A 67,368-nucleotide genomic window follows, 5' to 3' on the forward strand; every position below is an offset into this window, starting at 1 on the left:
TGAGCCAGAGTGGGAGTCAGTCCTGTCCTGTCCCGAGGGTGTCCCTGTCCCTGCCACCAGCAGCTGTCACCAGAGCCGGGTCCTGTGCAAGGGCACAGCTCTGCTGCTGCTCCCTGATCCCGGTGGGATCTGGATTCAGCCTGGCCATGGGATCAGGGGAACTGTCCTCCTGTCCCCTCTGTCCCCTCTGTCCCCTCTGCTTTCAGGGTACAGATTATCTCCCATAACATAAACAACCCTCTGGAGCAACTGAAAACTCTTTAAACATTGCGAGCTCTTTCCCAGCTGTGAAAGGGTTTGTGTGAACCGGCCTTTGCTCTCCTCGCTCCTGAGAAATTCCCACTGCTCCTGATCCATGCAAGGTCTGAGCCTGCAAAGTGCCCTTTGCTGGAGCCTTTGCTCTCCAGATGGGGCCTCCTCATCTGAGGGGAGGAACTCAGGAAAGTTTTCCATCTCTTCGTGGCATTGATTTCTCCACGAACATTCGACTGGCAGCACGGAGCAGCAGAATATTTGATTAGGCAGAATTACAGACCACAACATTAATAATTTTGTGAGCTGAACTGAAAAGATTTGCTCCTATTCTCACTGGGAATGGTGCAATTTTCTCCTTTCTAAGAGAAACTTTGCTCTAATGGCAGGGTGCATTGTCATCCCACAGGAGCAGGTACCGACTGTTGCCTCTGATTTTGGGGGGCTTGAATCCATGCAATTTTCACCTGGGCTGGAATCTGGTAGGTGGACTGTTCATCATGGCTCTGGATTTTCAAAAGAAGTTAGCAATTTTGGACACCTTATATTTGTGTTTGAGACACTCTGAAAGGGACCAATTACAAGAGGCAGGTGCTTAGAAGTCCCTGAAAATCAGGATTAATTGGAATATGTCATGCTGGGCACCTGAAAACTAAAATGCTTTGGAAAATCACAGGGGAGGGAGTTGTGCTTCTGAACATGACTTGGGAAGAATGTACAGCCTTAAGTTAACACAGGATAAAGAGAAGATCTTTGCATAAAATTATGGAAACTTCCTTTAATCCTCAGTGCAGGCAAGTGCTTGACTTTAGTTTGATCCCTGAGGGAGCTCAGTGCTGAAGTTTGTGCAAGTGCATTTGTATTCTCATGAAGTGGGGCCTGATGTGTAAGTTACTGTAGGTTTATGAAAAATTCTGAGTCCCCAAATTAAAATAAATCGAAAGGCAAAGTTCTCTCCTCAAGGACACGCAGGGTTTGCTGGCTTGCTGCCAGGTCCATGTGCTCACCTGCAGAGGCACAGGCTGTGCCATGAAAGATCTTTTCTTTGCCTTTCCTAAACCCCTGAGCCAGAGTCCCAGAGGCGGAATCTTTAAGTGCTGAACACACACAGAATAGAATTTCCATGTCCCAAGGAGCTTTCAGGTCCCTTCCAACCAAAGCACTCTGTGATTCTATGACTTGGGTGAGCAGAAAACCCAAATCCTTTGCTCAGAGTTCCGTGAGATCTCCCTGTGGCCCTGAAGCGTGGGCTGCAGGCAGGGGCTGTGTCCCCACTGTGTGGGACACTGTGCAGGGCTGGGCTGGGGCAGGAGCAGCGTTTGAGAGAGGCTGAAGGTGAACCCAGCTCAGGTGTCTGGGGCAGAACAAATCCCTGCCAAAGGCACAACAACCTGGCCCTGTTTATCCAGGCTCCAACGCTGTCGCACATCTTGCGTCTGAAATCCTCTCTCTTTTTCCTGCCGAGATTCCCAAGCACCTCCCAGTCTCCCAGCTACTACCAGATGCCACGATTGCAGTGGAGTGGCAGCGACACACAGACAAATATTTGTGCAAGGCACACAGAGCCAGGAGCCTGGAACATTGTCTGTGTGGTGGGAGGGGGAGAGGGCAAGGAAGATCCTGCCTTTAACAGGCTTTATTTCTATTGAATTTTAAATAATAAAAATCTGGATGCCTGTATGGTGTTTATTTCTAGCAAAACTTCAAATATTTCTTTCCAGCAGGTGACTCTTGCTAGACTGATTTCCAGTTTTCTCATTTTGAAGAATACTTAAAGGGTCAGGAATTAAATTGAATTAAATCCAGACCTTACCCCGAGTCCTCTGCTCTTCAGAGACCTCTGGGTTGGATCCATCTATGAGATCTACAGAAAATTGCCACTAAAAAAAAAAAGTGACAAAATATGCCCTGAACAAATGGAAATGAAACTTTGATTAAGCAAGACTACACAATAAAAAATTTAGTTAGCTTTGAGGCTATGATATCATCTGTCCTACTATTTTTTATATTAAATATAAAATCTGATTAGGCAATTTCCCAGAATGCAGAGATAAACCCATAAAAGCAGCAATAGGTATTTGGTGCAATATAATTTTCTGCCTTCTTCTGCATGGGGCAGGATGTGAAGAATCCGGGATTTTCCCCCTTATTTTCCAGCTGAACTTCACGGGGAAAAGCCTGACATTGGTGCTGGCAGAGACAAGGCACTGCCCAGAGTGAACCTCAGCAGTTGTTGCACTCAGGACAGATCAGAGTTACTGTGTGCACAGAACTGATGGGAGATGTTAAAAGATTCACAGAGAGATAACAAAGATATCTCTGCACTCCAGTTCCATAGGGAAACATTTCCACCCTTACTTGGTTCAATGTCTAGAAAATATGTCCAAAGGCTGTGTGGATATTCAAGGCCTGAAAGGAAATAACTTTCTTTTCAAGTGTTTTTCTTCTTTTTCTCCCAAAGTATTTAATTCTGAAACCACAAATAGGAGTTTCCTTAAAATGGAGAACAGTTTGTTTCCTTTTCCTCTCAGAGACCAACATCACTCAGGAAAAATACAAGTGTAAGGACAGGAGACGTGGCCAGGCTGAGCCTGGATTAAATCACCTTGAGCCTCTGTTCAGCAAAGTGTTTAAACACACATTTAGCAGAGCTGGGGGAGAATTTCCAATGAACAGGGATTCATTCAGGGAATACCCCAGCTTCCAAAAATGCAGATAAAAAAATTGAAACAAATCACTTCAACTGGCAATAGTTCTATGAAATGCTTAATTTCCAAAGTGCTCAAACACTTGAACATTTTATCTTTTTTATTTTCTGTATTAGATCCTTGGTTTATTAATCTAAAGAGAAAAAATGTTTTATTTCAGCTTAAGCCAGAGATAAATACTTTGTTGTTTTTTGTCAAATTTAAAACAAAAACCAACCACTTTGTTTAATTTGATCACACTCAATTTTTAGTTTCTTTTTTTTTTCCCCTCTGGAGGGGAGCATTTGGGGGAAAATTCCGCTCTGATTTAGCTATTGAGCACTTCAATATAACACAATCTGTCCATGGACCCAAAGTGTGCCACTACTGCAAGGGAAATTTTGAGTAGTCAGATAGAATCAGCCATGGAGGAAAAATAATTTCAAATAACTGCTCATGAAGCATCATCTCCCGACAGAATCTTGGTGAAATGTCCTGTTTCTCCTACAAGCTAGGGAATTTTAAGAGCAACTTTACACATGAACTACCAGTCAGACACATTTTCAAAACAGGAGTGTTGGGTCTTCCAGCAAAAAGCTTTGATGTTGAGTAGATGGGAGGTGCAGGTTACCTTTGGATTCATGTAATCATTCTGTGCTTCCCAAATGTTTTTATTCCCTGTCCTTCCCGAGGCTGTGAGCGTGTCTTACCTGAGGCTGGAAGGGATGTTCAGAAAACGCATCCATCCCAAAGTGCCTCCCCAGCTCATCCAGCCAGACCCCGAGCAGCTCCCGAGTGCCGTGCTCGGGGCACTGGGAGCGCTCCCGGTCCCTGTGTGTCCGTGTCGGGCCGGGCTGGATGGGGACGCCTCCCGGCCATCCCTGTCCGGTACCGGGTACCTGCGGGCATCTGACCGGGCTGTGCCAGCGCCCTTTGCCGCTCTCCTGCCTCCCCTGTCCCGCCGGGACCCCTCCGGGCTGGACTCACCCTGGCCCCGGCGAACGGTCCAGCGCCGCCTCGGTGGTTCTGGGCGGGCAGTGATGTCCCGGGAGAGTCCTGCCCGCACCCGCCGGTTCCCGGTGCCGGTTCCCGGTGCCGGGCTCGGGTCCCGGTCCAGCCCCGCCGGGGAGGCGCCGCCGGGCGCTGTCCGTGGTGCTGATCCGCGGCCCCGCCGCCGGGATCCGGTGGGATCTCCCCGGGATCGCCCCGGCTGTCCCCGGGGCCGGGGGAGAGCGGCGCCTTCCCCCGAGCGCTGCCCGCGCCCGGCAGAGGCGGCACCGGCTCCACAGGTGGCCGGGGAGCCCCTCGCAGCCTCCCCGAGCCGCCTCCGCCCCGCGGGGCTCACCTGTCCCTGGGTCACCTGGGCGGCGGAGGGGCCGGGGAAGCTGCCCTGCCTCTGCCTCGGGGCTTTTATGGCCCGCCGGGGGGGCGGCGGGCGGAGCGCCCGGGCGGGGACTCCGCGCCTCGGCCAACGGCAGCGGCCGCTCCGGGCAGCTGCGGCAGCATTACATCATGGGACCGCCCGCCTTCAGTGTAAGAGTCTCACCGGCAGCGGGGACACTCGGCAACAGGTCCGTCCGGAGAGCAGCGAGCCCTGGAAACGGGGCAGAGCCGCGCTCCGAGCTCTCCCTGGCAGCGGCAACAGCGGGGACAGCCCGCCGGGAGAGCCCACCTGGCTCCAGCCTGAGCATGGAAGCTTTGCTTTGTACGGGTCACTCGCTCCGGACTCCCCAGGACCAAACGGCACCAGCCCGTCCTCTCCATCCTGCCGCAGTGTCCCTCGGCCTGGGGGCTCGCAGCCTCTGGTTTCCCACTCCGATGGACAAGCCAAGCTTCAGCCCTCATCATCCTGTTCTCAGGGCTGCCTCAACCCAAACCCTCCATTTCTTCCCAGACACACCGAACTGAAGGATGGCCCAGATCTGAGTACCTGGAATCCGTTTGGACCTCTCCTGTTTCCAGAGCAAAGAGTTCCGACATCCATTCCCTCAAGTGTGCCAAGGAGCACAGCATTCAGCACTGAGAACAAATTTATTGCCTACCCCTCGCCTCCAGAAACACTCATGTTCCTGGGTTTGACTGGGGGTGTCAGCAGGGATGGCTTTGAGTTGCACCTCTAAGACAGAAAATTCCCAGGTTGCAGGCACCAGTTTTTCAAGGCTGCCCTAAGTTACCCCTGACGGTCAGTCTGTTGAATAAAGCTTTGTCTTCTGGTGTATCCTGTGCATGGGATGTGTCCCCACATGATACCAAAGGAAAAACAATAATTGGTGGCAACATTAATTAGATAGAAATCATAATGGTCCAAAGATGAAGGCTTGGTCTGGGTAATACTTGAGATCCACAGGTCTGATTTGGGAAATTTCTGCTAGGAACGGATCCCTGCAGGTAAATGTGGGGCTCTTAAGACCTGTAAGAGCAGATGACATGAAGGAACCCATTTTCCAGTGGCACTGGATGCTATTCAAATTTCAGAGCAATTACAATAAAGCCAGGTGCTCTGTTTCCAGCTCTTTTTGTTTGTTTGTTTGTTTGTTTGTTTGTTTGTTTTCTCCTACTACCATGGATCAAGGGCCAAATCCTTTGCCTGGTTTGCACCAGCCCAGGCCCTGCCCAGCCAAGATGACAGCGTTGTTTTGCCTGAGGTGAAAGCTGGTTTGGGGCAGAATGTACCTGTGTGTGACACAAATCAGTGAATTTGGGAGGCTCAAACCCTGCAGCAGGGCATGAGCCCAGCAGGACCTGGTGACCTTGCCATGAATTAGCCACAGCACAAAGAATGTAGATTGGAGTTGGGGTAAGAGTTACAGCCTCGCTGGTGCCTGACTGTGGAGACAAATCTGGAAGCCATTGCTCTCACTTTGTCCAGGCAAAGCAGAAATTTGGGGGAAATATGAAAAGAATGAGAGCTGAAGCTGTAAACAACATCTTACGGAAAATGCTGAGGGGTTGGATACCCCTCAGCTGAGGAGTTCTTGGATTCCCAATTCCCTTAGAAGATCCTGCTAGAAAGGAAAGCCAGAGTAAGGAACACCCCCAGTTCTCCCAGCCCAGCTCCAGAGCAGAGGGGCTCCAGTTCTCTGTATTTACAAAGAACAGCCATTTTGCAGCAGTTCACAAGGCATGAGATGTGCCTGTTATCCTGAGAGCTGCAGCCTCTTCTTTTAGGGCTGTTGGGCAGGACTTTGGACTCAAGTCCTTTCCCTGCATTCTAACTGGTGATGCTGGCCAGCAAATTCAGTTGAGGCTTCAGAAATATGATTTTCAAAGGGATCCAAGTGATGAACACAAGCTGTACCTGTCCAGCCCAAAGTGTCTCAAGCCTGATCTACTTATTCAAAAGATTCATTTGAAATGTTTGGTTTATTCTGAGTAGAGCTGGGAACTCCCTGTGCCCATTGCACGTTCATTCTCCCTGTCTCTTCCACCACGGGTGATTTGTCTGCCTCACTCATTTGCATTCAATATTTGTTTCAGTGGAAGAGGGGATCGGACAGATTTTTTCATGGAGAAACTCTAGGATGAACTTGGAATCCACGATAAGAAAGGTCACTGTTTGATTTAATTATTTTGAGTTGTTTTCCACCCCGTACTCGGAGCAGCTCTCGCAGCTCAGTAATTAGCAGTGGAGCGGAGGGGGAGCGTGCTGGACTTTGGCCCCATCTGACCTGATTCATACAACATTTCTGATTAATGCACCTGGTCACATGGCAGCTGTCAGCGACTTGTTGCTGGGCATCCAGAGGTTTCCAAGGGAACCGCTCCCTCTCCTGCCGATGCTCCTCAACAAGTGCAGGAGAGCCGCGGTTTGGTCCCGAGGGCCTGACGCAAACCGGACAGGAGTCGGGAGCAAAGGTGTGCGGAGAAACACCCGAAATAGAAAGCTCTCAGGTGGAATTCGGTGATGCTGCCGGCGGAGCGGCTCGGGCAGAGCCGTGCGGTGCGTGCTCGGCTCCCCGAGCCGTGAGCTGCCTTTGGCTCAGCCCTCCCGGCCGCCGCTGCACGCCCATCCCACACACGAGCAAAACCGCATCGGACTGCACAGCTCCAGAGCAGGGACGCTCCCTGGGAGCTCTGCACAGAGGAGCTCGAGGACACGTTTGGGATCCCTTTCCTGAGATGTGTTTAAAAAGTCTCTTATAAACAGAGGCCTCGACGGAAGCTTTCCACCACTGCAGGCGCAGATCCAGCCTACCTGGATCCTTTGCAGGCTGGCACAGAGCTCCCACGCAGACCAATCTCCTCTCCCTCCTCCAAAGGCCTTTCCCTGCACATGCAGCCGGAGTTCTGCCCACACGCAGGCTTGGCAGCATCCACGCACAGCAGCTCCTCGCACCTCCCTCCACGGTCCCTCCTGTGCCCGGTGCTACCTGCAGGCATCTCTGAGCCTGCTTTTAATCCCTGCCCGCAATGCCTGCCTGTAATCCCTGCCGGCAATCCCTGCCTGCAATCCCTGCCTGCAGTCCCTGCCCGCAATCCCTGCCTGCGATCACTGCCCGCAATCCCTGCCCACAATGCCTGCCTGCAATCCCTGCCTGCAGTCCCTGCCTGCAATCCCTGCCTGCAATCCCTGCCTGCAATCCCTGCCTGTAATCCCTGCCTGCAATCCCTGCCTGCAGTCCCTGCCTGCGATCCCTGCCCGCAATCCTTGCCTGCAATCCCTGCCTGCAATCCCTGCCTGTAATCCCTGCCTGCAATCCCTGCCTGCAATCCCTGCCTCTTCACACACTGACCAGAGAGCCACACACCAATTTAAGTAGGAAAAGACCTCTAATATCACCGAGTCCAACTGTTAACTCAGTACTGCCAAATCTACCAACCAACCTTTCAGTGCAAAGGGAAACTGAGGCACGGGCAGTGTCTGCAAAGCTCTCTGCAGTGCAGAGAGTAGGCAGAACCACAGCTTTGAGCACAGCAGGAGGGGGCTGCAGGACAGAGGATCACAGGAGGGTTTGGGTTGGAAGGGACCTTTAAGATCACCCAGCTCCTGCCACGGGCAGGGACACCTCCCCCTGAACTGTTTCCATGATGGGAAGGGAAAGGTTCAGAGTCTGGCTCCTGTACCTGTTAACTTAGTTATACACTGGAACGTTTCATGCAGGAGGAGTATCCGACTGAGGAGAAATGTTATTTGGACTAAGACCAAAGGATTTGCAAGAGCAGTGTCCTGGGTTTGGTTTGGGTAATGTTAATTTTCATTCTAGTAGCTGGAGGCAAAATCAAAACTGCCTGTGAGCCAGTAAGTTAAGGCTGCAGCAGGAAAGTACAACTCCAGGAAGGGCAGAGAAGGCTACAAATGAACAGCAGCTCGTTAGAGTCAAGGTCTGGACAGACTCAGACACTGGTGTGGGGCTGAGCTCTCCCTCCACGCTCAGATTACGCCTGTGAAAGGACAAGGGGATGTTTGTGTGGAATAACCCACTTTTAATGAGGTGTCTGCCAAAGGCACAATCAAGGAGCGGCAGAGTCGCTGGCGCCTCGGGGGAGTGGGGATGGCTCTCCTGCCTTTATTGACCCCCGTGTGCCTGTGCTTGAACTGGTGACATTGAGACCATCACAAACATAATGAGGAGGAAGAGGTCGCTCCGAGGCGTGTGCCTGTCCTTGCCGGGGTTTGTGCTCACAGCTCCCGCAAGAGACTCTCGGCTGCTGCACCACTTAAAAGGAGAATATTGTAAAAAATAAAGCCCATGCAAACAGAGTAAACAAGGAGCTTGAGAACTGGATCTGTCAGGGACTAGGGCAGCTTGTAAAGAGAGGTTAAGGGAAAAAAATTAAATAAGTGAAAACAAGCTGAGGAGCAAACAAGAGCACTGGAGGCAATATTTCCATAAGCATTAAAAGTAGAACCTATGCTCCATTTTCAGAAGTGCTTTTAACACATAGAAGTCATAATCACATGCCCTTCCAATAAAATCTGGGATTCTACCTCCCTCAGGTATTTTAGATGCTGTTTCTAACAATACGAGGAGTCAGTGCCCCAGTGAAATTACCAGGCCAGTTTAAAACAAACAATAAGAATTGCTTTTTCACACAGCACATAATTAAATTTTGGAGCTCGTTTGCCACAGGATATCTTGTAGCCTGAAAATATAAATAGGTTCAAAAGGTTTTAGACAAGATTATGGAGGTTTGGTCTATCAGTGATGATTAAACTTAATAGTTTGGATGCAACATCCAAGCAGACCCCACAGATTGCTGGAAGCTACAAAACTGTGAGTGGGAGAAGCCTTATTCTTTATCCACCTTTGTGACCTGTCCTGAGTATCTTCCTCTGGTTATATCCAGGGTCAGCACACTGGGATAAGGACGTGTCTCCTGTGGAGCAGTCAGACCATGTTTATAGTCCTCCCTGCACCCCACTCCAACTCAAACACACAAGCCTTGTTTTGGATGAAAATGATGAAAAATAAACCCCTTGTGAGGCGCTGCAGCGTGTGCTCTGCTAGAGAGCAGTCTTATTCATTAAGGGAATGGTCTTGTATGCATTTGGGCCTGTTATCAGTAACACTCCAAAGGGAAATGGACTACTTAAACCTATTATATCACTGCTTTATTCACCGTGTGCTGCCATTTACCTCCTACATGACGCTGGGCTCTAATAGCACCAGTTCTGAGAAACCCTGCACATTAGCCACAAGCAGCTCATTAATCCACTGTTTTCATTCTTGCAAAAAAATGGGCTCCAACCACATGAGAGCTCAGATGCTGAGTGCTCAGCCAGAACCAAAACAGCTCTGTTGTGCCAGCAGTTCTGAGGTAGCCCCAAACAGAACAGCACTTCCAGCTGATGGGGCACAAAGGGGGATCCTTGGGCTTGGAGGAACAGGGGCTGTGCAAACAGGGAATGGGACAAAGCTGTCAGCCAGCAGCTGCCGCAGGGAAACTTGGAAAATTCAATTCCTGGAGGCTCCAAGTCAGGTCTGTGTGGTCTTCTCTTGGATCAGGTCCTGGCTGTCGATGCAGCTCCATCCCCGGATATCATTTGTCCCAGACAGAAGGAAAAAAATGAAAGGCATGTCTTGAACCCCAGCACAGGGAGTCCATGAGCAGGCTGGGGACTGGCAGAATTCATTCCGAGCAGGTACAATGAGCTCTTCCTCGAGAGCCCTTGAGGAAAATGAAAGGCCCCATGTGCCAGCCCGAGGCACAGCCCAGGGAGTCCTTTGGCCACTCCGCAAACACGCAGCAGTTGCGGCACAAAGCAGCTGCCACATCTGTTCCATCAGGGACAAGAGCCCTGTAAGGGCCTGGCCTTTCTCTCCCAAGCCTGCTCCTGTTCTGTGCTGAGGAGCTAAGCTGCTCCATCTCCTGGCTGCTGCATTCCCTGACCCAGCTCCTCTCCATCCCAGGGCAGAGCTCCTGCAGAACTGCGTGGGTGTCTCCAAACAGGATTATTGCTGCTGAAATCTCCAAGGCTAACAAATGAAACCTTAAACTGGAAGATGGACAGGAGCTCACATGAAAACAACTGCTCATCCATGTGGGAGTAACAGAACATCTGTGTTCACAAATGAGGCACAAACCAGGAACAAGGGACAATACTTTTTCATGAATGAGACTTCAGGAATATGAACTCTGTTCTTCTGGTTGCTTTTTCCTGTCTTATTTATCCTGCCAGCTCTGTCCCTGCCATGGACCTCTCCCAAAGTCATCAGGGTGCACAGAACGTAGAATATCCTGAGTTGGAAGGGCCCCACATGGATCATCAAGTCCAGTTCCTGAATGTGTTGCTTTATTTGAGCAATTTGAGTGAAAAATGTAAGCAGAGAAATCAGGCTTAGAGGTGAGCAGTTGAGAGTTTATTTCTGCTCTTGGATGAGGACATGAGTGAAATGGGAGGCAAGGGGTAGAGGGCTGCTGGTGGTGGCAGAATTCCTGCCTGGCTGGGCTCTTAGTCCTGCTCAGGAGAACTGACAGCCCCACCATGCACACTGCCCAGGAAGACTGAGGTAAAAACCCCTCTTGCCAAAAGGAAATGTGATTCCAGGGTCCTGTGTCCTCCCTGCTCCAATGTGTCTGTGCAGAACAGCTCTCAATGAGCAGGGAGCTGAGAGGCACTTACAGAGGCATTCAGTCTCACACAAAACATTCTCCTGGGGCACGAGGCGGATGGAGCAAGGCCGGGCTGACTCCTCTCATCGAGCTCAGCTCCACTGAAATCAATACATGATTAGGCAGTGACTCCTGTGCTTAATATTCCACCTCTGAACAGCACCACGTTTGTGCTGAACAAGGAAGAGTCAGGCTAGACATGGGGAAAAATTCTTTGCAGTAATATATCCTGCAACAATCACTTTACCCAGCTGCAAGAGCTCCAGAGCTCTGACCAGTGTGGGTGACAGGCCCCAGCTCTGGGCTGTCTCTGCCCCCTTTCCTCTCCAGCTGAAGCTGCCATGCCAAGTGCCACGACAAACAGGCTGCAAACCCCTTTCCCCACCTTCTGCATCTCCCTGCCCCACCTGAGGCCCCGTTTTCTCTCGTGATGCTTCTAATGAAACTAAGTGGCTGCAAGCAGAAAGTTTCCACTTCCTGCCTCGGGGCTGATTAGAGTGGAGCTGCCACCGGCAGCATCCCGGCTGGAGCCTCTGTGGATGGGAACCCTCGGGGGAGGGATAAAGTGGTGCTCCGTGCCCTCTGCTCAGCGAGCACCATTAGAGCACTGACTGCCTAACCTGGCAACCTGAGAGAGCAGGACCTCGCTGCTCTGGCTGCTGGGGCCGAGGTCTCTGGAAAACATGGGCTGGTGCATGGATAGGTGATATCCTCCAGTCCTTGACACAGAGTTGCAGCAGCAGAACCCAGAGAAGAAGTAAAGTTCTTTTCTCATGCGTGCTGCAGCAATCTTGGCTGGTGCTGCTCAAGGAGAGCTGGTGTCACCTGCCATTTTTGTGTGTCCTTAATGCTGTCAGGAGACACTTCCCTGCATCCCTGGTGGATGGAGACTCTTTGTGTCCTGAGGGGGGAAAAAGGACAGCTGCCAGGTGCTGCTCCATCTTTCCAACACTGATCAGTGACAGAGATCAGGGCTGGCCCATGCCACGTGCCCTCTCTTGCTCTTGGGTTACCCTCCTGCACCTCGGAGTTCCTGGCTGTTCCTGGAAATCTGGGCTGAAACAGCAGGCCTGGGTTGCCCCACGATCACCTTAGGGATGGGAGGGGAAAGTAAACAAGATTCTGCTCAGCACTGCAGAGACCAACTGCTCCAGTGTTCCCTGGCAGATGGGGCCCAAGAGGGAGACCATCTGTTTGCGAGTGAAGCCCTCAACTTCTCTGTGTGAGATCCCAGGCTGAAGAGATCCAACGGAGTTCAGTGGGCACAGAGGAGCAGCTGTGGCCTGGAGGGCTCCTTCACTCCTTGGTGGACAACTTCTAGAACTGAGCCAGGGCTTGCACCTTGAGTCTGTGGGCTGTTGGTTTCCTGAGCATTCCTGTTCTTTACATTCTTTTTTTTTTTTTTCTCTCTCTCTCTCTCCACATCTCCACCCTCTTTTCCTCTTGGCAGTCCTTCCTGTGTTCGTGCAGTGCTGTGGAACAGTCTGTGTTCCCTGTTGCAGAGCTGGGCAGGGGCTGTCACAGCTCTGCCCACCCCACTCTCTGTGTCCCACAGACCCCACCTGGCTGTGCCAAGGCCACCTGCCCAACCCCTGGCTGTTGACACTTCACCTGGCTCCTGCAGTACATGCTGGTGATGCCAGCAGGGCTCAAAAAGAGGCACACTGGGGAGGTTGGAGAAATGCTGTTAGACTTCAGAGCAAGGGCTGGCATCTCAGACAGGAGGGGATGGCATCCGGGGAAAGGTGGAGAAGGAAAGAGCAATTTGCTGATAGTCAGCATGTCTGGGAAGCTGGGAACATTCTGCACTAAACCGATAATAACACCTTGAACAGCAGGGTGGTCGTTTCCATCTGGCCTCGTGCTGGGCTCAGGCTCTCTCATTCCTTCCCCCCTGCAGCCAGGGAATCCGAGGCGCTGGGATGGCACAGGTCACCCAGCCAGGCTGCAGCTGGAAAGAGGAGAGCTACCACAGCCTCTTGGCTCTCCTTTTGCCCCAACTCCATCCTCCTTCGGATGGGGAGTGGGAAGGCACTGGAGCTCTTTGCTTAATTAGAAGTAACAGCTGAAGCACTTGAGAAACAAAAGCTCCTTTCTTTCTCTGCCCCACTTTTACTTGGGAGCCAGGGGTGGGGCACAATTTGCTTGGAACCAGAAAGCGCCCTGGATCTTGTCACCATGGCTGCACAGGCACAGCCTCCTGTTATCTCCAGAGGAACAAAACCCTCCTCCCACCCTCCCCTGTCTCAGCTGGAGCTGATAAAAGGAGAAGAAATAAACAAAACAAATAATAGTAATAATAAGAATAGAAAAATACCCCAGCCCAAACCAGCAAATAAATATTCAGGGAATGAACCAATCTTCTGCAGAACATATTATTTTCTGCAGTGGATTTTGGGTTGTTGGAGAACTGAAGGACTCCAATGAGCATTTCAGGTTATAGGGGCCATCTCGGGAATTCTGGGATTTACACAGTCACAACTCAGGAGCATCCCAGATGATGCCGTTTGCTGGAGAATAACAATCTCTACCTATATACACATAATTGTACATTCTGATTTATTTACATGTACAGATGTGTGCACTAATAACATGATCAGATATAACTTTCATGTCTTCTTGTTTGGAACCCACAATGATCACACCACAAGAGCTGGACTCCTGCCTCTTCTGCCTCTAGGTCACCCCACGTGCAGGGACAGGGTGCTGTCCCAGTGCTCCTGGAACTTGGCAGCCTTGTGGCTGTGCCCATTCCCTGGGGAGCCTGGGCAGTGCCCCAGCACCCTCTGGGTGCTTTATATCTTTATATCTTTATATCTTTGTATCTTTATATCTTTATATCTTTATATCTTTATATCTTTATATCTTTATATCTTTATATCTTTATATCTTTATATCTTATCTTTTCCTAATATTTCACCTAACCCTCCCCTGACAGACAACACATTTTTGTGCTACCACAGTTAAACTGCTTTTGGTACCTGGGCCCCTCCAGTCTCCACTGCAGTGTGGGCTTTAGAAAGTAAATCATAATGCAAACCAAAGTGGGCTGATGCTGTTTTCGTTGTGTTCTCACAACTGAACGGCTAAAAATACACCAAATAGTATAGCTGTAAAGCAGTGAAAACTAGCAACCATGTATTTGTATTTTCAGAGAAATTAGGGCTGTAACAGTTGCTCCAGACAGGCTTCCTACAGGAATTGGGTGGATAATTTCACTGGGTGCTTCATGCATCAGAGCTCTGACCATCTGCTGAAGGCAACATACCTTTTAACAACATGTCTTGCTTTGGCTCCGTGCCTTCGGGGCCACCTCCCTACAACAGGCACTATTTCAGTGCTTAATTACACTTACTGTTAAAAAAGGACAACTTATTTTTAGTGCCTGTCTTTCCAATATCAGCTGGTGGCCACTGAATATTCCTCTGCCTGTGTGTGCCCATGGGAAGCAGTGTGTTTAAATCAGCCTGGGAATTATGTAGGCCATTGTAGCTGATGGCCCAGAGTAGCTCTAAGCTGTCTTGTATTTTAAAAAAATAAATAAATAAATTTTAAAAAATTATTCATGTGTGAACAAACAAATGAAGGGGAATAGGAACAACTGATACTTCAGCTTAACCTAGTTTCCTCCTTTTGGCACTGGCTGGCACACTCAGTGCTTTGGCTCACCTACTTTTTTACTGTTAGTAGTAGAAATGATAACACTTGCAATTTTAGCATGCAAATTATAACTTTGTAATACAATGAACATTTTTTAAAGTATTTTGTTGTTGTTGTTTACAGCTTTTTCTTGCAACTGCAAAAGAATATTAAGCTGTCCCTCCAAAAAGACTGAATTAAGTGGCTGATTATGTCTTTCATCTTTTCCACACCCACAATTTCCCCCACTGGTTTTTGGCCCAGCTGTAGCAGTAGTGATACCTATAAAAGCCCAGTCTGGGGCACAAAAGACCATTCATTTATTCCTGGGAGACTTGAAATGGACTCTTATTTTTAAACTTACCTGCCCTTCCTTTGCATATGGATTTACCTGGATAAATTAATTTAGACATGACAACAGCTTGCTGAAAAGATCAGGTTCTTGATAGCTCTGAGCACATTGCTCTCATGTCCTCCAATGGCCAGATAAACAGGAACATCTGCATTGCCACTGTAAAAACAGCAATAAGGATATTAATGAAACTGGGGGGAGAACTGGGACGAGGCTGCAGTGCTCACATCCTCTGAGAAAACTCTCCCCAGGACCTCTCTCTAATGGCTTTGAGAACCTGAGTTAACAGATCATTTTGAGGGAGTTGCTGATATTTCCCCAAATTCACCCATCCCTAAAGAAGCCAGTGCAGGATTTCACAGCACACCAGCTGTTCAGGCCAGGCATGGACTTTTGGGGAATTTAAGAGGGAAAGGAAACTGGGCAATGCTGGGGATTGCAACACAGGTCATGGAATCATGGAATACCCCGAGCTGGAAGGGTCCCCCAAGGACCATCAGTCCAACTCCAGGCCCTGCACAGGACATCCCAACAATAGAGAAGGTTTCTCCTGAGCGTCCTTTCCTCCAGGCTGAGCCCTCTCAGCTCCCTCAGCTGCTCCTCAGCTCTGTTCCCTTCCCTGGACACACTCCTGCCCCTCAATATCCTTCTTGACCTGAGGAGTCCAAAACTTGTCACCCCTTTGTCTCACAACCAGTTATGGTTAAAGACCAATTTCCCGGGGGCACATGGCTGTGGTGTGGCAGAGCTTGTTTCTGCCCAGGCAGTGTGTGACCCCTCTGTCCCCTGCTGCCCAAGCCACCCCTTTTATGCCTCAGCATCACGTGCTGCTCGAGTGTCTGCCCCTCCACTATCCCCACGCACACACCCCGCGATGTCCCAGCACCCACCAACTCCCAGCATCTGTGCCACTTGCTTGGCCTCTTTTCCTTTATGCTGCTCCCCTCCACCGTCGTGTGACAGCTATTGTGTGGTCCCTGCCACACAAAAGCCAGCCTGACCTAATTTAAATCAGTGCTATTGAAGCCGTTCTTGTTTTATCTCCCAGCACAAGGGCTGTGCTCCCCATTTCAGAGGCAGAAGAAATGAATGGCTAATTGGGGGGGTATTGTGCACCGCGGCGTTGTCTCCCGGCCCTGATTGTCAGCTCTCCTGCTCCACGGTGCTTCCAGCTCCCCTCTTGGAACTGCCACGCAGGCTTTGGGAGTGGAGGGAGGAAAAGGGGAGAATGGGACTGTGCAACCAGCGCAGCGTGTCAGGGAAACAAAGCCGAGCACGGCCGCTGGTGAGAGCTGGGGGAGGGCTCCTCGCTCAGAAAGGGCAGATGCTGGTGATAATAGAGGAGAATATCCAGCCTTCACCTCCAAATGAGCCCCCGGGTTCTTTTTTCCCTGGCACAGTCCTTTCCCGTGCTCTGCGGACCGTCCGCGGGGAGGGGGTGAGGCACACTCAGCTCCCAAACCCAGCGGTGCCACATGGGTGGAAGTGCTGGGAGCGGAAGAAGTGGGATGGGTCAGGGGCTGGAAGAGAGAATGCTGCGGGATCTTTGTCCTGTGGGCAAAGTTTGGGCCGTCTCTGACAATGGATCTCTGTCAGAAAAGCCAGAACATCCTCGGGAGCCATTCCAGCAAGCAGGAACCAGCGGGAAGAGGAGGCTTTGTCTGGGCCCCCATAGCCAGCGCTGCCCACTCAAGGAGCATCCAGAGCCCACGACTCGGTGTGTCCCAGGGCTCCCAGAGCCCAGCGCTACCAGAACCAGGCACCACTGCGGGATCCAGGGGGGTTTGGGAGTTCACACCGACAGCACGACATCTTTCATGGAATTCCTCCCTCTGCCTCGCACAGGTACCTTCCAAGAGCTTCCTCCCTGGAGCTGTCTGTTCTGCGGCTCATCTCTCCACCCATCACCAGGCTGAAAGAGGGCTGCAGAAGAAAACAAAACCCAAGGCGTTTGAATCTTTCCATGGATGGTCTTGGGTCACTCACAGATCCACTTCTCCCTGCTCGAGGGAGAGGGGACCTTGCCCCCAGCTATTGATCAGCTCTGCCCCAGCACACTCAGCTGATGCTCAGTGCAAAGGCCGTGACCAGTCCTCTCTGCAGCTCTGCCAGCTACAGACAAAAAGGATTTCATTCCAGGATGTTTAACAACAACACGAAGCAAACAAGTCCCAAGACACTGGGTTTGTCACGGACTTGGATGTAACATTATAATCCTTATCATAGATCAGGATAAAGCACTGGCAAGCCCTGAAGTTAAAGGACATGTGACAACCTCTTCTCTACCCCTTTTGGCCCCAAATAAAAAGACCGGCTACAAAACTGTAAAATGAAATTGTAAAATTAAAAGTAGATTTTATTAAGAGCAAGTGTTACTAAAAGTGAGGTTCTTTTTGCTTTTATCTGGATTTATGATTAATTTCTCCCTTCTAAGCTTTTCTCTGCAGCCAGCAGAGCATAAAATACACTTCAACAAAGAAAAGAAAACAGGAAAACATAATTCTCATGTTACCACCTGATTCCAAGGGCTGAGGTTTTACCAAAAAGAGAAAGATTGCCATTAAGTAAGTTGTTAACATTTCAGTAGGGTAAGAGGAACAAACTTAGAACTATCTGGGAATGCCGGCTCTTGACTGAGGGTGTTGAGGCCCTGGAATGGAATTCCCAGAGCAGCTGTGGCTGTCCCTGGATCCCTGGAAGTGTCCAAGGCCAGGCTGAACGGGATTTGGAGAATCCTGTGACAGTGGAAGGTGTCCCTCCCCATGGCAGGGGGTGGAATGAGATGAGATTTAGTCCTTCCAATTCAAACCAGTCAGGCCTGGGGGCCGTTCCTCTTCCAGCCCCTGTCCCCTGGGCCAGGCGGATCCTGTCCCTCCCGGGCGGCTCTCCAGAGAGCTCCACTCCCTGTCGCCACTATTCTACCGACATCTGCTGGCAGCTGCCTTAGGGAAAAGAGATTTTTCCAGCAGCGTCCTGCGCCCCCTCAGCGGGAACCTCCCCGTAGAGCTGTGTCGTCTCTGAGGGGACCCCCAAAACGCCGCCCAGGACACGCACCTCAGCTGTCTCCTGAGACCAGCGGGTCTCTGGGAACTCAAATTAGTCATTGATGATAATCACTGGAAGTCCCGCGCGGCCCTTCCAGGGGTTTGCGGGAGGTTTATTTTGAGGTTGCCGTGAGGGAGGGCTGCGTCCCCACAGCCGCCGTGGCGGGAACATGGGCAATCACCCGGCGACTGCTCCCACAGCGGGTTTCCGTAGTGTAGCGGTTATCACGTTCGCCTCACACGCGAAAGGTCCCCGGTTCGATCCCGGGCGGAAACACCTAGTTTTTCCATATTTTGAGGTGCTTTTTTGTGCAGTTTTCTTTCTTTGTAGTTTTGGGGGGTTTTTTGTGTGTGGTTTTTTGTTTTGTTTTGTTTTGTTTTGCTTTGTTTTTAATTAAGATTTATTTGTTTGTTTGTTTGTTTGTTTGTTTGTTTGTTTCCCCGCCGTCTCCTGACAACTCGGGGCCTCCATCGCCGGTTGGGAAGGGAAGTCCCATCACTGAGCAGCGCCCGACTCCCGCCAGGGCTCAAGCGGGTAAAGCGCAGCCGGGCGGGCGCTCCGCGTGCCGGTGCATCTCAATTCGGTTCGGATCGGCGAGAAACGGGAGGAAAAAAAAGAAAATAATACGAGGAAGGAAAAAAAGCGAACTTGCGTTGGCCGGGAATCGAACCCGGGTCAACTGCTTGGAAGGCAGCTATGCTAACCACTATACCACCAACGCCCGCTGATACAGCCATTCCCGGCTTCCCTCAGCAACATCACCCAGCCCGATACAACCATTCTCCCGGAACAAGAGATAAAGCACAAGGAAAGACGATCATAGCTCCACAGCCGCCCCAGTGAATGCTGAACTAGGGGCCCATCTCTGAGGGCGAGGAAGAATCTTCTCTCCTTACTTTTTTTATCCTGTATCAGCCTCAATTCTCTCTGTGCCCACCCTCTCCATGAAGACATTGGAAGGGACTGCCCAGGGAGGCGGCAAACTCACCGTCCCTGGAGGTGTTTAAGGACAGATTTAGCTCCGCGATCTGGATGACAAGGTGACTATCGGTCACAGGTTGGACTCGGTGACCTCAGAGGTCTTTTCCAACACCTAATCTATTCTGTGTGATTTTTCTGATAGCTCCGTACTCCCGCAGGCATCTCATCCGCCCGCCAGAGGCAGTGGTTCTTCCCGTGAGGCCCGGGCGCGCTCCCGCCGCGCGCGCGCTCCCGCCACTTCCGCCGCCGGGTGAGAGGTCGCGCCGTGGCCGCCGCCGCCCCCGCGCCCCCGTTTCCGGGGCTGCCCCGCGCCCGGGACATGGAGCGGCACTGACGGAGCCGCCGCCGCCCCCTCCCTCCCCCGCCCTCCCTCCCGCGCAGGAGCCGCCCCCACCCCCGCCCGGCACGGGGAGGTCGCCGCGCCCCGCGGTGAGTGAGGAGGGGAGGGGGGATGGCGGGGACGGGGGGTCCCGCCCTGGGACGGGCAGGGCTGGGCTGGGTGGGGCCCACGCCTGTGAGGGGCGGCTGGGCCGGGCGGGGGGACGTTTGCCCGCTCCGTGGGCCGCATCCCCGCTGCCCTGGGCTGGGGGTGCCCGAGGGGCCGGGGGTGCGGTGTTTGCCCCCTCCCGTGGGCTCCCTCCTCTCCAGGGATGGGAGCCGCCTCTCCTTGCCCCGGGGGGCGTTTGCTCGCCCGGGTTCGTCCCCGGGCCTGGCCCTCAGGGACTCGTTTGCAGTTCACTCCCGCATATGCTGCCCGTGGATGGGGTGATGTGGGAGCCCCTGCCCTTGGAGGGGGGTCCCGTGTCCCCCCCAGCAGCCCTGGCCAGCCCAGGCGGGTGAGGGGCCGCTCGCTCCTCCTGCACGGGAAGGAGCCGTCTGCAGCAGCGAGGGAGATGAGGGGCACAGGATGCTCCATCCCCGGGGATTCCCCCTCTCCTGTATCCCAGATCCCGGCCTTTCCTCTGCACCAAGGGCAGAGTTCCCGGCGAGAGCTGCACAGGGACACGGGCTGCTGGCAGCCTTTGCCAGAGCTCATCCCTCTCTGGAGAAATCCCCACAGGTTTATCCCACTCTCAGCTGCTTGAATTTTTGGAGATCTTAACGCTCCCGGCCACGACAGGGACACGTTGTAAGGGCTCCTGTAGGTGACTCTGTTCCTGTGTTCCATTGGCTCTTCCCGAATGATTCACGCTGGTTCCTGATCTCTTTTGTCTATTTTTCTCAGTTTCTTTTTTTTTTCTCCTGGTTCAAGATTTTACTGTTCCTTCCCCGTGCAAAATGAGCGATCTGTGCTGGGTGCAATGAGGGTTAAGATGTTCCTCAGAATCATTAAAATCACAGAGCAGTCGAGCCTGGCAGGACCTCAGGAAGTCTCTGGTCCAGCCCCCTGCTCTAGGCAGGGTCAGCTGGGAGATCAGACCAGGTTACTCAGCATTCCTGAGCATCGCTCCTGCTGTCCTTCATGCCTGCATCAAAAACTGCCCTGAAATTGCTGAATGCGGCTGCTTCCTCCCTCTCTGCTCTCCTCTGCAGCGGAGGAGTTTCTTTGTGATGCTTTGTCTCTCCTGGTCCCCTGTGAATGCGTTTTTGGTGGAGAAATGGCTGTTTGGGGAGAGCAGGAGCCTTGACAAAAGGCGCTGGTGGGTCTTGAGTGTGTCTGTGATTCAGAGCTAAAGATCTTTGTACTTGGGGAGAGGGGATGGCAGTGAAGCACCTTCCTGTGCTCCTGGAGAACAGATTGGTGTGGGAGCCAGGGTTCCTCGTGGCAGCAGGCTGAAGCACAGGGAAGCATTATTCAGGCTTGGAAGATAAATGTGTTTTTTATGTCCCAGGTGGGACTGTGACCCTCTGGCTGGCTCCTTATGGTGTATCCTTTGTTTGACTCTTCCCTCTTAAGTGTATGGACCAGATGTCTGTTTTATCAGTTTTTAGTACCTGATACTTGCAAGAATTCCAAGATTTTGGAAAGGGGATGACGGAAAGGTTCAGTACTCAAGATTCTTGGATTTTATGAAGAATTTTCTGGGGAAGAGCAAGGCACACCCCAGAGTTCACTGATCCTCATTCAGATGAAGTCTCTCAGATTTATCAGGGCTGTTCAAATCCAGGCTGTGCTGACAGAACAGATTTGGACCAAGGAACGAAACCCAAGGATTTATTTATTCCTCCCCGCTCAGCTGGAAATGTGACCTGTGAAAGGTGATTTTATCCAGCAGTTGTATGAAATCTCCTTTCTCCCCTCTTCCTCCCCAGTTTCCTGTCCTGCCCAGCTCTCTGAGTAGTTAATGCAGAAGATAAAGAGGGTTCGTCTGGAAAACGAGACTGCAGGAAGTTGGAGAAGGTACGTCCAGGTCCCTGCGGGGACTCTGTGTGCTGTGGGACAGAGCAGCAATCACCTCTGCACCGAGAGGGCTCTGAGAAATCCCATCTGTACAGTCCTGCCCAGGGAGCTCTGTGTCAGGATCTGTGAGTCAGGAAGTGACTCAGGACAATAACTTCTTTCACTCACTTCCAATATCGAGCTTTACAGTTTTTTCCGGGTTCTGATTTCCCACCTGTGCTTGTTGTCCCCTCCAGACTAACACCTTCCCCCAGAGGAGGGCTTGGCTCACCCACCTCACCTGACAGGGCACAAATGGCATTAAAAGACCCCCAAGGGGCAGCTCCATGTTTTTGGGAGTGGAGAGAGCAGTGTTCCTGCAACAGCTCTGAGTCATCTCAGTCCCTGCCTCAGCGTGGGGCGGAAGGGACAGGGCTTCTCCAGCAAGGTGGAAATCTTGGATGCTGTTATTGCTGCCTTGAGATGGTTAATAACTGGTGTCTTGATCCAGCTCACGTCTGAGTAATGTAATCCCAAAATCTACCCTGAGATAAGTTACTCCTTGTGTTTGTTTACTTACACATGCAGTGTTGCCAAATATTGACTACGTCTTTTTCCAGAGGTGGCTGTAGTGACAAAGGCAGAAATCTGAGTTTCCTTTTACTCTCTATCATGCCAGGACCTAAGTTTTAGGGTTTTTTTTCCCTTCTAGTGCGAGGTGTCCCTGCCCATGGCAGGGGTTTAGAATTAGATGATCTTTAAGGTCACTTCCAGTTCAAACTATTCTGTGATTTTGTGAGAGTCCACCAGGTTCCAGCAATGCCAGTGGTAATTCCCAACACTCTCACCTCAGTTTGTGGCTGCTTTGCTTATCCCACTTCCCTACTCCATTCTCGTGTCCAAATCACCAGGATGAGAACAGTGCCAAGCTTAGAGCTGTGCTGTTCACATGATAAAATCATGGCAGTATAGTTTGGAAGGGCCTCCAGGCTCCAGTTCAGCTGGGGACAGGTACCAGTATCACATTTGTGGACTGGTTTTAAAGGTTAAGCTTTCATTTGTGATGAGCCAGCCTGGCTGAGTGAAATGGATTCATCAGCTGGGTGAGAGTAACCCAAGGGCCAGGCTTTGTGAGCTAAAGCCAGAGTATTTGACTGGCTGAGTTGATCTGCAGTGGGATGGGGTTGGGAGAATTCCACTCAGTTTATGGATTTTCATGGTCTTCCTGTCTTGTGTTTCTGACAGGCAGCACTTCTGCCTTCAGCTGTGATTTTGGCTGCTGCAGTGGAGAGTCTGGATACAGGCAGAGGCCACAAAACACACAGTCTGTGTGACATCCCATCATGTTCTCTTTTGTGGTTTCACTTGGGCTTCCTGCCTGCCTTTGATTGGAAAATACTCCTCTTTATCCATTTTCAAGCTGTGGATTTACTGCTGGGCAGTAGGTACCAGGAGTACCTAGGGAATTATTTTGGGACTTTGTTCTTGTGTTACTTTTGGCACATTTTGTACAATTTAGGGACTTAGGAGTCTGAGGAGATGTTACATTTTCAGCCCTTGCACAAGGCTGATTCTGTCTCCTTGGAGCAAAATTCTCCAGTAAGCTGAAGTTTTTCTGAAATTCTCTGTAACATTCTTTCAGGTACCTCCAAAACCCCTCACGTGTCCTCTTGGGGGGCCATCCTGCCTCTCAAGTGGGGTGTCAGAAACAGGTTTCCCTAGTCCTCAGCTCATTCCTGCTTTGCAGTGGATGACATCACTGACCTTGGGCAAGTCTGTGGGTTCACCTCACCTCAAATTAAAATTTGTGTTAATGTGGAGGTGGTTCTTGTCCTCTTATTCCACACCTGCTCACTTGGAAATCTCTGAGGAATGTGTGCCACGTTTCTTAGGATACAACCAGGGTCTGCTCCTGCTGCCTTCTCTCTCTTAGCAAAGCAGTTGCACTTTCTCTTCCTGTTTTCCCATCTCTCTTGCTTCGTTCCTGGCCTCAGTATCTCCTCAGGTAAGTCAGTTGTTGTGCTTGAGTTTGAACCTCTCTCCCCAATGGCCAGGTTTTCCTTTGGGATAGAGGGGAATTCCACTTCTGTGGTCTCACAGGGCAGGAGTTTATGTGCATTTATGATAGATCATAGCTTTGATGACATATTCATCTGGATTCCTGGAGTGGTTTTCCTTTGAGTCAACCTGCTTGCTGTCTGCACCAGAATCTGCTGCTTGTGCTTCCTTTAACAGCTCATTCCTAGAGCCAGCCCAGGGAGAGGGAGTTTTCTGAGGTCATTTACAGGATTCCATATGGGATGGGAGATGGACTTTTCCTTTCAATATGTTTAAAATTTAATCCTCGAGTGCAGAGAATCCCAGGATCTGTAGTTTAAGGTGCACCTGCTTGATTTTAAGGCTTAATTCTCTCCCTCTACTCCTCCCTCAGTTTTTTGCCCAGTTCTGAAGGGGAAGCGAGGATGACTGCAGTGGACACGCTCTCGGACAGCTCTGAGGTGGTCGAGATGGAGGATGTGCCTTCCCAATTCCAGGTGCAAAAGCATTCTTGGGATGGGCTGCGTGACATTATTCACAGCAGCAGGAAGTACTCGGGCATGATAGTGAACAAAGCTCCCCATGATTTCCAGTTTGTCCGGAAAACAGAGGAGTCCAGCCCGCACTCGCACCGCCTCTATTACCTGGGTAAGCCTCGTGCCGGCATCCGGGGGAGCACGGGGCTCTTCCAAACTCAACAGGCAGGGGAAGGGATGGGAGGGATCTCCCTCTGTGGGCTGGGGAACTGAGATTGGGTAACGTGGCTCAAGGCTTGCCGGATCTTCCACAAACCTGGGACTGAGCAGGGACTCCCCAGTGCCAGGGATCAGCTGTGACAAGGGGAAGTGTTGGCCAGCCAGCACTTCTGTGTCCTTTGTCACGCAGGGGATGGGGCAGGAGAAGGGATGTTCCTCATGCTCAGGACTGCCTCGTGCCTCTGTAGCTTGGGACAAATGGGATTTACTTGCTTCGTTAACCAGACTGACTTTCCAAGAAATTTGCTGTCAGTAATGACTAATTATATGTTGCAACATATTAATGGCAGGGTGGTGGTGTCTCCTGCTTTATTAAGTGTCATGAAGATAGAATGATTTCAAGAGCAGGGAAGAAAATTGAGGTGGGAATGAGCTGTTCCTGGCATTTACAGGGAAATATCCCTTTCCTTCAGTGGGACTCAAAGCAGAATTCCGTGTTGTACAGGTCCCTTTTTACAGATGGAGCCATGGTGTAATTAGTGACAGTTTTTGGATTTTAGTAACTGGATAATTTTGTGGCTGGTAACATGGGAAGCTTTATAGACTATAAAGAATTTGTTGTGCTTTGGGGCATGAGCTGATCGTTACTGGGCCAGTACAAAAATTGCCGGATATGCAACTCTGTGCAGTGACTGCTGCCCTGAACTGACCCTGCTGTTCCTCCTCTTCTTTCCAGATTTGAGTGTAGGTCACTGTAAGATGCTGGATTTGAGGGACTCATTTGTTTTGTCACTAAGCAGCTCCTGTGTGCCAGTGACTTGATTTGTGTAGTTCTCATAAATTCTTGGGACACAAGTGCTGTTCTGAAGGGCAGGATCCAGAGCTGGCATATTTTTCTTGTCAAGTCTGAGCAGTGAGGCTTGATTTAAAGCTGAATGTATTTCCAGTTCACTTTGATACTGGTTTTGATCTGGATGATTAAAGAGCTAAGTGGCTAATTTTAAGTTTTTTAATGTTCTGTTGTATGAAATGGCAACCAAACCAGCTACTGGGTGGTTGGTGTTCTGCCAGGGTGTGACTGTTCCAGGAGCCAGAACCAGGAACGAGGATACACGAGTGCCTTTTCAGTGCTTCCTTCCTTAAGGAATCATACAGGGCTTAGAGCAGATTAATCCCTCAGTTAAGATCAGCATCAGCCAGGTAATCCCAGGGTACCTCTGCTCAGATGTCCCTAATAAAGGGTAAATTCTGATTTAAATGCTGATTCTTTTGCCATAATTATGGACACTCCCAGGGATGGGGCAGCCACAGCTTCTCTGGGCAGCCTGTAAGTTCAAAGTGTTTAACTCAGTGGGCTGTTACTGCCCCAGCATCAAGTAACATTTTAAAGTGTTTAAATGAAACTGAGGAGTGGATGGAGACTCCTGATGAACTTTACTGTAGGGTTGAATATTTCACTTGGAAGCAAAGTAAACTGTCTTTTGGGGAGGAAGGCAATATTTTCCTTGTAAATGCCAGTTGATTGTAGTCAGCCTGAGATCATTGGAGAAAGTTCTAGCATAAGGGGAAGTCCAGGTCACAGTTGCCTGAGTGTCAGATTTTTGTATCCAGAGTCATTTGTTCCCCTCTGCAGTTTTTTCTGTATGGCCATCTTCAATCATTCCGGGGCCATCCCCACAGAGTTTTTTATGTTGTATGGTGGCAGATGCTGCTTATGTTAAACACCACATGCTCAGCACTTTGGTGTTCCTGGATCTCTGAGGATTAGATCCTCACATATTGCTCTGCTTCCCGAGCACTTATTAATATTTCAGCTTTAATTTGAAGTAACTACTGCTGGGTCAGCCAGCTCAGAAATCTCTCTGTTCTGCCCAGAACATGTGCAGAGTAGGCAGTATCAGGGCACATATCCCTGTGTGAATTTCTGATCCAGGGAGTCTCTGCAGCATAAGCAGAGGGCAAGTTCACGGTCTTTGTTTTTGTGGAAACTGTCAAAATCACGTGTCAGGATATTTGATGGTTGTTTTGGAAGTTGGATAAAGGCCAGGAGCTCATTTGATAACCACAGTCAAAGGCTTATGTAAAATGACAAGGTCTTTTGACTCTGTAGGATACTGTTTCACATTTGAATGGGCTCTCTGGAGCTTCCAAGCTTTTCCTTCCCCCCTTGCAAGCTGCTGCCTTGGCCTGAACCAAGTCCCTGTAGCAAATTTCTGTATGAGAAATGTGGAGAGTAATGTTGAGTCACCCGTTCAGGGAGTGGTGCTCTTAGAGTGGATCTGGGGCATGGATACAGGCACAGAGGGGAAAATTGGACCTAATACATTCTGGAGAGTTGGAGTATTAAATCTTGCCTAGGAAAATTCCAAGCAAATGAATATCTAAATGGTTTAGATGTTATTCTGGGATTGATCTGGGAAGGAAAGTGGGTGAAGGTCTCTGGGCAGCCCCAGCCCCTCTGTTTCCAAACTTCTGTTTGAATTTGTTTGTGGGCCTCTTTGTCCTGGCTAACTCATCTTAAGCAGGATGATGCTTTTGTCCTCCTAATAGGAATGCCATATGGTAGCAGAGAGAATTCCCTTCTTTACTCAGAGATTCCCAAAAAGGTACGGAAGGAGGCTTTGCTGCTCTTGTCCTGGAAACAGATGCTGGATCACTTTCAGGTAAGCCAGGGTGGGAAGAGCCTGGGGAAACTGGGTGATGCTGTGGGGCTGCTGTGGTGGGGACATTTGTGTGGTGTCTGGCATCCTTCCTGCTTTCAAAATGTTGGAAAAGTTGAGTTTAAATTGCTGCTTCTGCCTTACACTGTTGTGAGTGCACCAGAAAGGGAGGGAATTTTCCCCTCCCTGGTTTCAGTATCTTCATGTCCTTTGTCACTGACAGCATCGAAGGGTGTTGGTCTTTTCTCCCCTCCTTAAAAAGTTCCTGGTGGAACAGAATTTATCTGTCTTGACCCCATTTGGGCTGCGAGTTCTCTCCAGGGTAATTCAAGATCCCGGAAGAACTTTTGTTTGCAGTGTCTGACATGGAAACTGTTTGTGAAGGCTGCAGATAACGTCATTAAGTTAATTGGTTACATCTGATTTGCATAAGCAGAGCAAGCATAGCTGTTCTCAGTTCATGCTGAAGTGCCAACTGCAGAACTGAGAGATTCACAGCTCGGCCCTCCTGCAGAGGGGAGTTTGGGGGGTGTGGTGGGTTTAGGCCTCCTGGACCCACAGCTGTAGCCTGCAGTGCAGGAATTGGGGACCTGTACCCTGACACTGCTGCCTGTTTGAGCTGGGCTGTTGTGACAGGCTCAGAGCACTCCTGTGAATGTTCCTCTCCTTGCAAATCCTTTCAGATATTCCTTTCCTTCAATTCTAGGCAACCCCTCACCACGGGATGTATTCCAGAGAGGAGGAGCTCCTGAGGGAGCGCAAGAGACTGGGTGTCTTTGGGATAACATCTTATGATTTCCACAGTGAGAGTGGCCTGTTCCTCTTCCAGGCCAGCAACAGCCTCTTCCACTGTCGAGATGGGGGCAAGAATGGGTTCATGGTGAGTCTGCCAGGGATTTCCTGCAGGTAACATCCTGAGGGATGTCACCTCAAAGGGGCTGGATGGTTTGGATTGGAGATGGCTGCATGTGGAATCCCAGGCTGGACTGGGGTGGAAGGGACCTTGAAGCCCATCCCAGTGGCACACCCTGCCATGAGCAGGGACACCTTCCACTGTCCCAGGTGCTCCCAGTCCCAGTGTCCAGCCTGGCCTTGGGCACTGCCAGGGACCCAGGGGCAGCCCCAGCTGCTCTGGGCACCTGTGCCAGGGCCTCACCTTCCTCACAGGGAGGTTCTCCTGGAGCCCCTTCATGCACTGCAAGATACTTCTCTTCTCCAGTGAGCACTCCCAGCTCTGGGAGCTGATGTGGCACCCAGCTCTGTGTGTGTCTCTTGCCATAGGTGTCTCCAATGAAACCTCTGGAGATCAAGACTCAGTGCACGGGGCCACGGATGGATCCCAAAATCTGCCCTGCTGACCCAGCCTTCTTCTCCTTCATTAACAACAACGACCTGTGGGTGGCAAACATCGAGACGGGCGAGGAGAGGCGGATGACGTACTGCCATAAAGGTAACGAGGCTTCCTGCAGCCCCAGAAGGGAATTCCTGCTCAGGTATCTGGCCTGCAATACCCACATTCCTGCTTTATTTCTTACAAGTGCATTTGTCTTTTGGGTCAGCATTTTCCAAGGAGCTGTAAATGCAAAATGCAAATGCTGTCTCGTCTTTGTTCCTCTCCAGGCTTATCCAATGTTCTGGATGACCCCAAGTCTGCTGGAGTAGCCACTTTTGTCATTCAGGAGGAGTTTGATCGGTTCACGGGCTATTGGTGGTGTCCCACAGCTTCCACAGAAGGTCAGTCACTGTTCTACTCATCAAATCCTGGTGCTGTGACTGCTGCCTCCTGCTAGGAATGAGTTTCTGAGCATGATTTTCCTTTGGCCTGGGTTTGGGCTGTTCCTGGGGAGATCACCTGAAGGAACAAAGCACTGAGAGGATTATAATTGTGCAGTGTTTGCAGGTGGTCACTAAGAGCTGGGGCTGTACAGGTGTTCCCTCTGCACCAGTGCTCCAGGCAAGGCAGAAGCAGCAGGAAATGCTGTTGCAAACATTCCTGCTCTCTGTCCCAGGTTCAGAGGATTTGAAAACACTGCGGATCTTGTATGAGGAAGTGGATGAGTCAGAGGTGGAGATAATTCATGTTCCTTCACCTGCCTTGGAGGAGAGAAAAACAGATTCCTATCGGTACCCCAGGACAGGTGAGTGAATCACGTGGGGCTGCTGAGGCAGCTCTGGACTCCTGCTGGACTCAGCAGTGGAATTGGGGCTATAAACTTTGCATCATTAATCTGGGCACTTACTGGGATGTTAGAAACTGGTTGTAAATGCTGAGACCTAATTGACTCTCCAATCCCAAAATCTGCTGCAAGAAAGGCTGAACTTTAAATCCCAGCCCTAAATGAAAGGATTGCTGAGGAAGTGGAATATATCTGATGGCTTATGGTGGAATACATTCTGAATCCCATCTTTCCTTTTCCTCCTGGGAACATGCACAGCCAGCTAGGGAAGGCAAAGCAAACTGTTCCCATTCCCAGAATGACTCTGGTATTTGTTCACATGCATATTTGGATATTTGTAAATTCACACAGAACCGTTTCAGTAGGACCAAGGGCAGTTCTCCTTTAGGAGCTGTGTTTTGTGTAACCACAGAATGTTCAACTTGATCATCTTGATGTTTTTTCACTTCTCTGCAGGCAGCAAAAACCCCAAGATTACATTGAAACTGGCAGAATTTAAAACAGACAGCAAGGGTAAGGTAAGTGATAACTCAGAAAGGGACATTGCACAGGAGGGTTTTTGAAGCTCCCTAGAATTAAAACAAGGTCACAAAGAAATCCTAAATAGTGTTAGTCTGAGTTTTTTATTCTCTTGTAGTACCTGGTTCTCTTATGTGTTTGTTCAAGAAACAGAAAGACTTGAAAATGCTGAGAATTATTCTGGGGGAGATTCATCTGGGAATGTGGAGGGAAGGGGGCAGTGGGGCTTGCCTGCTACACCGTGGCAGACACAGGAGGGCTGGAGCCAGGTCTAATCCGGGGCTTCAGTCCCTGCCTGTGTCCTTTCCTGTGGCTGAGTGCCAAAATCATTTTGCTTTGAAGCCTGTTTTCCCCTTCTCTTCCTGCTCTTTGTAGCAAGGCTTGCTTCTCCTGGCCTGACCCTTGCTGATGCCAGTAGCTAAACTTCCTTGTTCTGCCATCTCCCTGAGCTTCCCTGGGAGGAGGTGATGAGCTCTGGTGCTCTGATTTGATGTTGGGCCTTGGTTTTGCTGCAGATTGTGTGTGCTCAGGACAAAGAGCTGGTGCAGCCCTTTTCTGCCTTGTTTCCCACTGTGGAGTACATTGCCCGTGCTGGATGGACCCGGGATGGCAAATAGTAAGTTCATTTTCCTCCCAAAAGAACTTTCCCAAGGGCTCCTCTGGTTGCAGACCCTCAACATGCTTCTTCTGTGTCCATGACCTGGTTTTAAAGCCCTGAGTGCCAGAAATGGCACATGAATATTTGGCTTCCTAACATCCTAAAAGTAGGGATGAGGCAGAGCAGAGTGACAGGCTATGGGGTTTGTCACAACCAGAGTTAAATGACGTGGATACATTAAGTGGGCAATCCTGGGGAATTCTTTGGAGTTGAAGGTGTTTAACACAGGTAACACAGAGTTTCCTGCTGAGAATGGGGCTGTTCTGTGGGCAAGTTTATCTTTGTTTGTTGGCACAGCTTGTCATGACAGCCTGAATCACAGGACGGGGCAGGGTCTGTGGTGCCACATCCTTCATGCAGCATGTCCAGAGGGAAGGATTGCTTCAGATGGGATGCACAGTCTTGTCTGAAGAGTTACGGAATTCATCCCAATCTGATTGAAATTTTAAAGTTCTTAATTTTTCCCCCTCCTAAGCTTGCTTGGCTGTTAACTGGTGTGTGTGCAGATGAAGTTAAGGTGACTTGGCTGTCTTTGAAGGTGGCATTCTGTAACTCGTCATTAATTTTCTGCTCTGGAAAGGAAATTTAGAGAGCTTTCCAGCAGGTAATCCCAGAGGTGATTGTGATGTTCTGCACCAGAGCTTATCTAAATGTGCTGAATATCTCAGTTCCTGCAGTCCTGCGGCGCTGGGGGAGAACTGCCTCTTTTCAAATCTGTCTTTCATGGTGGAACTCCCCTGGACGCACTCGCAGGCCTTGGGGTGGCCGTGCTTTGCCATCTGTCGTGCTGAGAGCCTGCAGTGCTGCACCACTCCAGGGACTCTCCTTGCAGGGGAGCAGCTCCTTCCCCTGGCACTCCAGCTGGGGCTGCCCCTCCCTGCCAGAGCGCGAGGAGGAGGCTGCAGACGGAGCTCTTGGAGGGTGATCACTGGAGCTGGAGGAGAGCTGGAGCACAGACAGTGCTTCCTGATGGAGGGGTGTCCAAGGAGGAGTTCCATTCTGGAATACAGGGCTCTGTCAGCAGTGCTCCCTTGGAACAGGCGCTGGCAAATCTGTCAGACATCTCGTCTGAGCGATACCCCTGTGAAATACCAGAGCTGTCTGGCAGTACGTGTGTGTTGGCACAGCTTCCAGGGGATTAGAAAGCAGCAGTGATGAGAAAAGCTTTGCATTCAGATGCCCAAATCCTTTCTGGCAGTGGGGGGGAAGAAAGGGATGCGTGTTCCATGTTGGAAAGGGACCTCTGTTCTGTGGTACTGACATTCACCTCCGACTTCTTTCCCCAGCGCCTGGGCTATGTTCCTAGACAGACCTCAGCAGCGGCTCCAGCTAGTCCTTCTGCCTCCAGCACTCTTTATTCCAGTCCCAGAAAATGAGGAGCAGCGTGCTGAATTTGCCAAAACTGTGCCAGAAAATGTCCAGCCATTTGTGATCTATGAAGAAACCACTGATGTGTGGATAAATGTAAGAGGCTCGGGGCTGGGAGCAGAACACAGGCTGCCCCTTCCTCCCCTCAGTTAACCATCTCCTGTTGATTGGGTGTCCAGTTAAGTCCTTGCTTCAGCAGCTTTGCTACTCAGCAGTCCCAGACTTGGTGTTGAATCAGGGCTTTGATAAAGCAAATCAGTCACTCACAGGTTTCTCATTTTGTGTGGCAGGTTCATGACATCTTCTATCCTTTCATCCAGCCGGAGGGGGAGGAGGAAGAGCTGTGCTTTATCCGAGCCAACGAGTGCAAAACAGGGTTCTGTCACCTGTACAGGGTGACAGCGATCCTGAAGCCAGGCAGCCACGACTGGGTGCAGCCCTGTGTCCGCAGTGAGGGTAAGGGCTGCAGCCCTGGGAGCTCCCCCTCCTGCTGGCCTTTCCTTTGGGGAGGACAGGGATTTATTCTCGTGGTCTCTCTTGTAGATGATTTCAAATGTCCCATCAAGGAGGAGATTGCCCTGACTGGTGGGGAATGGGAGGTGCTGGCGAGGCATGGATCCAAGGTAGGGGTTATTTTTATTCCCTTGCAGTGTCTCAGCTCTGCATTGTCTGCCCCCACTCCTGGCCTGAGCCCTCCCTTACACCTGGGACCTGCTAGAACTGCTTAAGCTTCATTTTGTTGCTGTTTTTTTTGCTGCCTCTGCTTTCCCCAGAAGTGCTGTAGGCCAGTGCACATGGATCTGATTGCCTTCTTAATCAGACTTCGGATTGCTCCTTAGGTAAATCCCAGGAGTGGGTCAGGCCATAAAAAAGGACACAAGTTTGAGGTTTAAGAGCAACAAAGAACCATTTTGTGGAGAAGCTGGGGATTGCTGCCTTTGCTGAGGCATTTTAACTCCAATGAGTTCTTGCAATGTGGAAATGTGTCCTGGCACTCAGACTGAACTCTTGGTCTCCAGCTGATCCCTCAGCAGAGCCTTTAGGAAGAAGGCAGCTGGGGAATATAGAGCAATTTAGAATATGGAGAAGCTGTATCTGTTGTCGCTTGCAGAACAGCCAGAAATGAATTTTTATTAATCTTGTAGAAACCTAGTTTCATTTTTGCTTCAGGAATTAACTCCTAGTCTGATCTTTAACACTCCCAGGTGATTTCTGTCAAAATAAAGACCTTGTCTGTTCATTTCCAATTAATCTGGATTTTCACTTCTCGCTTTTTAAAAGACCAACAGCTCCAAGCTTTTGGTTTCTGCTGCTTTTCCTCAATCTGCAATTAACCTGCTGTCCCTCCCCATGTGGATTCTCACTGTACATGCTGTTGATTTTGGCCACAGCTCTTCCCTGCATGTGTTACGGCTAAAATTGTGTTAGCAGCAATTATTTTGATGCATTTGTTGCTCCACAGGGCTCTGCCTGGTTTTCCTGGCCAATTGAGTTGGATATGTTTTTCCCTTTGCTGTTCACAGGGGTCTTCAAACTGTAGGTTAGCCAGAAATAGAATTTGGAAACTGTAAGGTGGAAAAACAGTTCAGTTACTGTTGTTGGATCAATGCAGGATTTAAAAGCTGTCGCCTCTGTTCCTGCCTCACTGGGTGGTTTTTAGAAACAGCTTTATCTGGACAGTAAAAAACCTATTTTAATGTGTCTCAAAGTTTGGTGCTGAGAGCTGTTAGACTGGTCCTCCCACAAATGGGAATTCATTACCATGAAAGCAGGTACCTGTACCTTTATAATGCAGCCATGCAGACTCCTCCAGGTGAGGAGTGGGCTCTTCTCCCAGGGAACAAGGGACAGGAGCAGAGGAAACAGCCTTGCATTGCTCCAGGGGGTTCAGGCTGGAGATGGGGGAAATGGCTTCACTGGAAAGGTGATCAGGCACTGGGACAGGGCAGCAGGGAGTCACCACCACTGGAAATGTTCAGAAGGTGTGGATATGGCACATGGGGACGTGGGTTAGGGGTGAACAGGGTGCTGCTGGCTTAATGGTTGATCTTGGAGGGGTTTTCCCATTTTCTAAAGGATTCCATGGTTCTGTAAGATGCCATATAAGCACAGAATGTTCCTTGTCAAGAGGATGGTTTCCTTTTAACCTGCAGGGAACAAAGCCCAGCTTTTTGTGCTCACTAATAAGCAAATGCTTTGAGCCTTTAACAAAAAGGCTGAGGGGCTGCTCTCTGTCACTGCATTGTGTTGTCTGCAGTTCTCCATGTGCTGTGTGTGTTCTCTGACCCCTCAAGCCCCTGCCCTGAGCAGCCCTGTCGTGGTCTGTGTGTGTTCTGGGCTGGCAGAGGAGCAGAGCTTGTCCCTGCCTGTCGCTGAGCCCTCTCTCCTGGCACAGATCTGGGTCAATGAGGCCACCAAGCTGGTGTATTTCCAAGGCACGAAGGACACCCCGCTGGAGCACCACCTCTACGTGGTCAGCTACGAGTCTCCCGGGGAGATCATGCGCCTCACCACTCCAGGCTTCTCCCACAGCTGCTCCATGAGCCAGGTTTGTTGTTTCTTGGGTTCCCATCTCCTGACTGACAGGGATCCTAACTGGGAATGGCAATGACTCGTGGCCAGTAACGAGTCCTGAGCACTGCTCCAGATGTGGGCAGTGCAGGACCTCGTTCCCTGACTCTCCTGTGTTCCCTGCCAGAACTTTGACATGTTCATCAGCCACTACAGCAGTGTGAGCACTCCTCCCTGTGTGCACATCTACAAGCTCAGCGGCTCCGACGATGACCCGCTCCACAAGCAGCCCAAGTTTTGGGCCAGCATGATGGAGGCAGCCAGTAAGTCCTGGAGAAGGTGCCAGTGGGGCCCTTCAGGCAGAGCTCTCCCAGCAGTGGCCAGGAGTGGTGGGGAGGGAAGATGAATTGTGTTACCTTGTGGGGGAAATACTTCTCACTCGCCCAGGAAATGCTGTCTGGGCTTTTGAGGTGTTTCACACATTGAGCAAAGGTCATGACACACCCACAAGGATGTGGTTTTACTGTGGAATTACCAAGTGGTTTAGGTGAGAATGGACATTAAAGTTCATGTTTTCATGCCCTGCTATGGACAGGTACATCTTCCACTAGTCCAGGTTGCTCCAAGCCCTGTCCAACCTGCCCTTGAACACTTCAAGGTGTTTTTTTGCTAAGTCTTGGTGTGGTTTGGTGTTGAAGGAGCCCTGCCCAGGCTCAGGTTTGGACAGAGCTGGTTCAGGGGGGTGGCAGCAGAGCCTGCTCAGTTCCTCAGCACTGTGTGTGACCCTCCTGCTGCAGGCTGTCCCCCAGACTACGTCCCCCCGGAGATCTTCCACTTCCACACCCAGTCAGACGTGGAGCTCTATGGAATGGTCTACAAACCCCACGATGTCCAGCCTGGCAAGAAGCATCCCACGGTGCTCTTTGTGTACGGAGGCCCTCAGGTAATAACTGGGGAACTTCTGGGCTCAGGGCTGGGGCCGCTGCCCAGGGCAGAGTTCTGTCAGTTGTGCATCAAGACTTGCACTTAGCAATGTCACGGAATCATGGAATGGTTTGGGTTGGAGTGACCTTAAAGCCCATCCAGTCCCACCCCTGCCGTGGGCAGGGACACCTTCCATTATCCCAGGTTGTTCAGAGGTCCAGGCTGGCCTTGAATACCTCCAGGAGTGGGGCAGCCACAGCTTCTCTGGGCACCCTGTGCTAGGGCTTCACCACTATTACAGCAAAAACCTTCCTCCTAATATCTAAACTTACTCCTCTTGTCCCTGTGTTTGACCTCTGCTTCAAACCTCAGATGACTTTTCCAGCGTGTGCTTTGATTTCCATGCTCTGATAGCTCGAGGAGTGGCTGCTGTCCAGCTCAGGATCCTCCACTGACACAGGAAGGCACTGGAAGGCAGCTGCTCAGCTCTGAAGCTCTTCCTCCCTCCTTGTGCAGGTGCAGCTGGTGAACAACTCCTTCAAAGGCATCAAGTACCTGCGGCTGAACACGCTGGCATCCCTGGGCTATGCTGTGGTGGTGATTGATGGAAGGGGATCGTGCCAGCGAGGCCTCAAATTTGAAGGGGCCCTGAAAAATCAAATGGTAACGTCCTCCTTATGCTGGGGAATATCTGATTGTCCTTCCTAAAAGTGGTGGCTGCTTATTTCCTGTGTGAGTGTTCCTGCCTCAAGTTTCTAAATTTTTCCAGTCTGCTAACATGAGCCTCCTCGTTGCCTTTCAGGGTCAGGTGGAGATAGAGGACCAGGTGGAAGGTTTACATTATGTAGCAGAAAAATACGGGTTCATCGACTTGAGCCGGGTCGCCATCCACGGCTGGTCCTACGGGGGCTTTCTGTCCCTCATGGGGCTCATCTGTAAACCCAACGTCTTCAAGGTGAGCCTGCACCTGGGGCTGGCACCTTTGGGACACTTGGGTCTCACAGCTTCTGTCCATACAGGGAAATGCTGATGTGCTGTTCCCCATCCCGAGTGCCCAGTACAGTTTCTGGATCATTCACAAGTCCTCCTTGCAGAGGGGAGGCCTTTTAGTGCTGATGTGCAGGAATTTGCCCCACTGTAACCACAAGAGGAACAGCAGGAGGGGGAATCTGGGTTCTGTGTGGGATTGCTGAAGGAGAATCCTGATCTGAGTGACAGAAGAGCCCAGAGCCTGCTCTTTCCTGCCTCTCCAGGAGAGCAGGGAACACTTGGGCTGCTGAGCAGGCGGTAATGGAGGCCGTGTGGTGCCACCTCTCTGTTTGACAGATTGCCATAGCAGGTGCCCCTGTCACCGTGTGGATGGCCTACGACACCGGCTACACCGAGCGCTACATGGACGTCCCCGAGAACAACCAGCAGGGCTACGAGGCTGGCTCGGTGGCACTGCACGTGGAAAAGCTTCCCAACGAGTGAGTACCTGCCCCAGACCTGCTCCTGGGCCTGCTCAGTGCCACCTCTGCTCAGTCCCAGAGGAATGGAGGGGTTCTGATCCGCTTTAACTCGGCAGCAGCTGAGCCAGAGCACCCCCAGCCCCCTGCCAGGGTGGGTTTGAGGCCCGTGGCCATGGCCTGGCACTGCTCTTGCTTGGGTTTGGCTTGTCCAGCTGGCAGCTCTTCGCTCAAACCCACTGCAGAGCTTTTATCTGGTGCCTCATCGTGTTTTCCATCTGGTTTCTCATCCTGTTTCTCTCCTTATCTCTCACCCCATGTCCAGGCCAAACCGTTTGCTGATCCTCCATGGCTTTTTGGATGAAAATGTGCACTTTTTTCACACCAACTTCCTGGTATCGCAGCTAATCCGGGCTGGAAAACCTTACCAGCTGCAGGTAGGAGGGACAGGAGTGGGGAGGGAAGGTTCCATAAATGTGGAGAAAGTTCCCTGCTGTGTGTTGTGGGGATGGGAGGAGATGGAGACAGCTCCCCCACATCCTGCTGTGGTGCTGGTGGCAGTGAACACCTCGTGGACTGGAGAGGAGGCCGGGAGGTGGCACTGTGGCTGTTCCATGGCTGGCAGATGTGGCATGTGCAGCAGGGCCGCTGCTGCCCTGGGGCCTGGAACTTTCCTCCTCCACGAGCTGTTCTGTCCCACCTGGGAGGCTGCAGTGAGGGAGGGGATGCTCCAGACCCTCCCTGGCACGGCTTTGTCCTGCTGGAGGCTGGCTGGAGGGAGCAGGGCTGAGGGGAGGGAGTTGTGTCCCTGCTGAGTGACCAATGCCCCGTGTCTGCCCCGGCACAGATCTACCCCAACGAGAGACACAGTATTCGGTGCCCTGAGTCAGGAGAGCACTACGAAATCACGCTGCTGCACTTTCTACAAGAATACCTCTGAGAGCACGAGCCTCTGCAAACTGGACACTGACAGCTCACCTGCCCCGTGCCCTCCTGCTCCCCGGCAGCGTCCAACCCAGAGCACAAGGGGCTGAGTGCCCACGTCGGGCTGGGGGTACCCCCAGGCCAGGGGGAAAAGCTGGAGGGCACCTTCCCTTTGGACAGTGCCACCTTCTCTCACTTTCCATGCTGGAGGTCTGCCCCTGCTCGGCTGCTCGTCCTCCTCCTCTCCTCCAGCCTGGCTGTTCAATGCTTTTTTTGCTGCTACTCCCTCTCTCCTGGGAATCAATGGACAGTGGTCTGTGTCCTGAGGCTGAGGTTTGTGTCCATCTCTCTCTCCCCAATCCCTTTCTCCTTCCACTGCACCTGTGCAGTTCCCAAACTCTCACCTGCAAGAACTCAGTGCCTGTGTTGGAAACGGAAGAGCCGAATCAGAAGCTGCCTTAAGCCAGGAGTGTGAGGGAAGAGAGAATTACCTACTGCTCACCTGGGGATCTGGTCTGTGTCCTGGCCCTTGCTGCCACACTGGAGCCCTGGGAGGTGAAGAGAGGTCTACAGAAGCATGCAACACTAGTCTTTTTTATATATATATCTATTTTCCAGTTTAAATTTGCAGAGCAGATGGAGGAAGTGGCCGGGGCCGGTAACAGCGTCCTCTGATCCTTCCTCTCATGGCCGCTCTCACACAGAGTTGTGCCAACAGGTAGCACTGGCAGCTGGCTACAGCCAGAGCCTCTCTCCAGAGCTCACAGCAGCATTTGGGTTTTTGCAACACAAGATGGATGATATTTATGCAAATCCTCCCTCCCTCCGTTCTCTGTGCCGCCTCCCGACCCCCCCTTGTCCATCCCCGAGCTTTCCCATGTGCACTGAAATTGGCTGTGCTTCAGTTCTCTGCGGGTCAGTGACTGGTCCCCTTGCCCGTCTACTCAGCAATGCTCTCTCCTGGTTTTTATTTACCTGGGCAACAGGAACTGCAGTTCTGGGGAGGGGGATTGAGCAATCACACCTCAGGGGAGCACATCCCCCCCTCAAGCCAAGGGTTCTGCCAGGGGCAAAACGAAAACTCAAACAAAACCCACCCAAATGAACCACGTTGACTTGCCCTGGAGTATTTTAAGTGCGTATTATGAAAAGAAAATATTTTTATGGATTCTTATTCTTTTATAATTATGAGTGTAAGATGTAGCGACTCATTAAAATATTGGAAAGAGACGTGGTGGCTGCTTTGGGGGGCGGGAGGAAGCAGCAGCTGCTGCCACAGCCAGAGCAGCTCTGCTGAAAGCCAAGTGCTCTGTTCTTTCTGTGCCGAGCGGTGCAGAGAATATTAAATCCCTGCTGCTCCTCGGGGGAAGCGTGATCCAAGCAAGTGAGGGCTGGGAACCCTGGACTGTGTTCTTGGCTCTGTGTGACCTTGAGCGAGGCAGCAGCAGCCTGGGGTGGGCACCTCCCTCCCTCCCTGCGGTGGGACTGGGGGCTGCACCTGCTCTGGTCCCGCTCTGGGACTCACGGAGCTGCTTTTGCAGAGCTGGGCCTGCCTCTGCTCGCCCTCCCAGCTCAAAGCTTCCCAAACCCGGCCTTGCTTTGCCCTCCTCCATGGGAGCCGCTGTTAATTAACCTGCTCTTAATGCCCTGAGGGTGCTGCTGGAGGCTTGATCTGAACACAAAACTTCTTCAGTTTAAACTTCTTTTAAACTGCTTTTTCCTGTCCCCAAAAAAGCCGAGTGTTTCTTAAAATGTCTTAAAACACTCTTGTCTACAAGAGTTTGCAGATCTGTCAGCTCCTCTGATCCCTCAGCTTGCTGCAGGATTGTTTGGCACCCTAAAAAGGGGCTGGTCGTCTTCTTTTGGGGATTGAGACTCCTGAGAGGAATTAGCTGGGGAATCTCCTGGGAGGAGGAGCTGTTCCTTATGGAACAGGCTGTGTTGGAGATTGAAATACAAACGATGTGGGAGGCCCCCAGCCGCTGTCCCGCGGGGAAGGCGATGGGAACAGGGAGCAGGGTGGCTCTGGGTGGAGGATTTGCAGCTGGAGGATGAAGCTGAGTTAATTTCCTGAGTGGTAATGACAGAGGAAGCAGCAGGTGTTGGGGAAACCAGGCAAAAACGGCTCTTCCTCAAGAATTTGGGACTTGAGAGTGGCTTGGGAGGCATTTCTCTCCCAAAAACCCACCCTGTAGGGCTTTATTTTTAGGTGGATTGTGTGGAGGGAGAACAGATGTTCTTGAGGACTTATTTTTAAAACAAAATCACTCTTCAAGCTACAAAATTAGCTCAGAAAAGTCACTCCTTGCCCTGAAAGATGCTTGAACGGAAAACTTCCTGGCATCTCCATTCCCAAAGTGGGTGGGATAAAGGTGCGAGGACAGCTCTGGCTGTGGGAAAGCCACGTCAGGGGGAACTCGGGGTGCTTGGGGGTGTCAGGATCTCTGTGCTGGGCCGTGCAGAGGAACCGGAGCAGCTCAGGAATCCCAGGGTCCCCAAAGGAGGAGTGGGGTGTCCAAGGAAGGCGCTGGGTGTGTCTGTGCTGGCCAAAACAAGGCTGTAAATCCATCTTGGAGAATCCTCTTGGAGGGATCACAGCCAGGACAGCCCTCCCTCCCTTCACCCTGCCAGCCCACAGCTGTCTCCTTCTGGAAACGTCTGTTCCTGTGCAGCAAGCAGCAATTAAAAGTGCCTTGGTTAATTGGCTGACGCAGCCAGGGCCTCGTGGTACAATCGTGGCCTCACGGGATGCGTTGGGTGGGATGAGAATTGAAGCCCTTCTTGTTCCCGGACACCTTCCAGGCTGCTCCAAGCCCCATCCGACCTCGATGCTCCCTCTCACCGTGCTCAGCATCCTCCAGGCCTTCCCTCACAGCTCGGCCATCCTGCTGTCCTCTGTCCCCATGGACGCTTGTCCCAAAGGCACCTTATCCTCGTGGTCCCTCTGCCCCCTGGCCACAGGGCCTCCTGTCCCCAGTGTCCCTTGTCCTATTGTCCCTTGTCCTCGATGTCCCCACGTCCTGCTGTCCCTCCGGGGTCCCCGGGGCTTGGCGCGCCCGGGCTCCTGCCCTCACCCAACATGGCCGCCGCGCCGCCGCCGGGCTGGCCCCTGCCGGCCGCCATAGCCCGCGCTTCCTCTCCAAGATGGCGGCGCCCAGCGGGAGGAGCGGCCGGTGCGCGTGGGCCGCGCTGGTGCCCGCGGCCCTGCTGTGCCTGGCGGCCCGGACGGCCGCGGAACCGGGCACGGCCCCGGGCGCGGACCCGAGCACGGCCGAGTTCGACGTGCGGCCCGGCGGGGAGGTTCATTCCTTCTCCCGGAGCCTGGTGAGCGGCCGGGAGGGAGGGAGCGGGAGCGGAGAGGGTACGTGCGCGTCGCTGATTGGCTGCGCGCCGCGTCACTCATAACTCCTGCGGTGGGGATTGGCTGGGCGCGAGGGAGGGCGGGACTAGCGGGTGGGGGGGGTCCCCGGGGCGAGAGGGGTCCCCAAAGAGGCGGGGGGAGAACGGGGGAACGGGGGGGAACGGGGGTCTGCAGGGGAAGGGGGGGGAACGGGGGTCTGCAGGGGAAGGGGGTCCCGAAGGGGGCTACAAAGGCAGGAGGATCCCGGGGGAACGGGGGTACTCAAGGAGGGAGGGAGCCTCCACAGAGAGGGGGGGTCCTGGAGGGGAAGGAGTCCCCGGGGGTCCCCAAGGAAAGCAGGTCCCCATGGTGGGACAGTCTCTATAGCGAGGAGACCCCCAGGGATGGGGACCTGCCGTGGATAAGCCCCCCAGGAGAAGGGCGGTTTCCAAAGGGATGAGCCAGGGCAGGGAGAGGGGAAGGGGTCTCAGAGAAAGGAGGATCCTCATGGGAGGGGGCTCAGCAAAGGAAGGGCCCCAGTGCAGAACGGAGTGGGGGTCCCTGGGCACCCCAAAAACGAGTCCTCACCCCAGCACTGCAGGCAGGAGGAAATGGCCTCAGGTGGTGCCAGGGGAGGTTCAGGCTGGATATTGGGAAAATTCTTCATGGAAAGGGAGGTGGGGCACTGGCACAGCTGCACTGGGGGGTCCCTGGAGGGATTTAAAGCCGTGTGGATGTGGCACTTGGGGACAGGGCTCAGTGCTGGCCTGGCCAGCGCTGGGGCACTGTTGGACCTGGTGGTCGTGGAGGGCTTTTCCAACCTCAGCAATTCCTGGAGTGTGTGGAGGAAAAGCTGGTGCTGAAGCTCGGCTGCTCCTGTTCCTCTCTCTGGCAGGGGGATTACGGCTGCACCTTCACCTACTCGGCCCAGGGCGGCACAAACGAGGTGAGCAGGGCACGGCCCCTTGGAATCAGCTCCTTTTTCCCATCCTGAGAGGGGAAGAGACTCTGAGCTGTTCTGTGTGGGAGCACAGCCCTGGCTGCGGCGAGGAGGGGGCAGAGGGGGCCAGCAGCGAGTGCTGGGGGTGCTGCTGGGTTATTTTGGAGCTGCTGCTGCTGCAGCTGGAGGGGAGGGATTGCCCTGCAGGGTTCTCCCCACGCTGACTCCGGATCTCTCCTGTGCAGCAGTGGCAGATGAACGTCGGGGTGAGCGAGGACAGCGGGCTCTTCTCCTGCTCCGTCTGGAGGTGTGTCCTGAGCAGGGGGCAGCCACAGGGACCCTTCTGTGCATCTCTGCAGGGAGGGTTTTCCTCTCCCGGGGGTGCTCTGGCTCTGGGGGCTTTTTGTGCAGCTGTTGCTTTATGAATTCTGTGATCTCTGCACAAAAGCTGCAGGAGATCCAGAGGTGGCTGTGGGGGGAGGGAGGGAGCCAGGAATCCTTCACTCCTCTGCACCTCCACCCTCTGTGCCGCTGACAAAGGCTCTGCTTTCTTCTTTCAGGCCCCAAGGGAAGTCTTATCTCTTCTTTACCCAGTTTAAAGCTGAAGTGAAAGGAGCCAAGATAGAGTATGCCATGGCTTATGTAAGTCCCAGCTGATCCCGGGGAAGCAGGAGTGTGGGAGGCTGCTATAAAACATGAATTAGACGTGGAAAACATTTATTAGACATCTGTGCCATAAAATGTGCTCCATCATGTCCCTAATTAGAGACTGGTGGCAGGCAGGAGAGGGGCTGCAGGTGGGCAGGCTGCTCCATTGTGCTCCTGCCCTCTCAGTCACAGGGATTTGCTGGGAGGGGGCTCCAAAGGCACCAGGGCACAAAGGGAGGCTTGGATTGCCTCAACTAATTGCATGTGACAAAGCAAATCAAACCTCTGCTGCTGGTTTTGTCTGGCTCATTCTTCCATTTCCCAGTTTCCAGGGGTGAGGCTTTCACTCACCCCGAGGACACGAGGCCGGGGTTTAATAGGAAACGGTGAAACAGCCAGAGATTTTCCTTCCCATTTCCTCTGTGCACTTAATTCTTCCACGGCACAGAAATCACAGACCCACTCGTTGTCAGTGTGTTGTTTTGGCTTGGTTTGAATGCTGTGGCTTGTTGGACTGCCTCTTACAGCTCCTTCCTTCCTGTTTCAGTCTCAGGCTGCTGTGGGTGCCCAGAGCGACATCCCCTTAAAACAGGAAGAATTTGAGATCACTGAAACAACAGGTCTGAGCCTGAGGGAGCAGTGGGAGAGGGGCTGGGCTGGGGGACAGGCCAGGGACCAGTTTAAACTCAAATATCCCCCAGTGCCGTGGAGCTGGGGGTGCAGTGCTCTCCATCCACCACTGGCAGCTGGATCTCGTGGGTCCCATCCCAGTTAAATTCCGAGGGTAAGGGGGGGCTTTCTCCCCAGCCTGGCCTGTGCAGGAGCGGGAAGAGCAGTGCCCAAACACCCTGGAAAGGGCCCAGTGGGGCAGTTCTGTTCCTGCTTTTCCATCTGCTTCTCTCTCTCTCTCCCCAGTGTCTCACAGGGAAGGCAAGTTCCGTTTCGAGCTGTCCAAACTCGTGATCGTAGCAAAAACCCCCCGTGACGAGCTGTGACCCCCAGGCCAGCCCTGGGCAGGGGGCTCTGCCTGACCAGCGTGGCAGTGAAGGAATTTCCTGCAGGCTTTTGCTTTTGGTTGGCCAAACCTTTTCTGTTTTCCGTACTGAAACGTTCCGGGGACCGACGCGAGGGGGGTTTGGAGGTGAGGACGGATTTGTTCCGCCCTGTGTCAGTGACTCTGTGCTCTGCAGCTGAGAAATCCCACTCCTCCCGTGCCCCTTCCTGCCTGCCTGAGCTGCTGAGCACAGCTCCCTGGAAAGGGGCTCCTTATCTGCCTGCCTGGGAAGAGCCTGCAGGGAGATAAGTGCCTGGATTTAAGCGATTTTTCCCTTGCTGAAGGGAAGTTGTTAACTCTGTAGTCTCTGGAGGGGAGATGGGATTTGTCCCTCCACCAGCTTGACAGGAGGAAATAATTAATTGAGGGGGAGGGAGGGATTTGGCCAAAGCTCTGATTCCATGGCGAGTGTGTGGCTGGGGTGGATCCAGAGCTGGGCTTGGGTGGGGGAAGGCAGAGCAGTTTATTCTGACACAATCAGGAATCAATCCAGGCAACACTTCCACATCTCAGTGCAACCACGGGACTATTTTATACCTACAGAAAAGTGAATTTTTTCTTATCCAGAGTAATAACAGGGAATGTGCAATTCCTTTCCTGAGTAAATGCAGCACAAATAAAGAAATAAAGCATCGTGCTCTGGTCTGAAGCTGCTCTGCTCTGTTCCTCCCCTCTGCACCTGGCTGGACTTTGTTGCTGCTTGGTCGGGAGGAGCTGAGGTGTCCCCCGGGAATCTGGGGGCTGCAGAGGGTTAGGGGGGGACACACAAGAATTCTGGCTGGGCATCCCTCAGCCCCATCCCAGCACACCTGCCAGGATTGCCAGCTCTGGTTTGTGTCCAGCACGCTCCTGACAGCAGCCCAGGGGGGACAGGAGAGGCCAGCCCTGCCCTCCTGAGGGACCAGCAGCAGCTCCTGGTGTTCTCCACACCCCCTGTGAACGGGCTGTGCCCCCAGCCCAGGCTGTGCCACACAATTACCTGTGACAGCTGCAGCCAGGCCTGGGAAATGACAGACACGGGGCCTTTGTGTCATTAATTTGATCTTCTGAGGCTGAGTTATCAGGGCCAGGGGTGAAAGGGAGCAGGAGTGGAGTGCCTGTGCCTGGAGACATCCAGCAGGGAGCAGGAGGCACAAGAAGGCCTGGAGATAAGGCCAGTGGAGATTGTGTGGTGTCCTGGATGCTAAAAGGACACTTCTCAGTGCTCAGGGCCAGGCTCAGTGTGCTGGCAGTGGCCAGAACATCCCTGCTCCAGGCTGTGTCCCACTGCCACCCCTGCTCCTGCTGCCAGGGCTCTGCCTTGGGCCCTCCTGAGCAGGGAGGATGCAGAGGAGCACGTGCTGGGAGCAGGATCTCACAAAATCATGGAATGGTTGGGGTTTGGAGAGGCCTTAAACTCATCCCTTCCCCTGTCCCAGGCTGCTCCAAGCCCTGTCCAGCCTGGCCTTGGGCACTGCCAGGGATGGGGCAGCCTGTGCCAGGGCCTCCCCACCCTCACAGGGAGCAATTCCTTCCCCATGTCCCATCTAACCCTGCCCTCTGGCACTGGGAAGCCATTCCCTGTGTCCACACAGATCCAGGAGCTGCTGGGCCACTGAGCAGGGACAGCACAAAGCCCAGGTCACAGAGAGCCACCACCCCCTGGGGGCAAAGCCAGCCGTCCCCAGGGCTCATTTTGTCACTGTCACCACTGCTGGAACCACCTCGCAGAGCTCCCAGGCCACACAGGTGAGTTTATTGAAATAACTCATCAGGGCTACAGAGTTTGCTAAAAACCAACATCACTCAGTCAAGGGCATGGAAAAGGGATGGAATCCCAGGGGAGCTTTGGGTGACCAGCAAGGGCAGCGCCGGAGCTGCCAGGTGGCACCGGGGGTGGGAGTTGGGTGTTGGGTGGCTCCTGGGATCCAGGGCAGGAGCAGCACCCCCAGCCCTCCCCCAGGCAAGGAAGAATCCTCCTGCTCTCAGGGATTTGTCTTTGAGGACACCAAAGCCAGTGCAGAAGCATCTTCCTGCCTGAGGCAGCGCAAGTCCGGAGCAGGATTTGCTCCCATCGCGTTGTGGAGCTGCTGGAAGAAAAGCACGGAGTTCCACAGCCCTCCAGTCATGGAGACTCAAACTGTTCATCTCAACAATGTCCCACCTGCTCAGAGACACCTCACAGGTGCCTCACACCGCGAGTCTTTGGTTCAGTTTCCCCCTAGAGGGTTACAACAACAGAGTTCAAGGCAAAGAGTCCAAATCCTTGGACTCTGAGCTAAAGGCACTTGGTGGGCAAAGGGAATCAAACTGTCCAGCAGGATCCTGCATCCCAGGATGCCCTGGATGGAGAGGGCTGGGCCCAGCACAGGGAGGGGTTTGCAGACCCTGGGCGAGGGGGAGACAAAGTCAAGAGGTTCAGTGTCTTGGAGAAGCGAGGAGAACACGAGTGAGCGCTGCAGAGATGAAGAGGGGATGGCGAGCCCGGTGAAGGTCAAAGCAGACGTCGCATCTTCGGCCTCACGGGGGGCAGAGTCCAGCTGCCAAGAGCCCACCTGGGCCACCCTCAGATGTTGTCCTCCTCCAGCATCTTGTTGACCCCTTCGCAGATCCTCTTGAGGTGGGTGCGGTAGGGCTCGGCCGGGCCGTACAGCGCCGACAGGAACTCGTAGTCCGCAAAGTGGTTGAAGACGTGGTTGATGCGCGAGTGGGACTTGGCCGTCAGGTGCCCGTTGACCGCCTGGTGCAGCAGGTCCCGGCACTCGGTGAGGACGCTGGACATGACCCTGCGGTCGAAGGTGAAGTCTATCTGGTGGAAGCTGACGGCCGTCATGGCCAAGGTGTGAACCTTCTTGCGGAAGCGCTCCATGACCAGCAGCTCCTCGGGGCTGAACTGCCCGTTGCGGTAGAGAACCCCCAGCTTCATCACGATCTTGATGAGGTTTTTGATGATCTTCTGGGCCTCTTTGCGGTTGCGGGTGTACTCCTTGGTGGCCCGGTACAGCTCGTCCAGGATCTCACTGCTGGTGTCGTCGATGAAGGCGTTGGCGATGGTCTTGGTGGCCATTTTGCTCAGGAGCTTCTTCTGGGCCTGCAGGGCCAAGTTCTTGGTGCTGAAGGTGTCCATCTCTGTGAGGGGAGAGGCACACACGGCTCAGTCCCTGCTCTGCTCCGTCCCCATCTCCCCTGAGTGTCCCTGTCCATGGCAGGGCCTGGAGCTCCATGAGCTTTAAGGGCCCTTCCCACCCAAACCATTCCATGATTCCATCATTCCTCACCTCCCCGTGCAGGTTTTTGGCAGGAGAAAGAGCATCCCCAGGCAATGGCGAGACTGAGGGAGCTCCTGGGTGCCAGGGCAGGTGAGAGCTGAGCTCAGCCCCAGCTTTGGTTGGTGGCACCAGTTTCAGGCTGTTGCCACCTTCCTTGTCCCAAACCGTGCAGAGGCTGCAGCGAGCGGGGTGTCCCTACCTGAGCCGTGAGCCTCCATCGCAGTGTCCCTCCTGTCACCGACCCCTCCCTCCTCCCCGTGCAGGAAGGACTCTTGCCCCATGGTTTTAACATTTTTCCTTCCTTAAAACCTGACTCATTTCCTGCAGGGTGAGCTGGGGACAGCCCAGGTGGCAGCTGAGTCACCCCCCGATGCCATGTGCAGCATCCACCCGCTGCTGGCCGCAGCTGGAGCGGCACAGCCGGTTTGCAGCAGCCAGCAATGGCATGGGAGCCCTTTTCCCTGGCACTGGAACACCCACACAAGCTCAGACCTGTTCTGCCGCTGCCCCGGCCTCCTCTGGAGGTGAATAATTCACCCCGACAGGAGCCTCAGCTCCAGCCCAACTCCCACATCCCGGCGGGACCAAATCCATCACCTGGGGCAGAGCACGGCTTTAAACTCTGCTGGGAACGATTAAAACGCCGCCGACCCTGGAGATGCATCTTGGCCTGGGAAACCGCAGAGCTACAAATCACAGGGAGGGGAGAACAGCGGGAAAACAAGCGGGATGGATGGGCAGAGCTGGGAGCTGCTTATGCAAGAGCCTGCACATGGCATGGACAGCCTGGCAGAGCAGGACGGGATCAGCCTATAAATCCATCCCCAGGGAGGGCAGAGGAGATATTTCAGGTGAAGGAGAGGAGATATTTCAGGTGAAGGATGCTGCTGGTGTGAGGATGGGTTGGGATAAATTGCTCATGGAGAGGGAGCAGGTTTAGATTTGATGTTAGGAAGGAATTCTTCCCTGAGAGGGAGCTCAGGCCCTGGCACAGGTGCCCAGAGCAGCTGGGGCTGCCCCTGGATCCCTGGCAGTGCCCAGTCTGTCCCCATCACAGGCAGCTCTGTCATTCCCCTCTGGCCAAGCTGAACATCCCAGACCCCTCTGGGGATCCCCAGTTCTGCTCCCACCGCTCTGCAGGACACCCCAGGCTCGGGAGCAAATCCCAGCTCCTCAGGGATCCCCTGCTGTGGCCGAGCTCCCCCGGGCAGGACGATGGTGCTGAGCCCCGGCTCCCCGAGCACCTCCCAGCCATCAGCTCCCAAAGCCGAGGGCAGCCAAGGCTCCGTGGGGACGAGAATTCTGGGGGCAGTAACGGAGCTGCCGCCTGCAGGGTTATTTACAGCCCTCAGGAAAAACACGGAGGTTTGGAAGCATTTCCTACCATGGGAAAACATTGATTTTTGTCAGCCTGAGCCTCGAGCTGAGGTTCCTGCACTTAATAAGACAAAAATGACAATGCAGAGCCTGGTGACAGCTGCTCCCGGGTCAGGCTGGTGGATTCCCAATGGCTGCATCCGTGAGCGGAGCCTGGAGGGAGGGATGGGCAGGATGGGCAGGATGGGCAGAGGCAGCTCCATCCCCTCTGCCCTGGCTGCGAGGGTGCTCCCTTCACCCATAGCAGGCATCCTGGCCGGAAGGAGCCGGGCTTTGCTGTGGTGTTGACAGCCTGGAATTTCCCTCCCCAGGACCGTGGGGTGCCCTGGGAACGGTGCCTGGACAAATTGGAATTCCCACACCCGAGCTCTCCCTTGTGTGACCACAGACATAAAGCGAGTGCAAACTCCACCTCCAGAGCACATGAAAAATAGGAAGTGCCAAGTCCTGCTCGCAAATGCCAGCTGGGATAATGGATCAACCCTCTGCTCCCTGCACCAAATAACACCCGGCTGCTCACAGCCCTCCCCTGCTCCGGGACCAGGAGCATCGCTCCAGGGGGGAAACTGAGGCACCAAGCATTATGAGGGGGGGTCAAGGGACCCCAAAAGTGGTACAGGCGGGTATGGGGATCCCAAAAATGCAACCAGTTCCCTCTCCAGTGCCCAGGGTCGGTTTCATGGGCTGCTCCCTGCAAAGGCCAAGGAAAGCCAGGCTCACCTCCTGCTGGCTCCCGCTGTGCCAGGACGGTTCCCCCGGCACCTCCACACCACACTCGGCCTGCCAGGACCTGCTGAGTCAGCAGCAGCAGCCGATTTCACCGGAACGAGCCGTTTTCCTGCTGGGAAGGGCCCCACGACCCCATTGTTCACGAGGGGCTGCTATCAGTGCGAGAGTCGAGCTTTGCCCCGAGCAGCCAACTGCAGCCTGAAATAACCCACTTCGCTTCCTTCCTGTCGCTCAAGTTTCCAGCCCGGCTCAGGGCTAGACTGCCCCCCACCCCCTTCTTCTTTTTCATGAAAACGCCCTAAAAAACAGCTTCTTCTTCTTCCGAACTGGAGCAGCCGAGTGCTGCTGTCACCGAGTTCCTCCCTGCTCCGGAAGAGTGTGGCAGGGCTGTGGTCCCAACCGTGGCTTTGGGGACAGCTACAGCCCTTTCTTGGAGGGTTTCCACCCATTTTGGAGGCTTTTGGGGAGTCCTGCAGCCCTGAGCAGTGGTGTGAGGGCTGGGGTGTCCTGGGCCACAGGAGGGTCCCCTGGGGACACCGGTGTGTCGTGCCCATCTCTGGTTTGGCTCTCCCCTCGCTGGCCTTGCACCTCACCCAGCTGTGACCTGATTCCCCCAAAAAACCTCTCCCACCCCGCTGAGGACACAAGCATCAGTGAAAGCTCCTGGCTGAGGGGGGAAGACAGGATCCTGTCACCCTGTGGTCACCTGGCACTGGTGGCACCAGGGCAGAGCTGCCAAGTGAGCGCTGTCCAGAGCTCCTTTATGAAGAGGGGCCAAACCCAGCAGTGACACCATCCCAATTCTCATTTTTACCTTCCCCAAAGACCCCTCTCCCTGCCTGTCCCTTTCACCTGGTTCCCAGCAGCGGCTCTGTGGGCTCGGTCCCCCCAGTTCCCTTGGCAGCAGGTGAATATTTCATGCAGGAAAGGAAAAGCACTTAAATAATTCATGGAGCAGCGCAGAGGGGGAGGCTCCACAAAGCTCCAGCTCAGAGCAGAGGCACCTTTGCCTCCTCTTCCTCCTCCTCTCCCTCCTCCACCTTCCCACCGCGGCCGCAGTAACTTGGATTGTCTTGCTACAAGTTTCCTCCGACATGGAAACATCGTTTCCCATCAGGATTAAACACAGAATAGCGGCGATTTCCCTGGATTTCTCTGCATCCCAGAGGCCGCTTTGGGAAACATCCCCGCTCTGCACCTCCTCATTCCCGGTGTCCCGGCCCCGTGGCTGAACGCCAGGCGGGTGGATGGGATCCCTCTGCTCCGCTCTCCATCCCCCGGCATCGCTTTCCCCGCGCTCCGACCCCCATTAATTAATTAAACCCTCCTGGATTACCGGAGCCGGCTCGGAGCGCCGGGCAGTAACCGGAGAGCCCCGGCAGCGTTCCCAGGCCCCGTTCCCGGCGGGGAGAGCGGAGGAAGAGGAGCGGGAGGAAGGACGCGTGCCGGGGGTTGCCATGGGTGCAAAGAGCAGCCGGAGACGCCGGCCCGGGCGCGTGTGTGCCCAGCGGGGCGAGGCCGGGAGGAGCCGCAGGGTAAACACCTCGAGGGTCCGGGGAAAAGCTCCTCTCCCGGCGAGGTGAGGCTGCGGAGCGGGGACTCTGCGGGAGCAGCGCTCCCGGAGCAGCGCTCGGCATGGCCCCGCCGCTGTTCCCCCTCCTCTGGCACCGGGGACTGAGCTCCCATCCCCGAACCTCCCTCCGCGGGCACCGCTGCGGTGGGAACCCGCTGCACCCACGGGAACGAGACGGTTCTCGGCTTTGCCTGGGAATTCTGATCCGCCCCGGCAGCTCCGACGTGTCTGTGCAAGGAACCGAGCGGCCCCGGCCGAGGGGGCTCCGGCGATGCCAACCCCGGGCGTGGGTGGGGAACCCCCGGCAGCGCTTCCCGTGGGAATGGGATCCCGGGATCCGCGTGGAGCCGGGATCACACACGGCAGGGCTGATTTCAGGATCTGCTCTGGCACCGAGGAATTCCCCTGGGATTACCGTGCCCCGGGGGGCAGGCAGCTGCCAAACTGGAGAGGAGGAGGAGGAGGAGGAATGGAGTTTATTTTAAGGAGAGAAGGAGGAGGAAGAGGAGGAGGAAGGGGGGTTATTTTATGGAGAGGAGGAGGAAGAGGAGGAGGAAGAGGAGGAAGATGAAGAAATGGGGATTTTATGGAGAAAAAGCAGAGGAAGAAGAGGAAGAAGGGGGTTATTTTCTAGAGAGGAGGAGGAGGAAGGGGGGGTTATTTTGGAGCATCCGTCTTCCCTTCCATTTCCTCCTTTTCTTTCTCCAGCTGCCATCAAGCTGCTCTCTCTGGCAGCAACTTCCTTTCTCCTTCGCTCGGAGCAGACGGAGACTTATGGGGAAGTAGAAAACAGAGGCTGGGAGGGGGGAAACTGAGGCCAAACCACCATCCGTCCGTCTGTCCGGCTGCGGCGGGGGCCAGGGCGCATCACATGCTTCCTGCCCCGGGATCAGGAGGACAAAGTCGCTCTGGGAGGGAGGAAAACTCCATGGGACAATTCGGATCCAACACCTCGGAGTCAGCAAAGAACGGCCCAAAATGGCCCAAATCCGTCCCCGCTCCAGGGGAGGATCAGTCAGGGTTGGGAGGTTTTACACCCAGCCCTTGCCCCGGGACGGCTCTGGCCTCTCCAAAGGGATTATTCTTTCCAGGAATCGAGGGATTTCATCCTCTGGAGCGCAGGGGTGGGAGGAGGGACGGGCGATGCTCGAAGCCAAGTGCTGCCATGGGGCACCGGGCCCTCCCTGGCACGTGGGGCCGTGACAGCCCCACGGGGGTGGCTCCGGTGCCTCCTCCCAGCTCCCGTTATCCAGCACCCACCGGCCCCTGCGCTCTCGCATGTCCCTTGGATCTGGGGGGAAATCGCCCTTTCCCCGTGTTTTATCCACCTGGGAAAGCTGAGGCACATCCAGGGGCTGCCGGGGGCAGCTCCGGGCTCTGCGCGTCCCGCAGCTCCCGCCCCCAGCGGCTCCCCAAGCCCTCCTTTCCCCCCGGGGCTCCCGGTGACACCGGGGAGGGGACACACACGGATGATTCCCGGGGTGAGGAACGAGAGGCTTCGCCCCTCAGTGCAAGCACGAAACGGGCCGGTACCGAGCGCACCCGCCCCCACGGACCGGGGAAGATGGGAGGAACCGGGAGGTACCGGGAGGAACCGGGAGGTACCGGGGGATCCAGCCCTTACCTGCAGCCTGCCTCGGGGAGAGCGGCGTCGGGACCGGGACCGGGGCTGCTCCGGTGCCCCCGGTGGGGTGGGGCGGGACGGGGCGGGGCGGGAGGAGCGGGACGGGGCGGGAGGAGGGTCCCGTTTCCCTCGGCGCCTCTCCCTGCCCGGCGGGCCCCCGCAGCCACTACCAGTGCCCGATGTCCTATGTCTGGTGCCAGTTCCCGGTGCCGGTGCCCGGTTCCCGGGGCCGGTTCCCGGCTCTCGGTGCCTGGTTCCCGGTGCCGGTGCCCGGTTCCCGGTGCCGGTTCCCGGTGCCGGTTCCCGGTTCCCGGTGCCGGTGCCGGTTCCCGGTGCCGGTTCCCGGTGCCGGTGCCCGGTTCCCGGTGCCGGTTCCCGGTTCCCGGTGCCGGTTCCCGGCTCTCGGTGCCCGGTTCCCGGTGCCGGTTCCCGGTTCCCGGTGCCGGTGCCCGGTTCCCGGTGCCGGTTCCCGGTGCCGGTGCCCGGTTCCCGGTGCCGGTTCCCGGCGGGTCGGGGCCTCCCGCCCGCGGCCGCTGCCAAGTCCCGCGCGGGGCCGGGAGCGGCGGGGGCGGGGCTGGGGGCGTGTCCAGCGGGCAGCGCCATCCAATGGGAGCGCGGGGCTTGCTACGAAGGAGCCAATGGGAGCGCTTGCACGGGGAGTGGGCGGGGCCTGGCGGGCGCGCCCCCGTGGGTCCCGCGCGCGTGGGCCGGAGCCGGTAACGCGCGGGGGGCGGGCACGGGGCCCCCGCAGCCTGCACGGGGTGACAGGGACACGGGTGGGTGATGGGGACACGGGTGGGTGACGGGGACACGGGTGGGTGACAGGGACACGAGTGGGTGACAGGGACACGGGTGGGTGATGGGGACACGGGTGGGTGACAGGGACACGAGTGGGTGACAGGGACACGGGTGGGTGATGGGGACACGGGTGGGTGACAGGGACACGGGTGGGTGACAGGGACACGAGTGGGTGACAGGGACACGGGTGGGTGATGGGGACACGGGTGAGTGACGGGGACACGGGTGGGTGACGGGGACACGGGTGGGTGACAGGGACACGGGTGGGTGACGGGGACACGGGTGAGTGATGGGGACACGGGTGGGTGACGGGGACACGGGTGGGTGACGGGGACACGGGTGGGTGACAGGGACACGCTGGGTGACAGGGACACGGGTGGGTGACAGGGACACGCTGGGTGACGGGGACACGGGTGGGTGATGGGGACACGCTGGGTGACAGGGACACGGGTGGGTGACAGGGACACGCTGGGTGACAGGGACACGCTGGGTGAGAGGATCACGCGTGGAAGCGCTCGGGACGCCGGGCGGGCTCCGCGGCGCTGGCGGGCAGGAGCTGAGGAGGGCGCTGCCGGACCGGGCTGAGCGTGGGCAGCGCCGCGGGGTCTCGCAAAGCTCCCCCTCCTCTGCTCCCCGCGGCCTCACGAGGGGATGTGACACCCGTGGGAAGAGGGGAAGGCGTGGGCGCTGCCGGCCGAGAGCAGCGTGTGCGGGAGTGATTCGGCCTGGGGGTCGTGGCTGTCAATTCTTCCCGGTGCTGGGGACCCCCCGACACCCCAGAGATTCGGAGCTCCCCAGCACCGGGGGTGTCGGAGCGTCCTTCCTCTTCCTCCTCCCGGCTCAGAGGGTAGGAGCCGCGGCACGAGATCCTAATTCCCAAAGGTGGCATTAAACAGATTAAAAACGGGATTTAGAGCGGATTAAAGTCTGGATTAACGGGAGCCTTGACTTGAATCTTGGTCTCACGCAGCGGCTGGAAAGCGAACCCCAGATCCTCGCCAGCCCCCCCGGTCCTGCTGCCCCCGCCCCACGGCAGTGCCCGACACCCCCGGGGCATCGCCCCCACTCCCAGTATCCCCGAGGATTTGGTCTGGTCCCGGGCCGTGCCGGAACAGCCAGAGCAGCTGTCGCCACCCCTCCGAACAGTTGTGGCACCACCGTGCCCGGCACAAATCCCGCTCCGGGCTCGTCTGGTCCCGGGGGCCACGAGGATCCGGGTCCTGTGTCCCCATTCCTGCCCCGTCCTGCACCCCCATCACTGTCCCACCCCACGTTCCCATCGCTGGGACACCCCCGCAGCTTTTCTCGGTGTGCCCAACACCCAGATCCCACAGTTCCCAGCTCGGGAAGGATGTCGGGGGTGTCCCCACGTCCTGCAGAGCTCCGCACCTCCCTCCAGCCCCGGAGCAGCGGCTGGGGGTGCTTGGCTGGGCTCTCACGGGGGGAGCCCCCACAAATCCTCGTTCCTGCCTGAAGGGCGCTGCCGCGAGGATGGAGCTGCTGGTCAGCGGGGATGGGAGCTGGCTCCGCATGAAAACAGGGAATAAAAAAGAGAAGCAGCAGGATCCGGGCCAGCTCCGAGCGGCCTCTCCCCCCGTCCCTCCTCTCCTTTCAGGGAAATGAAATGGGGCTTTGCAGAGGCTCCTCTCCTGCCCGCCGAGCATCGCCCGTCCTCGGGGAGGCGGCACGGCTCATCCCGATCCCTCTGCCGCGGCACATCCCGCCGGGACACCCAGCACAGCTCCAGGAACGCCAGTCCCGGCTGCTCCCTCCTGCCCGCTGCGGGGGCTCGGCTGCGGGCAGGGGGGAGCATCCCCCGGGAGGCAGAGCCTGAATAATTCAGGAGAGCTCAGCGGGAGAAACAGGATCCGCTGCCGCCGGGGCGCCGAGGGGAGCTGGGAGCCGCTCTCTGCCCTCCCTCAGTCCCCGGTGTCGCTCTGCCAGGACACCTGAGGGCCCCGGCCCGTCAGAGCAGGTTGCTGCTGGCACATCCTGGCTCCGAGAGGCCCCAACAGCTCGTTCGGCTGAGCCGGGGGTGTGCAGGGGGACAGGATGGGGACAGGATGGGGACAGGATGGGGACAGGATGGGGACAGGGTGTCCCCAGCACCCACCTGTCCCCGTGATGGCGCATGCCAGAGCCCGGCAGCTCCTGGGACAGGGGATGGTGTCGCTCCCCATAAAGCCGCTTTTGTCACCGGGGCACGTGCGGGGTGGGGGAACCCCCGTGGTGGATCCCGCAAGCCCTTCCCTCTCCAGCATTTTGCATTCCCACTGCTCCCTGCCCGCGCCGCACAGCTGTGCCTGGCCACAATGGCCCCTTCTTGCCGCGTCACCGGCGCCGGCTGCGCTCCCTCGGCCCCTTCCCCGGGGCCGAGCCACCCCGCTGGCAGCCGAGGCGGAAAAATCCATCCCAGTAAAAAAAAAATCCATCCTGGCAGGCACCAGCTCCGGAGGAGAACCGCGAGCAGGGCACGCTCTCCTGCCCAGTTATCACAGTGATGCTCCAGGATTTTTGCCGGCATTGGATGGAAGGAAAGGGATGATGGAGCTGTGATTAGGGGTGCTGGCAGTACCCGAGAGGAGCTGGTGAGACCATGGGACTGTCCTCGAGCCGTGGCTGAGGCTGCGGCTCCTGATTCCCGGGGCTGTATCCAAACCGTGCTCCCGGTGCTCCCTCGGGCAAAGAAATCTCCTGGGTCCCCAGGCCACAGCGCTGAGCAGAGCAGTCCCCTGCCACTGCCACTGCCACCCTCCCCGCTGCACATCTGGCCTGGTGTCACAGCTGGATCGGACCCCCTGTGCCTCCGTGTGTTTGTTCACAGAGCGGGGAACGCCGAGCCTCGTTAGTTAATTAAAGCTCGATCGAAGCTGTCAGGCAGTGCCGCTCCTCGAGAGGCTGCGAGCGCTCCCGTCCTCCCGGGAAGGGATGGAGGAGGATGCTCCAGGGGAAAAACGCACCCTGGGGAAGAGGTTTCTGTGATTCCCCTCCCTGGGAGGACACGAACCTCCATCCCTGTCTTGGGGACTCTGCTGTGCGGCCCGCCTGAGCGTGACCCACTTTCCCGAGCTCAGCTGAGCCCTGGCTGCTTCATTTGGGGCTGGGGGCTGCTGAGAGAGACCCTGAGAGCTGAGCCGAGCCCAGCGCAGAGCCCCGGGCGCGCTCCGGCCGGGACAAAAGCAAATGTAGGTTAAACACAAAGTGCTGCGGCTGCGGCAGTCGGAGCCCGCTCGGCCGCACGGGGGGGCCGGGGCAGGCGCCCACCGCTGCAATTAGCTAATTGCTCCTGTTCCCTCGCAGAAGATGCTGTTACTGCTCCCTGCTTCACTCTCCATCGGATAAAAACTGCCCTGGGGGACACCGTGCCCCCCGCCTGCCCCCCGTGCTCCGCTCAGCGCTGGGGGGCTCGGGGAAGGGGAGCCCCCCAAACCTGCTGTTCCCAGCCCCCCTGGATGGGATCCCCGGTGTCACCCGCTGTGGACAGTGGGGATGATGCCACCAGGGATGGATCTGGCTTTCCCCCACGTTTTGGGGGTGTCCTGCTGCCCCTCAAGGCGTCGGGATCCCTCGTGGCCGAATTCCATCCAAGCTGTTGAGTGGGAACCTGGGGAGCCTGAGTGACAAACGACATCGTCAGAGGGGGTCCTTGTGTCACCCTGTGGGACAAAGGGACCCCCAGCCTGGTGGGTGATGGGCGAGGGGACAGACAGGATGCTGATGACATCATCAGGATGGTCGATGACATCATCAGGCGGCAATTACCGGGGGGCAGAGAGGGGGGCCCGGGCAGGCTGTGCTGGGACCGCTGGATGTGCAGGAGGAGGAGGAGGAGGAGGAGGACGGTGGCCCCATGGAGCCGTGTCCCCAGGTCATGGTGGCTGGGCCTGTCCTTGTGCTGCTGGCATATCGACTGACAACCCTTAATCAAGTGGATTATTAATTAGCAGCAGAGCTGGCTGGTTAATCCCGGCCGGGCTGGTTTGTGCTGACACAGCCGGGTACCGCGACAGTGCCACCGTGCTGGGCACAGGACACCCAGGGCATCCCGCGGTGTCCTGTGTCACCCCTCTCACCCACTGTGACCCACTGTGACCCAAACCCTGCAAGGTTTCACCCCAAAACTGGAATCGCCCTGGCACAGCAGGGCCGGTGGCTGGCTGGGTGGGCGCCCGTCTGTGACGAGCCTCGGTGCCATCTGGGCCAGGCGGGGGGAGGTGACATGCGTGTCCCTGGTGCCACACGTGTCCCCAGCCTTTGCCGTGGTGCGGGGTTCCAGCCCTGTCCCTGCCCTGCCCCCCGCGAGAGCAGCTCAGGCCACACGTGTGACCCTGTCCCCACTGTCCCCAGCGGGCCGGGGGTCCCAGCGGGTCCCGCGGGCTGGGGACAGGCGGCGGGGGCTGGGGACAGGCGGAGGGCGCTGGGGACAGGCGGAGGGGCCTGGGGACAGGCGGCGGGGGCTGGGGAGCGGCTCCTCCATCCCCATCTGAGCTGTTCTCACCGCAGCTGCTGCCGCGGCTCCATCCCGCATTTCCCTGCGCGTCTCGGCCATCTGCCGAGGGTTTGGGGGGCTGCTCCCCGCATCCCCACCCCGCTGCCGCAGCCCCGCATTTCGCTCCCCGTTCCCCTGCAGAGCGTTTCATTTCGGCCCTGATCCATGCCGGGTTCTCTTCCCCGCGATTTCCCAGCCCTAATTAAAGCTCGGAGCGTGTGACGGCGCTTCCCTGGGGATGCTTCCCTTGCTTCCCAGTTCCCGGCAAGATCAAGGGGATAAACCGATGTTGCCGGCGAAGAGAGCGCCGGCGGCAGCTCAGGGAATCGGTGACAAGCCCGGAGCTGGCGGCAGCCGCGGAACCGGAGGAGAATCCCCCCACGGAGCCTCGGGGCGTGCGGGTGCGGGTGCGGGAGCGCTCGGGGCTGCTGAGATGAGGCGGGCAGGTCTCAGCCAGGCTCGGAGCCCCATCTGTGGCGGCTCGTGGTGGCCTCGCTGGTGTGCGGTGACAGGAGGCAGCCGGCTCGCCCGGCCAGGCAGCCCCAGGCGGCAGGAGAGGAGGTTTTGGGGTGCCACAGCCACCTGTCAGTGTGTCCCTGTCCCCCTCCCGCCCCCCACCTGCACCCCGCGATGCCTCCTCAGGGCCCAGAGCACCCCTGTGACCCCCGGGGAGGGACAGCTGGGCTGGCACCCGCCCTGGCGAGCCGGGAGAGCCGGGAGCGCCGGGAGAGCGGAGCTGCCTCCTCCCAGGCACCTGCCAAGCAACCACAGCCCGGACATCTGTGCCCGCTGCCAGCTGCCAAGCAGCTGCCCTGGGCACCCGAAAAGCCACCCGCAGCCCCCCGGGGTGGATTCCCAGGCCTGGCAGGGGGACGGCTGCTGCAGGCAGGGATGCTCCGGCTGCCTGGCACGGCTGCTGCCTGCTTAATTGCGCTGAAAGCACAACAGATGGCAGAAGGGCTTCAAGATGTTCTTTTCCAACATTTTGGGCTCCTTTGCTCGCCTTCCTGCGAAACGGCTCCAAGGAGGGAGGCTGGGAAGAGCCCTGTGCGCACGGGGAGGGTCGATGACCCCGGGGACGAGTCCAGGCTCACGGTGCAGCCGGGGAATTAAAGGGAATTAAAACATTTGCCGGGCTCACAGTGCGCCGCTTTCTTCCCGCTGTAATCCCCGCGCCTGCCGCCCTTCCTGCCCGCACCTCCAGCACCTGCCCGCTGCTCCCGGGACACAAAAGCCCCTTTGCCGCGTCCCCGGGGCAGCTGCTGGCAGCGCTCGGGTGCTGGGGGGTCACCCCTGGGCCGTGGGGGCTGCCAAGGGACCTCGTGGCTTCTTCCCAGAGATGCGGGTCCTGTCACGCCCCAGGCCCAGCCCCGGACGGTCCCGGCACGGCCCCGGGAGCGGCCCAGCAGGCACCGGACACCCCGGGACCCCCCGGGACCCCGAGCCCCGGAGCGAGTCCCGGGCGAGGCTGGAGCCAGCCCGGGACCCCCGGGCACCCCCGGCCCCAGCCCGGCCGTGCCGCTCCCCCAGCGGCTCTCGGGGCCGAGGTGCGGCACCACGAGCCTTTGATGAATTATTTATGAGGCAGGTGACCTCATTCATTCAGATTGATTTTCCTCCGTGTCACTCCAATTCCATCACGCTCCTGGAACGGGCGCACGTCAGGTGCTGTGCTGTGGGGACAGGCGGGGGCACGAGGCAAAAGCCTTTTGCCAGCTATTATTATTAGCGTTAATAATAATATTATTAATGATATTAGTACTTTCAGTGTCAGCATTGTTATTAAAATTGAGATTGAAAATTATTATTATTATTGCTATTATCATCATTAGTAGTATCATTATTGATAATATTGATATTTTTATAGTTGTTACCAGCATCCTGTCCTCCCCAGGACCCCGGGCTGTGCCCACCCTGCCTCGCCCAGGGCAACAGAACCACATCTGCCGGTGCCTGGGTGGCCCAGGGCCACCAAGGGCCGTGTTGTCACCTCTGCCGGCTGTCCCCAAGCAGGAGGGTGGGAGGTGGCAGCCTGGGTGCCCTCCCCGTGTCTTAAAGATGTGGCTGCAAAGGCACCACTGGCTTAGAGCTGGAGATATTTGAGGCTATATTTAATTTTAAGTGTTCTCTGTGTTCAACCACTCGCTTGAGCTTATTAAAAGATATATTAAAAAAGTAACGTGTATTTATTTGTGTACACAAATACAAATACTCCTGCGGCCCCTTCCCAGCACTCGCTGCCTGTCTGAGCTCTCTGTGCCTCAGTTTCCCTCCCGGCTGGGCCGGAGGAGCATCCCCGGGGCTGCGGGAGGAAGGCTCAGGGAGGATTCGCTCCCTCCAGCCGGTGGGAAAGGCTGAGCCCAGGACAGATCCCCGCGGGAGGGGACGGAGCCCACGGTGCTGCTGGCCTTGTGACACGGTGGCACTGCGGGACAGCGACTTCTGCCCTCCAGCTCCCCCTGAATTCCCCAGCCGAGCATCCCTGCCAGAGCAGGAAAGGGACAAACAACATCCCCCCGGACAAACAACATCCCCCCGGACAAACAACATCCCCCCTGACAAACAACATCCCCCCGGACAAACAACATCCCTCCGGACAAACAACATCCCCCCGGACAAACAACATCCCCCCGGACAAACAACATCCCCCCGGACAAACAACATCCCCCAGCTCATCCCCCCGGCTCAGCCTCCTCCTCCGGGCACCCAGCACCGCCTCACCCCCAATTCCCGTCAGGAGCCGCCGAGAGCCCAAATTCCCCCCGCGCCGGCCCTGAGAGCGGCTCGGTGGCAGCTGCCCGTCCCCATTGTCACCCGACAATGGGAAGCGCCCAGTCCTGCTCCCCGGGAGTGCCATTAGCCCAAATATTTGCTTCCCGTCTCCAGGGTGACAGGGTTGCCAGCGCTCACCCACATCCCTCCTTTGATCATTTTCCTCTTGATCTTCCGCTCGCCGCTTCCCGGCGCTCCTCCCCGGCGCCCTCGGCCCGTGGGGATGCGGAGCCGGTGGCACCGGGAGCGGCGGTGCGGGAGCCGCGGGTGATGGAGCCGGGGGGTGCAGGAGGGGAAGGCAGGAGCGGGAGTGATGGGGATGAAGAGTGGAGGATGAAGGCAGAGCTGAGAGGGATGGAGATGGGGGTAAGGGAGATGTCGTGGGGAGATGGTTGCGGCCTTGGGGTTTGTATCAGGTGCTTGAATCTGCAATCACCAACCCCCCATGGCCACCACCATCCCCCCGTGGCCACCACCATCCCCCCGTGGCCACCACCATCCCCCTCTGAGCGCTTCCATGACCAGGGATGGGAGAACAGAGATTTTTGCTGGGACCACTCTCCCTCCACAAGGAGGACTTGGTTCAACCTGGGCAGGATTGATCCAGCTTCTCCCACTCCTTCCCCCTGCTCCTCCACACTCTTCCTGGAACAAGTTTTTCCTAGCCCAGGGAGCCAAGCAGACCCACCAGCAGTCCAAGCCTGTTTCTATCTTTCCCAAAGCACACCCAGGTCCAACACTGGCTCTTAGAGAGGGGGATGGAGCCGGGAAATTTCTCCCAGAATAAGAGGAATTTTGGAGCCAGGTGGGATCAGCTCCAAAATCTCTGGAATTTGGCGGTGGCAGGAGAGGGACCGACAGCGCCGAGCCATTTCTAAGCAGCGTTTTTAAAAAACAAAGTGAAATCTTCGCCAGAAAATGTTATTTCGATCCCTTTGGCAACCACGAGTCGTTTCGAAGCGACGCTTTGTGTTCGGAATGGGACCCAAATCTAAAGGAGCTGGGAATGGAGCCTTTGGGAAAGCTGCTGGGAGCTGGGATGGAGCCACAGCGAGGGCTGGGGGGTTTGGCAGCCGGTGGGGCTGGATCCACACCCCCACGGTATCCCCCCGCTGTGGGACCTCAGGGGGTGCTGGGGGTGCCACCACCCCTGGGGACAAGCGGCTCCCCGTTCCCCTGTGCCCGAGGAGCCGTGGCCCTGTGACCTTCCCCTCACAAACCCAAACCCCTCTGCTCTGCCCTGTCCCGGCCCCACACTCCGCATCCCCTGGGAAAGGGCAGAATCCCTCCCATGGGGGATCCCATCCTGGACCGGCAGGGAGGAGAGGCGACATCAGAGGGGACATCATTGCTTGGGGCCAGGAGGGACATGGTGGAGAACCAGGAGGTCTGGAGGGACCAGGAGAACCTGGAGGGCCCATCAGGGACAAGGCTCCGGGCCCAGGGGCGATGCTGTCACCCGGAGCCAGCAGAGACATCAGCAGAGGGCACCGGGACGGGCTCCGGCACCAGGTGGGAGCACCCGAGGACACCGCAGGCACCGGGGAGCGGCCGCGGGGGCTGGGAATGGCCGGGGGAGAGGAGCTCGCCCGCACTTTGCTGCATGACGGTGATTAAGTCGCTTCCCTTCGTTATGGTCCCTCGGGGAGGTGTTAACCAGCTGCTAATAAAGACGGATGGTTCTGAAGTGGCGTCTCCGGAGCTTTTGTATCCATGGAATTTCGGGAAAAGCCACCGGGGTGCCCGGAGCCACCGGGCAGATCCGCGGCACCGCCGCGAACACCCGGAGCTGCTGGGGACAAATCTGCGGGTGCCGAGGGGGGCACCGGGGGGATCTGGGGGGGCTCGGAGGATGCCGAGAGCCGGAGCAGCCCCGGGGAGGAAAAGGGCGACCCGAAGGGCTGCGGGGGGCGGGAAGGCAGCGGGAAGAGGAGAAATCCAGCAGCAACTGCCCATTAAAATTCATGAAAGCTGTTAAAAAGCAGAGCGCAGCGCGAGCTCCCGGCTGCTGCTGACAAAGCCGGCGAGGGAGGCGGTGGTGCCAGCTCCGTGCAGTGGCAAATTCGGGGTTCAGCCCCCTACTTCCCAAACCGCTCTCCGGCCGGGTGACACCACAAGGGACCCGGCTCCCCCAGCACCCACCCGCGCCCGGCCGGAGGGGGTGGATGGAGGCACCAGACGGCATCCCCCACCACGGCCACCCCTTCCCTCACAGGGGACCCCCAAAGACCCTCCGCTGCCTGGAGGGTGATTGGCATCTTAGAGCTCATTTATTTTCCTTTTTCCCACATATTTTTATCCCCCCCCCCCGGCACTCACAATCCCCCTCCCAGCTGCCTGCGAACGAGCCCCGGCGCGATTCCCTCGCCGGAATTAGCAACATTTCTGCAGGCAAATGGCAGTCGGGAGTGGAGGTGGCATTTCCTTAATTAAAACAATTAATTAGGGTGGGGTGAGAGGGAAGATAAAACATCTTCCCCGTGGAAAAGCCTCTCGGAGCTGCCGGTCCCAGGGACGTGGCTCTCCCGGGCTGCCGGTGCCACGCGTGTCCCCGTGGGTGCCCACCCTTGGCTGCTGCCCCGCACTGAGCGCCCCGGGCCGGCTCTCGGCCCCTCAGCCCAGCTCCAAGGCCGGGCTGCTGCTCCCAAAATGTCCCGGCCAGGCCGGTCCCAGCCGGAGCATCCCGGCGATGCCGGCACCGTGCCGGCCCCGGTTCTGTGCCGGGGTATAAATATCCGTGTGTTACTTAGCGACTAATTGCACGGAGCGCAACAGCGGGGGGTGCCAGCCCCTAATGAGGATCTGGAATCAAAGCTGCTAATTACCCCTGTGCCGAGCTGCAGCATCGCTCCTGCTGGGCTCTGCCTGTCCGGCCACGCCGCACCCCGGTGGCACCGCCGGCCCCAGAGCCCCGTGCCGAGGGGCTTTGGGCCGGTGAGAGGCCGAATCCAAGGATCTCCCAGCCTGGATGGGCTCTCTGAGGCGGGTGCCACCCCTGTCACCTCCCTTTGGGTGACCTGGGACAGCCGCACCGCTGCCAAGGGCCGAGCGCTGCCGCGGGGGGTGGGTGAACACCGGGCACGGGCAGAGGTGTCCGTGTGTCCGTGGGGAGTGTGCAGTGCCAGCTTGGGACAGCGGTGTTTGAAATCCAAACCTTTCCTTGTGCTGGGGGAACACCCTCGGCCAGGCCGGCGGGACCCCCCGGCAGCACCGACCCTCCCTCGGTGGTGTTGGACCCCCTGGCTGAGCTCACCCTCAGCCCCTGCCCTGACCGGGACCGCTCCCTTCATCCCAGAAGCTCCAACACCCCACGGGACGAGGCTCTGGCATTGCCGGCACAGGCAGCTGCAGCACCGGGGTACCCCCGGCTGAGCCACCGCAGCACCCCGGTGCCCAGCGCACCCCCGCTGCCCCTCCCCAGAGCGCAGAATTTGGGAGGAATATCCCTCCGGGCTCATCATCTTCCCGTGGCGGGGGGATTTTTTTCCTCGGCTCTGCACACCACGTGGATGGTGGGAAGCAGGTCCCGGGTAAATATCTCCCGGCGGGTGCGTGCGGGGATGCTGCCTTCACAGGATTTACAGCTTCAAAGCCTCGGCCTCAAAGCCTGCAGATATCTTTTCATCATTTCAGCCGCGGTCTAATTACCCCGCTGGCCGCCGGCGCTGCCCGGCGCTCCCAGGTACAGCCTCTCTTAATAGCTGGGATTTATTATTTAAATGTCGTTTTTCAGCTCCTCTTTCCCGTTCCGGCTCTGAGGGTGCCTGTGCCCTCCCCCTGCACCCCAAAACCCGGGCGCCCTGATCCACCAGCACCGGCGTTCACGCTCTCCGCCTGCTCTGAGCCGTGACGAGTTATTAATTAACGGCGAGGTATCGTTCCCTGCTTCATCCTGGGTGTAATTAGATCGTGGGGATGCCGGGAAGCGGAGCTGCTTAACGCTTGCCGGAGGGGGATGAAGGGAACCGGAGTCCTCCCGACCCAGCGGGCGCATCCCGAGCTGCCGGAACCGGGGGCTCTGCGCCCCTCCCGCTGGCCCCGAGCTCTGGCGCAGAGCCCCGGTACCGGTGATTTACAGCGGGCACCAACCCCGCCGCCGGCGGGGCCGTGATGGATGCGGGGCCGCGTGCCGTGATGGATGCGGGGAGCAGCCCCGGCCGCGGCGCCTGTTAATTAGTCGCTTTGGATTGATGAGAAATTGCAGCTCCCGCTAACGATGGCAGCGGCTCAGCCGCGGCGGCAGGGCCGGGGTCGATGCCGGCGGTGCCGCTTCCCCGGCCCTCCGAGGGGCCGCCCGTCCCCGCAGCCGGCACAGCCGGAGGGTAATTTATGGTTTCGTATCGGTGCCGCTGATCTTGGAGCTTTTCCAGCTTCCTCTTCCCTCTCCCCACATTGTTTTTCCTCGAAAGCCGATTCCCCAGGATGGGATCCAGCTCCTCGCTGGGATATCGCTGTCCCCAGCATCCCTGTCCGTGTCACCCCTCGGGGACCTGGATCCCCCCTGTGGCTCTGAGCTGTGACAGGGCTCTGCCACCGGCTGTGTCACCCCTCGGGGACCTGGATCCCCGCTGTGGCTCTGAGCTGTGACAGGGCTCTGCCACCGGCCGTGTCACCCCTCGGGGACCTGGATCCCCCCTGTGACTCTGAGCTGTGACAGGGCTCTGCCACCGGCCGGGCTGGCTCCTGCTCCGCTGCTCCAGGGACGCGGGCAGGGCGGGATGAGGACATTCCCACAGCCCGTGGGAGCGTGGGCAGCCCCGCAGCCGTTTGCAGAGTGAGATTTTAAGGTGTCAAATTGCCTTTTAGTGATTAAATTGCACTGTGGAAGTGGAGCGTGGAGATCTAGCAGGGGATCCGGGCAGGGGACGCTCAGCAGCGGGCAGTGGTGTCCCTACCCTCAGGGATATTGCCCCGGTGCCAGCAGCTGGTCCGCTTTTGGGGAGATTTTGGTGGATTTGGGGTTTTCTCGGCGGCTGCGGGAGCTGTTTGCAGCTGCAGGAAGGGCAGGGCAGGGGAGCGGAGGCCCCGGGGATGGGCACAGGGGGGTGGCACCGCCCGGGAGCCTGGAGCCCCCCGCGGCACGGGCAGGGTTAAGGTGAGCGCTGCAGGCAGAGCCCTGCCGGGGGGATTATCCGCGTCCCTCGGCGCAGGCAATTCCCTGCCTTGTCCATCGATCCCTGCGAGGTGTTAAGAGAGGCTGGAGCATCGATTGGAGCAAAGCCCAGGCAAAGCGAGGCCCAAGGCTTCCCCAGGAAGGGGCGCAGGATCCGGCCTCGGGGTCTGGAGGCCGGAGGAGGCGCGGGGACCTCTTTGGGGACAAAGGGTGGCGGGTTGGGGACGTGCTGGCCCATGGGAAACGCCGACGAACCCCGGCCGCGCCTGCCAGGCGCCCGCGGCGTGCCGGCTTGGCACTTCACCGCCACAAAGCTCTCCCTGGATCGGCTCCCGGGCGCTCGCCGTGACAGACGGGGACGTTAAACAAGGCACGGGCGGACGCCCAAAGCCGCCGCTCCCGCGGCACCTGGAGCGGGAGCATCCCCAGCTCGGGGCACCGGGCACCGGGCTATGAACAACACCGAGAAAAAAATCGGATTCCATTTTCCTGAGGAGAAAGGAAGGGCTAAAGACAAAAGAGGCCGTTTACCAAGCGGCTGGCAGCCCAGGGAAAATTGCTATCCTGATAAAAAATCACAGATTAAGGAAGGAAAGAGCTGACCTTAACTCCAGTCCTTAGGCAGGGAGGAAGGGCAAGATTTTCACCATTTAATTGGGGTTTTTTAACCATTTCGAGCGGTTTGTTTGCTCTGCTTCAAAGCCAGGAGTGCATCATTTTTACTCTGTGGCTGTAATAATGGCATAAATAAAGAGATTTTTTTTTTAAAGCGGCTTTTTCGGCTCTGATTGTCCTTGAATTAATGAGTATTTTTGAGGAACAGAACCCCAGTTCCTGGGGGTTTATCCTCGTGCAGAGAGGACAGCAGAGCTGCGGGACTGGGCTGAAAGCTGGAAAATAACTGATGGAGGGGGCAAAAAAATCCCAGTAAATGGCAGGATGGGTCCAGCAGCCCGCTCCCGGTTTGTGCCTTTACTTTGGGTGAAATCCCTGCGGTGCCTTTGCTGGCTGTGGGAGGGGATCCCCCAGCCCCAGGTTTGTCCCTGCAGTGGGAGTTGCCAGAGCTCCCCCGGGGGGTGGGAAATGCTTTGGCTTGTGCTGCGGGGCCGGCGTTAGCCACGCTTGAGGGGAAAATCACAATCGCTGCCGGGGCCCCGAGCCAGGAGCCGGCCCCGGGTTTTCCCCGGGAAGAGCCGCTCTGCCGGGGGGATCCGCACGGGGGGCGCTGGGACCCGGCAGGGTCGCTCTGGGGGGCGGCGGTTGGGTTTGGGGGTCTGTTGGTGCAGTGTCTCACTGGGGAAACTGAGGCACGAGCTGCGAGGGAGGGGCTCAGGGCAAGGGTCGGGGCGGGGGAGGGGGACATGGGGCACACCACGACCCCGGGGAGGAAAAAATCCCTGCCCACCCAAAAGCCCTGACTTTGCTCCTCCTCCTCCTCCTCGGTAGGATACGGAAATGTTGAGGATTTTACCCTGGTGAGGAGAAAGGAGGAAAGCTGAGGAGGGAGCGGGGACGGGGACAACCCCTGAGCGTGGCAAGATCCTTCCTCAGCCATCTGGGGGGACGGGCACCTCTGGGGAGCCCCCCCGGCGCTGGTTCATTGCCAGGGGGAGAGAGAACTGAAAGTCTGGGGTTGGAATAAAGGAGGTTGTGAAAGTCACTGACTCCGGATGGAACCGGAGCAGGAGAGAGCTGAAAGGAGGATAAAAATAACCCGGGCTCGGTGGGAGACTGGGGGGGCTGGGGGGCACGGGGGTGGGTGGGCTGTGGGGGGACGGGCCATGGACTGGGAACAGCTGGGCTGGGACAGAGCGCACTCCCGGGAGCACATCTGGACCAGGAAACAGTAGGAACAGCTGTTTTGGGAGCACGGGGGCAACAGCTGGATGGATGGCCCTGGGGTGACAGCGGGAACAGCTGGAATGGGCTGACGGGGGGGCACATCTGGATGGCAGAGCTGTGGCACCTGGGGCTGTACAGCGCTGGAAACAGCTGGATTTGGCCTCGGGGTACATCTGGACCGGAGAGGCCGGTGAAGGTGACACTGATGGGGACAAGGGGCTGTCCCAGCCGGCACCGGGCCCAGCAGGGTCCCCCTGGGGCTCGGGGGGCTCAGCTCCGTCCCAACCCCCCCAGCGCAGCCACCGAGGGTCCTGCTCTGTCCGGATGAACTCGGTGAAGTCAGCAGTCACCTCCCGGAGCACGGAGATGGCAGCCGGGTGGCAGGAACAAGGTCATTAAAGCAGAAAGAAAAATACATTAGAAATGTTCAACTGCTCAGTCTTGCCTGAAATGTGCTTAAATCAGCCCCGAGTAAACAATGAGACGGGATTAATGGCAATTAGTTTTCATTAGGAAGGTGGCATCACCCTCCCCTGCTCCCCAGGGGCCGCTCCCTGCTCCCGGGGGAG

The 67,368-nt window shown here is 56.0% G+C and overlaps 4 protein-coding genes and 2 non-coding genes across 9 annotated transcripts; 4 read left to right on the plus strand and 2 right to left on the minus strand.

Annotated features, from left to right (window-relative positions):
* Positions 1-18,233: 18,233 nt before the first annotated feature.
* TRNAV-CAC (transfer RNA valine (anticodon CAC)) lies at positions 18,234-18,306 on the plus strand. Its single transcript has one exon. It is a non-coding gene; the product is annotated as a tRNA-Val (tRNA).
* A 373-nt stretch (positions 18,307-18,679) lies between these two features.
* On the minus strand, positions 18,680-18,751 carry TRNAG-UCC (transfer RNA glycine (anticodon UCC)). The gene has a single exon. It is a non-coding gene; the product is annotated as a tRNA-Gly (tRNA).
* A 628-nt stretch (positions 18,752-19,379) lies between these two features.
* On the plus strand, positions 19,380-38,482 carry DPP9 (dipeptidyl peptidase 9). 2 transcript variants are annotated; one of them, XM_058858742.1, is made up of 22 exons: positions 19,380-19,440; positions 21,265-21,352; positions 23,763-23,865; positions 23,962-24,016; positions 26,614-26,726; positions 27,430-27,603; positions 28,005-28,173; positions 28,344-28,457; positions 28,733-28,861; positions 29,357-29,418; positions 29,935-30,035; positions 31,364-31,541; positions 31,736-31,901; positions 31,989-32,068; positions 33,841-33,993; positions 34,144-34,279; positions 34,754-34,899; positions 35,397-35,543; positions 35,683-35,835; positions 36,207-36,349; positions 36,654-36,765; positions 37,176-38,482. In XM_058858742.1, the coding sequence occupies exons 2-22, from the start codon at positions 21,297-21,299 to the stop codon at positions 37,266-37,268; spliced, it is 2,583 nt and encodes an 860-aa protein (XP_058714725.1). In that variant the 5' UTR covers positions 19,380-19,440; positions 21,265-21,296; the 3' UTR covers positions 37,269-38,482. The 2 variants fall into 2 exon arrangements, with proteins under 2 accessions (XP_058714725.1, XP_058714723.1); XM_058858740.1 differs by having other exon boundaries at positions 23,763-24,016.
* Positions 38,483-39,940: 1,458 nt separating this feature from the next.
* Positions 39,941-43,871, plus strand: MYDGF (myeloid derived growth factor). The gene is made up of 6 exons (XM_058858785.1): positions 39,941-40,576; positions 41,488-41,538; positions 41,778-41,839; positions 42,093-42,174; positions 42,728-42,800; positions 43,096-43,871. Exons 1-6 carry the CDS (start codon positions 40,397-40,399, stop codon positions 43,173-43,175), a joined length of 528 nt encoding a protein of 175 aa, XP_058714768.1. The 5' UTR covers positions 39,941-40,396; the 3' UTR covers positions 43,176-43,871.
* Positions 43,872-44,666: 795 nt separating this feature from the next.
* On the minus strand, positions 44,667-52,143 carry TNFAIP8L1 (TNF alpha induced protein 8 like 1). Of its 3 annotated transcripts, none has more exons than XM_058858784.1 (2): positions 49,925-50,198; positions 44,667-46,342 (listed from the first exon to the last, which is right to left on the minus strand). In XM_058858784.1, the coding sequence occupies exon 2, from the start codon at positions 46,338-46,340 to the stop codon at positions 45,780-45,782; it is 561 nt and encodes a 186-aa protein (XP_058714767.1). In that variant the 5' UTR covers positions 46,341-46,342; positions 49,925-50,198; the 3' UTR covers positions 44,667-45,779. The 3 variants fall into 3 exon arrangements, with proteins under 3 accessions (XP_058714767.1, XP_058714766.1, XP_058714765.1); XM_058858783.1 differs by lacking the exon at positions 49,925-50,198 and adding an exon at positions 48,580-49,886 and having other exon boundaries at positions 44,668-46,342; XM_058858782.1 differs by lacking the exon at positions 49,925-50,198 and adding an exon at positions 51,786-52,143 and having other exon boundaries at positions 44,670-46,342.
* A 5,559-nt stretch (positions 52,144-57,702) lies between these two features.
* On the plus strand, positions 57,703-59,932 carry LOC131589483 (basic proline-rich protein-like). The gene is made up of 3 exons (XM_058859047.1): positions 57,703-57,822; positions 58,435-58,619; positions 59,338-59,932. The coding sequence occupies exons 1-3, from the start codon at positions 57,703-57,705 to the stop codon at positions 59,930-59,932; spliced, it is 900 nt and encodes a 299-aa protein (XP_058715030.1).
* Positions 59,933-67,368: the final 7,436 nt, after the last annotated feature.

The sequence above is a fragment of the Poecile atricapillus genome, chromosome 28, assembly GCF_030490865.1.
Source record: "Poecile atricapillus isolate bPoeAtr1 chromosome 28, bPoeAtr1.hap1, whole genome shotgun sequence".
In the NCBI taxonomy this organism is placed as follows: domain Eukaryota; kingdom Metazoa; phylum Chordata; class Aves; order Passeriformes; family Paridae; genus Poecile; species Poecile atricapillus.

Bases quoted from the DNA above. Each gene is read 5' to 3' on its own strand.
- MYDGF (XM_058858785.1), top strand. From the start codon at position 40,397: ATGGCGGCGCCCAGCGGGAGGAGCGGCCGGTGCGCGTGGGCCGCGCTG. The intron at 40,577-41,487 runs GTGAGCGGCCGG...TCTCTCTGGCAG, and splicing joins ATTCCTTCTCCCGGAGCCTG to GGGGATTACGGCTGCACCTT. The intron at 41,840-42,092 runs GTGTGTCCTGAG...TTCTTCTTTCAG, and splicing joins TTCTCCTGCTCCGTCTGGAG to GCCCCAAGGGAAGTCTTATC.
- LOC131589483 (XM_058859047.1), top strand. From the start codon at position 57,703: ATGCCTCCTCAGGGCCCAGAGCACCCCTGTGACCCCCGGGGAGGGACA. The intron at 57,823-58,434 runs GCACCTGCCAAG...GTCACGCCCCAG, and splicing joins GCGGAGCTGCCTCCTCCCAG to GCCCAGCCCCGGACGGTCCC. The intron at 58,620-59,337 runs GTGCGGCACCAC...TCTGTGCCTCAG, and splicing joins CAGCGGCTCTCGGGGCCGAG to TTTCCCTCCCGGCTGGGCCG.
- TNFAIP8L1 (XM_058858784.1), bottom strand. From the start codon at position 46,340: ATGGACACCTTCAGCACCAAGAACTTGGCCCTGCAGGCCCAGAAGAAG.
- DPP9 (XM_058858740.1), top strand. From the start codon at position 21,297: ATGCAGAAGATAAAGAGGGTTCGTCTGGAAAACGAGACTGCAGGAAGT. The intron at 21,353-23,762 runs GTACGTCCAGGT...CTCCTCCCTCAG, and splicing joins ACTGCAGGAAGTTGGAGAAG to TTTTTTGCCCAGTTCTGAAG. The intron at 27,604-28,004 runs GTGAGTCTGCCA...CTCTTGCCATAG, and splicing joins GGGGCAAGAATGGGTTCATG to GTGTCTCCAATGAAACCTCT.